This window comes from Callospermophilus lateralis, chromosome 4 (assembly GCF_048772815.1).
Source record: "Callospermophilus lateralis isolate mCalLat2 chromosome 4, mCalLat2.hap1, whole genome shotgun sequence".
NCBI lineage: Eukaryota > Metazoa > Chordata > Mammalia > Rodentia > Sciuridae > Callospermophilus > Callospermophilus lateralis.
This window is the reverse complement of record NC_135308.1, coordinates 96,852,590-96,924,678: the sequence shown is the minus strand read 5'-3', so window position 1 is coordinate 96,924,678 and position 72,089 is coordinate 96,852,590. Positions and strand designations below refer to the sequence as shown.

The 72,089-nt window shown below is 37.7% G+C and overlaps 1 protein-coding gene and 1 pseudogene across 14 annotated transcripts; one reads left to right on the top strand and one right to left on the bottom strand.

Annotated features, from left to right (window-relative positions):
* Positions 1–13,226: 13,226 nt before the first annotated feature.
* On the bottom strand, positions 13,227–15,094 carry LOC143396785 (transmembrane protein 184B pseudogene; annotated as a pseudogene).
* Positions 15,095–25,420: 10,326 nt separating this feature from the next.
* Positions 25,421–71,211, top strand: Caprin2 (caprin family member 2). Of its 14 annotated transcripts, none has more exons than XM_076854255.1 (19): positions 25,421–25,509; positions 26,574–26,839; positions 30,986–31,048; positions 36,669–36,755; positions 38,650–38,888; positions 40,036–40,118; positions 42,486–42,653; positions 43,994–44,037; positions 45,255–45,932; positions 49,107–49,229; positions 50,399–50,480; positions 51,866–51,921; positions 55,272–55,376; positions 58,330–58,476; positions 61,084–61,252; positions 65,084–65,206; positions 65,986–66,086; positions 69,215–69,281; positions 70,290–71,211. In XM_076854255.1, exons 2-19 carry the CDS (start codon positions 26,588–26,590, stop codon positions 70,856–70,858), a joined length of 3,156 nt encoding a protein of 1,051 aa, XP_076710370.1. In that variant the 5' UTR covers positions 25,421–25,509; positions 26,574–26,587; the 3' UTR covers positions 70,859–71,211. The 14 variants fall into 14 exon arrangements, with proteins under 14 accessions (XP_076710370.1, XP_076710367.1, XP_076710369.1 ...); XM_076854252.1 differs by having other exon boundaries at positions 65,021–65,206; XM_076854254.1 differs by having other exon boundaries at positions 25,421–25,553; positions 26,624–26,839; positions 65,021–65,206.
* Positions 71,212–72,089: the final 878 nt, after the last annotated feature.

Here is a 72,089-nt window from a genome sequence, read left to right as displayed (position 1 = left end):
GTTATTAAAGATATTCATACAACTATATCTTTATACATAAAAATTGTTTTGACATAAGTCCTTTGAGATGCTTTTGCTGGGTCAATGCCATATAAAATTTTTCTAAATAATTTGTTAAATCACTGTCCTAAGCAATACTACTGATACACTTTTACTCATCAATATTTAAAGTACTGATTCCCCATACTTAGATCAACATTAGATTTAATGATAATAAAAATTATTTTTTCCTAAGTTGGTAAGTAAAAGGTTATTCATTCTCCTATTTCATTTCTCATTATTTTTGTATTAAAGAAAAAATTTTTTCCCTATACTCACTAAACACAAATATAATTTTTATTCTAAAAATATTCTATTTATGTCTTCTATATCTTTATAGAGGTTAATCATACATTAGATAAAAATTAAACTTTCATTTACTATAATTCCTTTCTAACTCAATAATACTAACCTTAACATGCCTAATACATAACTCTTGCCAATTTTCCTGGCCAACTAAAGATAGTAAATCTTTTCTTCTTATTAAAATACTTGTACTATAGTAGGTCATTGTATACAGTTTAAGGCTAATAATATTCTGACTTATATCAACTTTTTCTTCAATTTTAAAAAATAAAAAAGGGGGAAAAAGAACCCTACATGTTTCCGCTAAATCTCACAAAAATATTTTAAAATTATTTAAATCATGACACTCAAAGTCTTACTGCTACTGAGCAACACATGGAACAAAAGGATAAATCAGATTTCAAAGAAAGATTCTAAATCTGTCATCATGGAAAATGGCTGAAAAACCTGACACAGGAAGGTGCCGCAGTCTCTCGGCTGGGCACAAATCACGAGTCTCCACACAGCTTGTAGATTCAAACAGCAATTCTTTATTCCCGAACTCACACCGGCCGTCTACAAACACGTTCTGGGGGAATCCACGTTCTCTGCCCAAATCCACTCCGTTCTCTGCCCAAATCCTCTCCTGCCTAAATCCACACCGCATGGGCTTCTGTCTCTCAAAAAATACTGTCTGACCCTAAGCACTCAAGAGGAACTCAGCAGCAGGATACGCCCTATTCCAAAAGAGGAACACCCTAATCTCCTATTACTAAACCACCCTATTCTAAAGGGGAAACACCCTACTCTCCTATTATGCTAAACTGCCCTATTCTAAAGGGGGAACACCCTAAACACGGATCCTGCCCTGGTCCTTGAGCAAGGTCACCTTTCAGAAGTCCTTCCACTAGACAGCATGGGAGTAAGCTGGCAAGGAATTTGTCATACCTACTTGGCTGATGGCTCCCAGCATCTCCCCCCTTCTGATTAATTAAACAACAAGTAATGTGGCTTAAGGACCGTGCCTGGTAGGTTGTCCAGTTCAACATATGGCTCTTACCCGTCATTGGAAAACTGACCTTTAGGCGTCAGCCTCCTGTCTTAGGTTGATACCAATGCAACTGGATCATACCCGTCACTGACTACCGGTCCAGCATACAGCCATACTTGTGGATAGGTCTATGCACCAGTGGGGGGGTGAGGTTCTTTGCCTCACCTCTGTTGGCCCCCAAATTTGGCCTTGGTGCCAGTGGGGGAGTGAGGTTAATGTGGCTTAAGGACCGCGCCTGGTAGGTTGTCCAATTCAACATATGGTTCTTACCCGTCATGGGAAAACTGACCTTTAGGCAACTGACCTTTAGGCGTCAGCCTCCTGTCTTAGGTTGATACCATTGCAATTGGATCATACCCGTCACTGACTGCCGGTCCAGCATATAGCCATTGGCCCCCAAATTTAGACCATCACTAGCAGAAGGGAGGAGGATACAGAAATGCCACGACACCAAGCCAATTGACAGTTCCTTTGGAAAAATTGCATCATTGGTGACACCATCAGCAAAGATCACTGGTGACACCATCAGCAAAGATATGCCAGCATTACCACAATTTGCTGCACTAAACGTAGTTACATAGTCCAGGCAAGTTCTGTAAGCAGTTCAAAGGGGAGGAATCTATCAATCTGTCCGTCTCCTCCCAAAGTCCGTTTCCTCCCAAAGTAAGTTGACTCCTTGATTGAGCATACTTGTTGAGTTATATTCATTGGGATGAAGATAGGAATTCTGGCAATGATGCTAAAAAGACATTAACCTGAAAAGAATTATTAAATATAATGAAAAGGAAAGGTGAAAGTAAACAAACAGATCTGTTAACCTCCTTAAAAAACAATCCTTAACAGCTGTTTACCTGATTTAAATTAGTAAACAAGCAGATATGTTAAGCACCTTTAAAAACAATCTTTAACAGCTGTTTACCTAATTTAAATTAAGCCATTTAAATCACGTGAATAAAAAAAAAATAATAATAATTTGGATCCATTTTTCATGAGCGCTCCTCATATATGAAATATGGACATACGCACACACAGACATATAACACAAAACACAAATGTGCAAACAAACGTACAACACATAACATAATAATAAAGGCCTTGTAGCTTTACCTAGGTGAAATTTCCATTGCAATGTTTAAAAACTCCACAGTCAAAAAATAAAACTGATCAGAAAAACATTAACCTAGGTTTGTATGAGCTCAAAAAATAAAAATAGAACCTTATGATGTGGAAAAATGCAATAATAAAATAGATATTGAAAAAAACATCCTTGTTAATCACTGTTGCAGATGTAAGAATGGCCAAGCTGGAGTTCTGGATATCAGCTGTTATGGATTTGAGTCAAATCATCTTCTTTTCGATTCGTAGAAATTGCTTTAGTTAGTCTTTCTGGAATCCAAATCGGCTGCTGTTCTCCCTGTGGAAACACACAAACAGAGCCCCGACTCCAGACAATCACTGGGTCTGGACCTTTCCATTGTCCTGTTAGAATATCTTTCCAAAGAACTTTAGGCTTATGCACATTTTTTGGATACATATGCCTTTCTGCAGCACTAAGTCCTGATGAATCCAAATTTAAAAAGTTTAGAGTAAAAAGTGTTATTTTAAGTTTATCTTTGGGGGATATATACCCCTTTCCAATTCCCTCTTTTTGCTTTAATAAGTACGTTTTAATAGTTTGATGAGCTCTTTCAACTATGCCTTGTCCCTGTGGATTGTATGGAATTCCTGTTATATGAGTAATACCAAATGATGAGCAAAATTGTTTAAAAGAGGTAGAGGTATAGCCAGGACCGTTATCAGTTTTTAACTGTTTAGGAACGCCCACAGTGGCAAAATTTTGTAAGCAATGAGCTATAACATCTTTAGTTTTTTCTCCGGCATGAAGGGAGCCCATCAAAAATCCGGAAGAAGTATCAACTGTAACATGTAAATATTTTAATTTTCCAAATTCTGGCAAGTGTGTGACGTCCATCTGCCAAATATGGTTAGGTATCAGTCCTCTAGGATTGACTCCAAGATTAACTTGTGGTAAAAAGGTCACACAATTTTGACATTGTTTTATTATATGTCTGGCTTGTTCCTTAGTTATTTTAAAACGCTTTTGTAAAGTATTAGCATTAACATGGAATTTTTTATGAAAATTCATAGCTTCTTCTAGTGTAGAGAAAATATGTATGTCATGTGTAGTTTTATCTGCTAAATCGTTGCCCAAACTAAGGGCTCCAGGCAATCCTGTATGTGCTCTAATATGTCCTATAAAGAATGGATCTTTTCTGTCCCAGATTAGACTTTGTATAGTGGAAAACAAAGAGAAAACAGTAGAAGAAGGGGAAATCCTACCAGCATCTTCAAGAGATACTATAGCATTAACTACATACTGACTATCAGAAAATAAATTAAATACAGAATCTTTAAACATTAAAAAAGCTTGTAATACTGCATTAAGCTCTACCTTTTGAGCTGATTGTTTGGGTACTAAAAATGTAAAAGTTTGATCAGGGGTAACTACTGCTGCTGTACCATTATTTGACCCATCAGTGAATATATTTGGAGCATTCATGATAGGGGTTTTTCTTGTCATTTTTGGAAAAACTACAGGATGCTTAGACCAAAAAGACAACAAAGGATTAGATGGTAAGTGATTATCAAATGAAACATTAGATTTACACATGATTATTGCCCAAGTATTTAACTCATTAGCTAACTCATCAATTTGATCCATAGTATATGGAGTAATAATTTTATTGGGAGAAATTCCAAACACTCCCTTCGCTGCTTTTATTCCTTTGAGTATTAATTGTCCTACAGCCTCAGGATACCTAGTAAGAATAGTGTTAGGAGAATAAGATAAATGTATCCACAATAATGGACCTTCTTGCCAAAATACTCCTGTAGGAATATTTTTTGTTGGTAGTACAATAAATAATAAAGGCAAACTTATATCAATTCTATCCAAATGTATATTTTCCATATATGTTTCAATAATTTTCAATGCCTTTCTTGCTTCAGGAGTTAACATGCGAGGTGAGTTTGGATCTGATGGACCTTTTAGAATATCAAATAAAGGTCCCAACTCTCCTGTTGGTATGCCTAGATAAGGCCTTATCCAATTTATGTCTCCCAATAACTTTTGAAAGTCGTTAAGTGACTTGAGTTGATCTACTCGTATTTGAATTTTTGGTGGACGGACCATGGTTGAGGATAATAGAACTCCTAAATAATTAATTGGAAAATTTAATTGTACTTTATCTATTGCTATCTCTAGATTATAATTTTTTAATAAGTTTGTAAGTGTGGCATAACATTCCAGCAATATGTTTTTATCTTTATGTGCCAATAATACATCATCCATATAGTGAAATATTTGTAGTTCAGGATTTTGATTTCTAAGTGGCTGGATTGCTTTATTAACATATATTTGACACATAGTTGGACTGTTAGCCATCCCTTGAGGGAGTACTTTCCATTCATATCTCTGATCAGGACCTTCATGATTTAATGCAGGGATAGTAAATGCAAAACGTGGACTATCCTCGGGATGAATTGGAATTGAAAAAAAACAATCTTTAATATCTATGGCTAAAACATGCCAGGTTTTTGGCAAAGCAGACAATTGAGGAATCCCTGATTGAGCAGGTCCCATAATAACCATTTCATTATTAATGGCTCTTAAATCTTGCAATAATCTCCATTTACCAGATTTCTTTTTAATGACAAAAATGGGAGTATTATGGGGAGATATGGAAGGTTGTATATGTCCTTCCGCTAATTGTTGTTTGACCAGATCATGGGCTACTTGTATCTTTTCTTTAGTCAGGGGCCACTGAGGAACCCACACTGGTCTTTCTGATTTCCAAGTAATTTTGATTGTCTCAGTGGCCCTTTCTGAAAATCCAACCCATGTCTGTCTGTTCCTTGATCTATTTGAATTGGTGCTGCTATACCTTGTCCTTGTTTTCCTAATCTTTTTTCTTTCCTAAAACCTTGTCTAGCCCTAGTAGTGGGCGCATTAGGATTGATGTTATTTGTTAATGTCAAACCTAATTGATCTAGGACATCTCGTCCCCATAAATTTATAGGAAGATGATCCAATACATAGGGCTGTATAGTTCCCTCACAACCTTCAGGATCCTTCCAATCTAATATCATTGCACTTCTATGGGGATTAGTAGCCACTCCTAGGCCTCGAAGCGTTTGAGTGGCTTGTTGTAATGGCCAATGTTTTGGCCATTCCTTACTAGATATGATGCTAAGGTCTGCACCTGTGTCCAGTAGCCCATTAAAGTCGTGTCCTTGAATATTTAGTTTTAACATTGGGCGAGAATCTAAATTTAAAGACAACATAGCCCAATCTACACCTGTGGAGCCTAATCCCCTGGAACCTCTTTCTACACTATGACTAGGAAATTTATTATGTAGGCTGGGTATTATTAACAACTGTGCTATTCTGTCTCCAGGTGAAATTACTGATATACCTCTTGGAGAACTAGCTATAATTTTTATTTCACCTACATAATCGGGATCAATTACCCCGGGACTTATCATAAGTCCTTTTAATGTAGATGAACTACGTCCCAATAATAAGCCTACTGTCCCTTGGGGAAGAGGTCCTTTTATTCCTGTGGGAATGATTTGAATTCCCATCTCTGGAGTTAGTACTGCTCTGGCAGAGGCGCAGATGTCCAACCCTGCGCTCCCTCGGGTTTGTCTGATGAGGGATTTAATGGACAATGTGTCCTGGGCACTACTCTGATGGTGTTGCTGGGTTCCTCCACTGCCCCGTATATTTGTGGTTGTGGGCCCCGGAGCATTGGGCCCGGCTGTCCGTTTTTTGGCAACGGAGCCTGATGCCTTTCTCCACGGTATCGTGGGTAAATACCTGGTCCTTTTCCGTTTTTTGGTAAGGGAGTACCCTCTATGGTAGTTTGAGAACGGCATTCATTAGCCCAATGTCTCCCTCTACGGCATCGTGGGCAAATACCCGGTATTCTATTTCTTTGATACCTAGTTTTGTTAAATCCTCCTCCTATGGGGCAACTCCTTTTAAAATGTCCTGTTTGTTCACAATCATAGCATGTTTTTGGCCTGGTATCTAAAGCCTGTTGTACTGCAGCTGCCAAGACTTGCCCTTGTTCATTAATATCTCTACATAATTTAATATATGTGTTTAAATCTTCATGTCTCCATGGTCTAATAACCTCTCTGCAGCAACGATTTGCTTGGTCATAAGCCAGTTGTTTTATTAATGGCATTGCTTGTTCCGTATCCCCAAAAATTTTGGCAGCCGTTTGAATTAGCCTATCTACAAAGTCAGCGTAAGGTTCATTAGCTCTCTGTATTACCTTAGATAGCTGACCTTGTAAATCTCCATGTCCTTGTAAAGTCTTCCATGCCCTAACTGCGTCTGCAGCAATTTGTGCATATATAGCAGGATCATATTCAATTTGTTGCCGCTGACCCTCATAAGGTCCTTTTCCTAGCAACATTTCTAAATTTCTTTGAGGGTAACCGGCTGCTGCATTTCTCCTAGCTGTCTCTGCACAAAATTCCTCATTGGCAACCTTCCATAACAAATATTGTCCTCCATTTAGCACAGATTTACACATGTTAGCCCAATCTGCTGGCGTCATGTCCAAGTTAGTAATGGACTCGACCATGCTCACCGTGAAGGGAGCTTGGGGACCATAGGTTGTTACAGCCTCCTTTAACTGCTTCACTGTTTTAAAATCTAAAGCACGGTGAATTCGCTGCCCTCCTGCCTGCTCAAGTACAGGGCATGCTAATCTTCGAGGTCCTGTCTCAGGATCCCAATTATCAACTACGGGGTTTGAGGGCCACTCAGCTGTCTCTATCGGTGGGGCTGTTGGTTGAATTAAAGCCTCTTGTGATAAAACGGAGTTAGTAACAGCCTCCTGTTGTGGCCTTTTTTCTAACAACCCCTTTTCCTTTAAATTTTCTTCCTCTGTCTGACTAGCTGGAGAGACCTTCTCTTTTGCTTGATCTAAAATGTCTTTCACCATATTCTGAACCTCTAACAATTTACTTAACATCTTTTCAGTTTGTTTTAATCTACTATAAAGATAACGCAACCCAATAAGATAACACAAAACAAAACCGAAACTGAATGAAGCAAAAACAGAATAAAAAATCGTTGTATCAATTTTCTCTTCCTCAGGGCCGACAAACTTCAAACCTTTAGTCAACCATTTTTTCCAGTTTGCCTGAGAAATTTCTAGGGATAGGCAGCTTGAGAGAAAAACAAAATAAATCAAAAGAAGAACACATTGTTTTCTGAAATGGTCACCCATTCTCTCGCCTTCCCTCAGGGGCGAGCAATTTCACTTACCTCCAAGTTTCAGACGTTCCGCGTACGGGCCACCAGATGCCGCAGTCTCTCGGCTGGGCACAAATCACGAGTCTCCACACAGCTTGTAGATTCAAACAGCAATTCTTTATTCCCGAACTCACACCGGCCGTCTACAAACACGTTCTGGGGGAATCCACGTTCTCTGCCCAAATCCACTCCGTTCTCTGCCCAAATCCTCTCCTGCCTAAATCCACACCGCATGGGCTTCTGTCTCTCAAAAAATACTGTCTGACCCTAAGCACTCAAGAGGAACTCAGCAGCAGGATACGCCCTATTCCAAAAGAGGAACACCCTAATCTCCTATTACTAAACCACCCTATTCTAAAGGGGAAACACCCTACTCTCCTATTATGCTAAACTGCCCTATTCTAAAGGGGGAACACCCTAAACACGGATCCTGCCCTGGTCCTTGAGCAAGGTCACCTTTCAGAAGTCCTTCCACTAGACAGCATGGGAGTAAGCTGGCAAGGAATTTGTCATACCTACTTGGCTGATGGCTCCCAGCAGGAAGGTAAATCTCCAACCACAATATTTACAGCCATACAGGCTTTGGGAGCTGTCAGGTAAGTAAAATCAATGGAAGGACTTCTGTGGACCCATTCCACAAGTCCATCTTGAATGTGCGTAGCAATGTGGACTAAAGAACACATCCTGGGGCTGAGATTGTGGCTCAGTAGTAGAGCGCTCCTCTAGCACGAGAGAGGCCCTGGGTTTGATCCTCAGCACCACATAAAAATAAATAAATAAAATAAAGGTATTGTGTCCAACTACTTTAAAAAAATAAATGTTTAAAAAAACCTATACACATCCCAGTATTTATTAATGATACTCATATGATGGATGGTCTTACCGATACTCATGTTACACCCATCCATGGGTTTAAGCATACAGACTTCAGTAGGAACCTAACTATATGTTGGTCCCATAATGAACATACTGGCTATTTAAAGGTAACTCTTGAGGAAAGGACAACATAGGAAGACAGCCAATCATAATGGTACTTAGGACTTAAGATTATATCTGGACAGTTGTTAAAATAGAATGATTATTGAAATAGAATTTTCTCATAACAAGCCACTTATTTCTACAGAATATCCACCAACATGTTATTGCCCCAATACAATTAAATACAATAAAAATTGGAATCTTTCCTGAACGATAATGATGTACAAATGCTTTGCCAGTGCGACATAAAATTTCTAATAATGATAAATAAGTTTTGGGGTTAACCTTCAAAAGTTGATAAAAGGCAGTCATCAAGATGCCACTTCCTATACAAAGTCTAAAGCCAAGTATGCTTAACATGGAAGCACTGTCACAAAATGTGTTTTACTTCTAATTCTTCTAATTCAAAGAAATTTGCAAATAATTTGGATTCTTAATTTAGTAAAAGATCTAAGAAGCTAAAAATATAATTGAGTTATCTAAAACTATTTTCAGAATACAAAAACAAGAATAGATATACTATCGTTTTGACTCTTTAAAAATTCATATGATTTAAATTACTCCCTATTATTTGGGTATTGTTTTCAGAAAAAAAAAAAAAAGAAAGAAAGAGAGAGAGAGAGAGAGATGGGAAATTCATGGAACCTATTGTTAGCTCTTTTGGTCTCTATACTCACTTAGAGTGGCAGTTTAGGGGTTGGACTCCATTTTATTTTTTCAAAAATTATGTACTCAGCACCTATTCCCACATGTCAGGTAACTATACTAGATGCTAGTATTTTGATATTTCATAATTGCCTTTAAGAAATATAAAAATGCCTGTCTAAAAAACTTTTTTTTTAAATGTGGGACTCTAAATTATAGGTGAGGGAATCTGTCTCAGGCAGACAAAAAGACAAAGAGATGGGAAATAGGAAAGCAAAGATAAGAAATCTAGAAAATGAACCCAGGAGATGAAACATGTGCAAAACAAGCGTTTGGGGAGTGGGGAAGAAATTATCAGATAAGTGATTTTTAATTTGAAAAACCCTCTCAGAATTAAATTTCTGGTTAAAGAGGCCCAGTGAGTTTACCAAGTACCTCTCTTGAAATTTTAGAACCCATCAGATAAACAAAAGGATTATAAAAGTTTCCAGGTTGAAAAAAGGGTCACATGTGAAAGATTCAGAATCATAACGGCATTGGGTACTCAGCAGTGACACTGTAAGCTATAAAGGCAACAGAACAATGTCTTCAAAATTCTGAGAGAAAAAACTATGTCTAATCTGGAATTATAAACTACTCCATAAATGCCATGTAAGGATGGAGAACAGGTTTTTTTGTTTTGTTTTGTTTTTTTTTTTTTTTTTTGGTGGTACTGGTGATTGAACCCAGTGGTACTCTACCACTGAACTATAATCCCCAGAACATTTTATTTTGAGACAGCATCTTGCTAAACTGCTGATGCTGGCCTGGAACTTGTGATCCTTCTGCCTCAGTCTCCCAAATAGCTGGGATTACAGGCATGTGCCACTACACTTAAGTGAGAATGGAGAAAGTTTTAAAATCTAATATTTTACCCCTAATATTCTTTTCTCAGCAAACTATAGGAAATTAAAGAAAAGAGGTTAGGGCTGGGGGTGTGGCTCAGTGGTAGAGTGCTTACTTTATATGCATGAAGCTCTGGGTTTAATCCCCAGCATCATGCAGTGCCCCTTACCACCCCAAAATCGTGTGTGCACAAATGTCTGATTGCAGTTGAGCAGCTACACTAGACCCAGCAGTACAGACGGAGCAGGTCAGAGAGCTTTGGGAGAGAATTTCCAGGAAAATGAAGTTCTTATAGTACTTAAAGGACTTATGTGTATTAAGATGTAGACAAGAATTTGGGGATGATAGGGTGATTGACAAGCGATATTTCTAAAGAGAAAATGAAGCACACAAATTTCTTTTGTTTGCCTAGACAACTAAGCAATTAGGCCTTAGGCAAGTTTTTTTACCCCCACATTAAAAAAATTTTTTTAAAGATGTTGATAGACCTTTATTTTATTCATTCATTTATATGCAGTAATGAGAATCATAGCCAGTACCTCTCACATGCTAGGTAAGTGCTCTACCACTAAGTCATAACCCCAGCCCCTTTCCCCCATATTTTTTATTGGTGTATTATAGTGGTGCATAATGGTGGGATCTGTTGTTAATGTATTAGTTCATGCACACAATGTAACAATATAATTTGGCCAATTGGCTCCCCAGGACCCTCCGCCTCCTTCCCCTCCTTTCACCTACTGGTCCCTTTCCTCTATTCTATTGATCTCCCTTTGATTTTCACAAGATGCCCACCTCCACCCCAACACACACACCTTTCTTTTCATTTTTCCTCTCTAGCTACCACATATGAGAGAAAACATAGAACCCTTCATTTTCTGAATTTGGCTTATTTTGCTTGACATATTGTTCTCAAGTTCCATCCATTTTCTTGCAAATGACACAATTTAATTTTTCTTTATGGCTGAAAAAAACTTCATTGTATATATACACCACATTTTCTCCATCCATTCACCTGTTGATGGACTCCTAGGCTGGTTCCATGGTTTAGCTATTGTAAATTGTGCTGCTATAAACATAGGTATGCATATTATCACTGTAATATGATGACTTTAATTCTTCAGAATAAATACCAAGGAGTGGTACAGCTGGGTCATATGGTGATTCTATGCTTAGTGTTTTGAGGAACCACCGTACTGACTTCTATTGTAGTTGTTCCAATTCACAACCCACCAATAATGTGAAAGTGCTCCTTTTTCTCCACATCCTCTTCAGCCTTTATTATTGTTTGTATTTTTTTTAAAGAGAGAGAGAGAGAGAGAGAGAATTTTAATATTTATTTTTTTTTTTAGTTTTCAGCGGACACAATATCTTTGTTTGTATGTGGTACTGAGGATTGAACCCGGGCCACACGCATGCCAGGTGAGCATGCTACCACTTGAGCCACATCCCCAGCCTCATTTGTTTGTATTTTTTTTTTTTTATCTCATATATATATTTTTTCCTCACTTTATTTGCTCACTTCTGTCACGCATTTAAAATGTCACAGAGACCAAAATAGAGCGGCTTTTGGTGGAACTCATGGCAGTCATACGACGATACAAAACTAGGGACTCTGTCTTCTCATACATCATACAATTAATTTTCAAGTATTTTTATATACAAAGGGCTACTCTATCTGGAAAATAATAATAAAAAAAGACAAGGTAGGTTATGCATCCTAGGAAGGAGGAGGGGATGCAGCAGTTGGGAACACTTTCCCCATCCCTGTGTCCCCAGGGACTGCTAGTTCCTGCCACTTGGCTCCCAGCTCTACCCACCACGCTAGAGGACAAGCGTGCCAGAGCAGCCGAGGACAGAGGAGGCAGGAATCAGCAACACGCTTTGGCCTGGAAGGAGGGGCAATGTGTCAGGGAGGCAGACTCGACTCTGGAGGCAGACACGGGAGGGAGCCAGCGCCGCTCCTGGGACAGCCTGTGCCTGCCAGCTGCCGCCCACCCAGATGGGAGCCCAGGGCAGGCCTCTGGGCTGCACGGGAAGGAAGGAGGTCAGGAAGGTTGCTGGGATCAGCTATCCTACCTGGACCCTGCCCTAGATCCAGGGGCAGGAGCCTGTTCATTCCAGGAGTGACCAAAAGAGCTTCTGGCAAGTGCCACCAGACAGGGGACCCTTCTCCTTCACTGGATCGAGGCTACTCCACTCCAGACCCAGTATTGCCTGGGTTTCAAGCAATAGAACGCCCTGCTACAAGAATGTGCACCACGCCACGAGGCTCTTCCTAAGACTGGCTGGCAAAAGCCCAGCCTGCCTGGGGACTTCAGCCCTGGATACACGGGTGTGGAGGGCAAGGACAGGAACTGGTGGTCCCTGGTCACTCCTAAGGCCTGTTAAGGGCACATGGCCCAGCACTGCAGGATCCTGAGTGCCAGCAGCTTAGTAAGGAGTCCCCAGGGGGTGTCTGGGGCAGATGCAGGCTGAGGAGGGGGCTTTTATATGTGACTAAGGCACAGAAGAGATGGGCTGGGGGCCAGATGAGGCAGAACACCAGGCCCTGTGTGGACAGAGGGCCCTGGAGAGGAGTTTGGGACACCCTCCACTTCCTGGCTCTCTGCTGCATGGCCATCCCCACTGTCCTCCCCCAGGAGCTGGTCCGAAATGTGGGACACAGACCTTTCTCCTGAATGGGAGGGAGAAGCCCTGGGGAGAGGCTCAGCAAAGTCTGACTGCTCTGGGGGGAGGACTGGAAGCCCGACTTGTGAACAGCCAGGCAGCTGGCTCTGCCCCAATGCCTTCAAGAGAAGGACCAAGTGAGAGGGCAGTGCAGGCTGCTGGCTGCCCTCAGAGGGCCAGGAGGAAGTGGGCAGAAGGCGGCCTTGGCGAGGACACCTGGGGCCCACAGGCCCCCTGCTTCACCAGAAGGCCTCCGAGGCACCAGAGCACCCTTCCTAGAGGTCCCCTGGTGTCTGGCTCTGATCCTTGCAGCACGCCAGGCAGGCCTGGTCAGGAGGGACAGCCACAGAATGTCCACGTTCCCTCCTCCTGCCCAGGTTGAGGCAATCTAGCATTGGACAGGGTGGACACAGGGGGAAGCAGGCGGGAGGAGCCTGGGAAGAGCCTTCCCTAGGCAGGGAGGAGCAGGCAGGCAGGGAAGAGCATGGCGTGGGGCAGGGGGCACGACCTCAGCATGAGCTCCTCCTGCAGGAAGGCCCGGGAGGCTGCAGCCATGGCCCACACACAAGCACTTAGGCCTGGGCAAGGCTGGTCCGAGGTGCCTCCGCCACAGGAGAGGCAGCAGGGGTATGGGAGCTCTCCCAGTGTCCTCTGCCCTGGCCCGGGCAGGCAGGATTAACCATGTATAAATATTCCTAAAGGCTCACGGGAGAGCCTGGGATGTCCCCAGACAGAGGGTGTCTGGCTGTTCCTCTGAAAGCGATATGTGTTTCTGGTCCAATAAATAAGGGCAACACCGAAGCTGTGTGGCCTCCTGGCCCCGCGGTGAGGCTGGAGGAGGACATGGCCCGCCCTTGGCCAGGTGCGGGATCCTCCCCGCAGCGCCACACCTAGAACTCGTCGTCAGAGCTGAGCAGGAGAGTCTTCTCGTTGTCGCGGGCTCCACTGAGGCTATGGGAGCGCGAGAGGCTGTGGGCACCGCTGCGCCAGGTGGGCCCGGGCTCCAAAGTGGACTGCTGTGTGTACTGCTGGTAGGCGGGAGAGAAGTTGTGGATGGCGTCCTGCACGATGTCGTGTGGGTTCATGGTCTCCTTGAGGCTGCTGGAGATGCTCTTCATGGGGGCGCAGCGGCCTTGAGGGTCCAGCCTCTTGTCAGCATAGGCCTTGTAGGTGAAGGCGTGTCGCAATGCCAGGGCCGCCAAGAACATCTCCACGCAGATGATGAAGTCCTGGTAGCCAGCGGCCACGGTGCCCTCGCCCACCGACACGCGGGCCGAGTGGATCTTGGGGATGGCGCCACACTTTTCCAGGATGGCCAGCAGCATGCCTTGCCAGAAGGAGAGGAAGATGACGGACTTGACCATGAAGAACTTGAGCACAGGGCTGTAGGGGCTGAGCAGCTCCCGGGTGGCGAAGTAGAAGAGGAAGAGGGCGTAGAGGGCCAGGCTGACTGAGATGTTGTAGATGATGGTCACATAAAGGTAGCCGCTGGTGACGTCGAAGTCCCCGTCCCGGTACTTGCCAAAGGCCTGGAGGATGACGGTGCTGACGGCCATCAGCGGCTTCACCACGCAGAACTGCAGCGTGGCCTGTTTGCAGAACCGCAGGAATCCAATGGAGTAGGTCTTTCCCCAGAGGCAGCAAGTGCCGTACATACAGCTGGACTCAATGGGCTTCCCTCGGATCTCCGCCATGATGGAGCTCTCTCCCCCGAGGTATTCATAGCACAGGCTCAGGAAGTTATAGATGACCAAGGCCTCGTAGCAGTCACGAATGGTGCCGAGTACACGTAGTACTGGTCGTTGGTGAAGAACAGGAGGCTGAGCCAGGAGTCGAAGGCGTAGATGGGGACGATGAAGAGGATGCGCACAATGTAGCGCTGCTCGTTGGGGCGGCTGTAGCAGCGCAGGTGCATGTAGATCTGGTGGCAGGTGATGAGCAGGGCCGTCCACACGAAGAAGCCAGAGATGGCCTGAGCAGCGGTGGTCAGGAACACAGGCTGTTCCATGGCTGTGGGGCTCCCCTCGAGGGTCACAGAGACGCTGGGTGAAGCTGCTGCAGTTGTAGGCAACGCTGGACCTGGGGCCAGCACAGCCCCCCTTACTGTCATGGTGCCCACCAGCAGGAGGCTCTCTAAGAGAAATCCTGGGAGTGGGGACAGCTAGCCTCAGGATCCCATGGCGAGGGCGTGTGCGGGCGACGCGCGGCGGTCGGGCTCTGCGCACGGGGCGGGCGGGCGGCGCCGCAGCCCAGAGTGTTGGCCGCCGCCGGCGCATCCGGAGCCCAGCCTGTTTGTATTTTTTAACATTTATTTTTTAGTTATAGTTGGACACAATACCTTTATTTTGTTTATTTATTTTTATGTGGTGCTGAAGATCAAACCGAGGGCCTTGCACATGCTAGGCAAGTGCTCTACCACTGAGCCACAACCCCAGCCCTTTTGTTTATATTCTTGATGACTGCCTACACAATTTTTAAAATAAGGCAGACACGTCTTTTATATTTTATTTAAAAGTTATGCATACTATAAGGTTTGGCAGAAAATTTCTGAGGAGAAGAAATGAAATTAATTTTCTTTTTTTAAATATTTATTTTTTAGTTTTAGGTGGACACAATATCTTTATTTTATATTTATGTGGTACTGAGGATTGAACCCAGTGCCTCATGCATGCTTGGCAAGCATTCTACCATTGAGCCACAAACCCCAACCCCAGAAATTAATTTTCTTAATGAAACTCTGTTTAAACAAAATAATTTCAATAGCTCTTCTACTCAAAGAAGCATATTTAGTTTAAAGAATGATAGGGCATGATAACATTATTTTGAATGAAAAACAAACCTAGTCCTGTTAAAGATGTTACCTTAAGAACAACATGTAATCTTTATACTTTGCTCTTCTATAGTTATGACAATATATAAGCATTCTTTGGAGTAGAAATGGCATTCTACCAGTTCCAGAATACATAAATTGTATCGTGTAGTTTTTTTTTTTTTTTTTTTTTTTAAAGCAGGAAGCAGGGCTGGGGATGTGGCTCAAGCAGTAGTGTGCTTGCCTGGCATGTGTGCGGCCAGGGTTCGATCCTCAGCACCACATACAAAAAAAGATGTTGTGTCTGCCGAAAACTAAGAAAAATAAATAAATGAATATTAAATTTAAAAAAAGCAGGAAGCACTGTTGTATATCTTTATTTACTTATTTATGGTGCTAGGATTTAAACCTAGGGCTTCATACATGCCAGGCAGACACTCTACCACTGAGCCACATCCTTAGCCCTCATAGTTTTTTTTTTGGAGTTGTAGATGGACAGCATGCCTTTATTTTATTTATTTATTTTTAACATGGTATTAAGGATCGAATCCAGTGTTACCCAAGCACTCTGCCACTGAGCTACAGCTACAGCCCCCTTCGAGTGTTTTTTTATTTAATACACACATAAATAAAAATTTGATCAAATAAAAACTCATTTTTTTCATATGGAAATGGAAAGGAATGAAGGAATAGAGGTGAAATTACATTACTTGGAAACATTTTTATTATATGTGAAGCCTGTTGATTAAAAGACTATTTTTACTATTATTTCCCTTAGATGCTTAGGCAAGTTTTATTCTAGAGCAAACATAAATGTGTAGAAGCAGTATCATTTTACTGAGGTACACTACATGTAATTAGTCTACTGTATGGCTCAGCTGAACCTGGCACATAGGAAAAGCTTAACAAATTTAGCCATGCATGAAGTATAAGTGATGTAATGTATAAAGTTTTATAAGAAGACTTTTGAAAATAGAACTTAATTCTATAAAGAGCAGACAGGAAAGACTCTGTAGTGATAGGAAGTCATCATTGGGCGGAAATGGATGAATAGAGTTTGACAGATGTTAAGTTGGAAGGACATTTCAGTGGACAAAGGTATAAGGTGCAACACAGAGATCTGACAGTCCATTATGTGTTAGCAAGCAAACATGAGCCAAGGATTTATAACTGTTAAATTGGCTTTTGAGAATGAAGGCCATAGACAAATTGTTATGAGATTTGAAAACCCAAACAATATTTCTCCCACGAATTCTTCCTTTGGAATAAACATTAGTTTCATATAATCAAAGTGACTACATAGACTAAGATATAAAGACATGTGGCTTTGATCATTAAGAGCTCTAATGTCACAAAAAGAGAGATAGTTATACATTATATACTTTCTAATGCAAGAAAGGCTAAGTCTAATCATGACAGAAACCTATGATAGGTGGAGACTGATTTTGTGGGAAGTCACTCCTGAGCTATTTAGAATCTTCTTCACTTGGCCTTGAGCCAAGGAGATTTTGGTTTGGGTTGCAAGTCATATTGTGCCTCCTCCCACTTAGTGGATTACACAATGGGATATTCCTCTGTAGCTCTGGAATTGGGCATTACCCTTTGGGCCTTGACAGCCCACCTCCTACCTTATTTGGCAAAAGAACATTCTGTAGAAAAACTTTGATGGTTCCCCCACATAAATAAACCAAACAAGGGCTCTCTCTCTTCCCAGTGTTGAAGCTTGAACCCTAAGGTCAAAGAGCTGTCCCACCCCCGCTTTCTTTCTTTCTCTCTCATTTATTTATTTATTTATTTATTTTTGGTTATAGGTGGACACAATACTTTTATTGTATTTATTTATTTTTATGTGGTGCTGAGGATCGAACCCAGTGCCTCACACATGCCAAGTCAGCATTCTACCACTGAGCCACAACCCCAGCCCTCTTTTTTTTTTTTTTAATATTTATTTTTTAGTTGTAGTTGGACACAATACCTTTATTTTACTTATTTATTTTTATGTGGTGCTGAGGATGGAACCCACGTGCTAGGTGGGTGCTCTGCCGCTGAGCCAAACCCCAGCCCCCCACCCCCGCTTTCTAAAATTACTTTCTGTGTAGTGTTTTTTTCACCACCTTCATAGCTTTATTTTGCAGCCAGCTCACTCCACGCAGAGGAAACCCAGATTCCACCACCCGCACGGGATGTGGGTGGGATAATTTGAGATAAAATTTGGAAGAACCTAGATGCCTAGTATTACGAGGGGGAAGAAAAGGTGGGGGTCAAGGATGACACTGAGACTTCTAGTGTAGGTCACCTTCCAGTATGCAATCCAATATTTCTTAGCTTTAGGCTAGTGATACAATCTTCTGGATCTTTGAATCACACAATTTTGTTTTGTTTAATTCTGCTCTCAGATGCAGAAGATAGAATTAATCATACAGCTCAATTCCTAGAACAGTATCATTATTAGTCTGTACAAGGTTCCTCTCTTGTTTTATTGACTCCTTATTAACCCCATTTCCCACTTGTATCTCCTCCCCCCTGCTTTTCTTTCTTTCTTCTTCTTCTTCTTTTTTCTTTTTTTTTTTTTGGTACTTGGGATTGAACTCAGGGGCACCCAACCACTGAGCCACATCCCCAGTCCTATTTTGTGTTTTATTTAGAGGCAGGGTCTCACTGAGTTGCTTAGCATCTTGCTTTTGCTGAGGCTGGTTTTGAACTTGGGACCCTTCTGCCTCAGCCTCCTGAGCCACTGGGATTACAGGTGTGCACCACCGCACCCAGCTCCTTCTCTCTTAAAGACATGTATTCTAATCTATCTAATGTAGTTTTGTTTGCCTGGTTCTTACAAAAATAGGCTTCTTTGTCTGCATATGTATTTTTTTTTTTGCAAAATATGTGCATCATATCCATCTTAATCTTGGGCATTATGCTCTAAATCAAGCCATGGAGAAGATGCCCACATGCACATATGATCTGTTGCTTCCAATTGCTGCACAGTACTCCATGTGTGCATCCACCAATTTCATTGATCTACTCTCTCAGTGATGAACACCCACGCTATCTTCCACTCATGACATCATAAATATTATTACCATGAACATTATGCATATGTCCCTTATAAATCTGAGACTATTTTAATATTGGCAAGAGCTTAAATATCTCCCAATGCTTATTCAGTGATAACAAAGTATTTAATGAATGTTACTTATAGCACGGTTTGAGGTTCTAGGTATATAATGGGAAACAAGATAGACAAGTCCTTCCTCTCAAATAACTCACATTATAGAGTAGGGAAACAGAATAAAGAAAACTTTGCATGTAGTAAAAAAAATCATATGAAGAGAACTAAAACATAATATGCTACTGTCATAATGACTACTTTAGGTAGATAAGAAAAATATTAGAGCTAAAACTTGAATGACAAGAAAAAGTCAGTTGAAGTGGAGATGTAGGTTAAGAACCTCCTAGGGTGTGGGATGATGGTTAGAAAGGAGTGACCTTAACATATGTGAAGAGCAGTATGAAAGCCAGGGTAGGCAGGCTGTAGGTGAGGAGTGTGGCTTAAGACAACAGTATTAGTTATATATGGCTAGGTAACAATATTACCACAAATATAGCATCTTAAAACAACTTATTATCTCATTCTGTGGATCAGGAATTCAGGCACAGCTTAACTGGGTTCTCTGTAAAGCTGTAATTGAGGTGTTGGCCAGGGTAGGGGTCTCATCTGAAGCTTATTAAGGATCTGTTTCTGAGCTTGAGTAGTTGTAGGAGAACTCAATCCCTTGTGGCTGTTGGATTGAGGGGCTCAATCTCTTGCTGGCTGTCAGCTGGAGGGTGCTTTCAGCTCTGTGTGTGTGGTTATTCCCAACTTAGTTGCTTGCTTCCTCAAAGACAGCAAAGGAAAGAGAGTCTCCCAGCAAGATGGACTATCATCTTATGTAATGTTTTCATGGAAGTGACATCTCATCACCTTTGCTGTATTCTATGTTTAAATACATTCAGATCCCACTTGCTGGGCAAGGAACACACAAGGAATGAATATCTAGAGGGGGGATCATGGGGGTCCACCTTAGAGTCTGTCAGCTACAATAATGTCAGGGAGGTTGCAGGTGGGAGGCTGGCAGAAAGATTATATCATGAACATCATATTTTTTGGAGGGGAGGTACTGGAGATTTAATCGAGGGCTTCCTTCATGCTACGCATGTGTTCGACCATTGAGCTATATACTTAGCTCCCACCATCTTAGATATATGGATTTTCTTTCTAAGTAGTTTAGAAAACAATTATGACTCTTAAACAGGGAATTCTATATGATTTACACTTCTTAAATATCTCTCTGCTTCAGTGTCTAGGAGAAATTTATAGTGGTACCAAGAAGGAAGCAAGAAATCCAGAGAAGTCTGTTGCTATATCCGCATAGAATATGAAGCCTGGCTTTGGTGATAGAGTATATAGAGAAAAGTGGATAGAACCGCTATCAACTTGATTTATCATGGGACTCTTCACAGACAAATTAAGTAATTTGCCCAAGTTCACAAACTATCATGGGAAGAGCCAGAAGTAGAACTCTCCCTGAGTCAGTCCAGTTCTTTCTATATATGATAAAAGATGCCATGTTTCAGTTTCTGCCTCTACCTCTCACCTCCAAATTTTGCTTCACACAAACAAGGCACAGGTTGCTTTGAAGGAGAATCAGTTGCTTTTGTTAATTATTTTATTAATGTTACCAATTCCAAAAGCATCTTTTAGAGTTGAACTCTAAAAGACGCTTTTGGAATTGGTAACATTAATAGTGGTAGTGGTAGGTAGAGCTAGCAAAGGCAATTTGTCTTAGAGAGAAGATGCCCACTGCAGCATGAGCAAGAAGCCCTAGAATTTATTCTCATGTGTAGTAAGTTCTGTGATGTCCCCGGGCACACATTTATAGAAGTCTGGGTGGCCCCCAAAATGCAACGCATGTGAAAGGAGACTGTGCTATCTTCTCAATTTGCACTCCTCTGAGATGTGTGGGGTGCCAGTTTTAGGAGTTCTTTATGCAGTGTCCTATTTCCTTTCCTTAGGCTGTCTAAATGGTCAAGAAGTTTCCATGGGATGCATTCCTCCTGGGTCCTAACTAGTCTTCCAGTGTAGACAATAGCATGAGTTGGAAACTGCTTTTATAAGAATAACTACCAGCCAGGTATGTGATGGCACAGACCTATAATCCTAGTGACTTAGTAGGCTGAGGCAGAAGGATCACCAAGTTTGAGGTCAGCCTGAGCAGTATAGTGACTCCATCTCAAAACAAAATAAAAAGGGCTGGGGATATAGCTCAGGGGTAAAACACCCCTGGGTTCAATCCCCAGTACTGCTGGGAAAAAAAATTAAAAAAGAAAGAAAAAAAAAGTTAGTATTACATGCTAGGCAATGTGCTAAGTACTTTTACATTTAGTCAACAAAACATCCCTGTGAATTATTATCTTATTTTAGAGGTCATAAAATTAAAGTTCTAAGAAATCCAACTTACACTTTGTGTGTGTGTGTGTGTGTGTGTGTGTGTGTGTGTTTTGTGTGTGTGCTTTTATCTACTTGTGTCTGAAGGGGAATCTCTTTCCTAGAAAAACAGTTTGCATCAATAAAAACATTTAAGTGAATTTTATTTAAGTGCAGTTCCATTTTGTCTTGTTCCTCACTATGTTGTACTTATTAATTGTTAGGCATTTTGAAAAAAAAAAGTGAAGGTTTCTAAAGTCTACATAGTTTAAAAAATATAAAATGAAAATCAACATACTGTTTATTTTCCTTTCTTTTTCATGACCCCCAAATCATTTCACTGTCAACCTACAGGAACAATATGCATTCGCTCAGGCTTCTGCTGAGCTTTAATTATGCTGTAAAGTGTTTCTTTTTTTGTTTGCTTTGGTACTGGGGAATGAACTTAGTCACTGAGCCACATCCTCAGCCCTATTTTGTATTTTATTTAGAGACAGGGTCTCATTGAGTTGCTTAATGCCTCGCTGTTGCTGAGGCTGGCTTTGAACTTGCAGTCCTCCTGCCTCAGCCTCCTGAGCTACTGGGATTACAGGCAAGCGCCACCACAGCCGACTTGCTATATAGTTTTAAAGAGGCTATTTCCAATAGTCTAAAGAATATCAACATTATGATCAGTATAAAACAGATGAAGGGACATTTAGATCAAATAACAAGTAGCTCAACTGCTGATGGAAAGGTAGAGCTTGCTGTCTGAATTTTTACTTGATATTAATTACAAACAAAAAAGAATCCAAGGTAGGCACTTCAAATTGGGCAGTAGGGAGAGGATACTGGAAAGGGAAGTAGGAAAGCATCACAGAAAATGTAAGGTAGGGGCTGGGGATATGGCTCAAGTAGTGGTGTGCTTGCCTGGCATGCATGAGGCGCTGGGTTCAATCCTCAGCACCACATAAGAATAAAATAAAGATATTGTGTCTACCTAAAGCTAAAAAATAAATATTAAAAAAAAAAGAAAATGTAAGGTAGCCCATGACAGGTTCATTATGGAAGCAGCTGCATGAGTCATTCTTCCGCCAAAGGATTTTTATTTCAAAGGGACTTAATGGTAAAGCACTATTAATGCATTAATTCCAGTAATTAAAAAAAATAGTATAAACCAAACTACTAGGAATGTGTAATTATAATTTTATGAAAAAAGCCCATAAAATATTAATCTTAAAAACTAGGAATTCTCTTTAAAAATTGCCCTAAATGACTGTGGAAACTTTTTTTTTTTTTTTTCTATTTGAGGTCTGCATTACTTGAGTCTTTACTTAAATGAAAAAAATTTTCCTCAAATATTGAAGAGATACCTTGTCAATTTGAAAATATGTGAAAGTACCATATTTTAAATAAACTTGTGATAATTGTTCCCCAAGAATCTTTATCTTCCTTTGCCTTCTTATTTTTCTTGGTTGCTTCCCTCTCTGTCTCCTTTTCCTTTTCTCCCTCCCTTCCTCCTTCCCCAAAATCTTACAGAACCACTGAGAAGCTGACTTCTATCACCCATAACAAAATGTCCAAGATAATTTCTCATATCTCCACTTGTAGGCTACCAACTTTCACATCCTCTGGTGAATTAGTCTTTTCAGTTTCAACAACATGAAGCCAAGTTAATTATAAGTGACTGCAACATACCCTGCAGAGATGGTACCTTGCCAGACAATGCATATTTAACATTTCATATTTTCAAGAGATGTAAAGTCTGATTGTTTTTGTCAGAATGAAACCATCCATGATGACTCTTTAGTGTTTTTGCCTATTTTATTGATTTGGTTGTTTTGCCATTTATAGCTGTAGCTTGAATTCCCACCCAGTTCCAGGAGGACAAGGGGCCATATTGTCCCTGAGGGTGGCTTCGTGGTCCTCCTGCCTCAGCCTCCTGAGCTACTGGGATTACAAGCATGTGCTTGTCCCTTCAGGGCGCTTGTGACCACTGGGTCTAGGTGTCCCTAGCACAGGCCCATGTGGGGACTTGGGAATAGTGCTGGCGTGAGAGGGGCCTGTTTTCCTTTTGCCCTTGCTTTGGGAATGCTCCTAATGGGAATGGGATGGCAGTGCCCAAGGGTCACTGCTGAGGGAAGTTGAAGGCTTGTTAGAGTGAACTCTTAAACTGGCTGAGTGTGAGTGATTTTTGGGTACGCCTTAAACAACCGAAAATCAACTAGGGTGCTAGGAGCTTGAGAGGGTACTTGGCTAAAAATGTCCAGAAGTGATGGACTTAACCTCTAGGTTCTAGAGCAGTCAAAGGGAACTTAATTAAGTTCATAGAAAATAGGGAATAGGGGAAGAGGAAACAAATCAAATCACTGACACATGAAAGTTTGGGGGCAGTTCTTTTCAAAACAAGCCAGATTTGCTGGCTTTAAAGATCTCCTCTGGCAGGAAATTGTTTTACTTTTTATTTTTTGGTGGTGAGAGGGATTGAACACAGGACCTTACATATATAAGGCAGGCCATTCCACCACTGAGCTACATTCCCAGGCCCTGGAAAGCTTTTTTTTCTAAATCATCTTTTTCATTTTTCAGAAGACATGGTTATAGTATTATTGTGTATTCTCCTATAAATGTTATGCTATGCTTACATAGACTGTATTGTACTGGACTTGATTAGTTATTTTTATTTTTGCATTCTTTCTTGATTCATTTGTGCAATATATGTTTGGAAGTAAATGATTTATTTCATTTAATGGATTATTTGGGATCTATGGTGAGATCTATATGACCCAAGGGATAGTTTTGCCTGGTCTGGAAATAACCATTTTTAGGTTTTATTATTAGCTCAAGCTACATACAATCTGTATAAGGCATGTTGTAACTGTGCCAACTCCTTGATTCAAACATGTGCCCTCTGCTTGTTTTTCAGTACAGGGAGGAACTCAGGGCCTTAAGTGAGCTAGGCAAAAACTCTACCACTGAGCTATCTCCTCAGTCCTCACAGTTTTTCTAATCATGTCCACTCTTTTAGTGTGTGGTCAAGAGAGGCATAGCCTTTCTCCTCTCCTCAGCAGCTTGTTCATTCTCTGGTTATAAACAAAGAGTCAAATGAATGCTCTCCTATTTGTCTGACCTTCAATGTTGCCACATGAAATTCAGAGATTCAAAATTAAAATGTAACATTAGGGTACATAATGTCACCAGGAACTGAAAAGAACACAGATAATAAATGGCAAAATACTGTATCAAAAAATGCTAACACAGAAAATTTTTGTGTGGAATCTACCAGACTGTTAAAACTGGAAAACCGGAGCCTTGTTTTCTTGATTAATCTCCTGATTTTTCTGTTTTCTAGCTAGGCTAAATTTTTTTTTTTTTAATTTTTTTTAATTTTTTTATCAGAGCCTTAGATACAAGACCTAAAACAATTCCATTTGATGAAAACAATTGGACACGTGTTTGAGCCAAGTTATTTATTTTTAAAAACGTGTTTAGTTGGTCAGAAACACTTGTCCTTTCCTTCAGAAACTCTGATGTATTTTCAACCTTTCCTCCTAATTTTATGCATCCTTACCAAAAATAATTTTTTTTTAACCAGCTTTTGAGTGTCAGTGAATTAATTCGTTCCACACAACAAATAACAGCCCAAATAAACACAATCTTATTATTGAAGGATACAGAGTTGCCTTACTACAGTTTTGTGGCAATGCTGATGTGGAGCATTCTGCTCTTACAGGCCAAGTTCCTGCTTTGGAAATAGTGATTTTCCCCATCCTACTATGAAGGGTGTTACCCAAGTGGCAAAAATGCCTCTGCCATTTCACAACTGCCCACCTGGGCGTTTTGCCCTTTTCGAGGCATTGAAATCACCTGCTCAAGGTCGCGCTGCCAATCAGTACTGAATGCAATCAGCAACGCACGGCAGGGCTGCGCGGTTTACAGCCTGCCGGCGCTCGTCCTGATCCCGGTCACCTGGTGCCCAGCAATTTGCAACCGCTGGAGAAAGCGCCCTCTTCCGACCGACCGCCAGCCGCAGCTGGGCTGGGAACTGACGCCCAGCTCCCCCGGCCGGCACCGTAGATACCGGAAGGAGGCGGGGCAGCTCACGGGCGCGCGCGCGGGCGGGGGACGGAGCGGGGCGCGGCTTATAAAAGCTGCGCGCGGCGGAAAGGGCGGGCCTGGGCACGAGCGGCTGAGTCGGCGGAGAGCCCAGCGCCGCAGACGCCGCGGGCCAGGACTGGGAGGGGAGAGGGAGGAGACAGGAGGAGGAGACGCGAGTGCGGGGTGGCGCCGGTCCACCTCCGCAGCTCGCCTGGCTCCCGTGGGCTTTCGAAGGCGGGCCCGGGCTGCGGCAGCGGCGGCCTTGGTGGCCTGGGGAGGTGAAGCCGGGCTGCGGCGGCCTCGGTCGGCGCGGCGTGGGGAGGTGACCCTCCTGGCGAGGGTGGGCAGGTCCGGGTGGCAGCGACAAGGTGGAGGGGGGCTCGGCATCGCTGGGCGGGGTCCTCGAGGGCAGCGGCTCGTGCCTTTCTTCCCAGGTCGGCCTCCCCAGCGACCTTGCAGAAGTGGCCCCCAAGGGCTGTGGGCAGGGGGAGGGGTCAGTCCCTTCAGGGTGCTTGTGACCACTAGGTCTAGGTGCCCCTAGCGCGGGCCCATGTGGGGACTCGGGAATAGCGCTGGCGTGCCAGGGGCCTGTTTTGCCCTTGCTTTGGAGATGCTCCTAATGGGAATGGGATGGCAGTGCCCAAGGGCCACTGCTGAGGGAAGTTGAAGGCTTGTTAGAATGAACTCTTAAACCCGCTGAGTGTGAGTGATTTTTGGGTTCGCCTAAAACAACCGAAAATCAACTAGGGTGCTAGCAGCTTGAGAGGGTACCTGGCTAACAATGTCCAGAAGTGATGGACTTAACCTCTAGGTTCTAGAGCAGTCAAAGGGAACTTAGTTAACATTCTTGTTCAAGAAACTGCTGGTTCACTTGGCGAGTGAGTTTTAAGATTTAAATGTCATTCATATAATTGAGATTGGGGGCTGGGAATGAGAGATCAGATAAAGAGGTTCGAGTGGTTGCTTTAGATAAAGGTCCCAACGTGGAAAGCTTATTTGTGTGTGAATGTGAGAAATCATTTGATCACAGAATTATTCAGAATGTGATATGCCCTTAGTGGAGAGAGGAGCTTGGAAGCCATTGCTTATGGGTTCTTCTTCTGACCATGTGGAAAATCAAAATTTCTGGAAATATCCCCTATATTGTAGATTTTGCCTAGGCCAGTGGTTGTCACTAATTACTTTAATGGGATGGACGTCCAGTATCTGAAGCACCATTAGGTTCTGAATTCACTTTCGTGGAAGAGAATTTTAAGAAAGTGGGTCTAGACTTGGAAGTTAAAGCCTGGTTTATCCCTCTAGTTTACTTTTATTCTTAACTTCCCCCTCCCCCCTCCTTCAGCTTCATCTGTTTCAATGGTGCAACTCTCTCCATCCCCTTTTGGTTACCAGTCACCTTCAGGCCATTCAAAGGAGGGAAGAGAGGGGAATATGAAGTCAGCCAAGCCCCAAGTGAACCACAATCAGCACGGGGAAAGCCAGCGGGCCCTCAGCCCCCTGCAGTCTACTCTCAGTTCTGCTGCATCTCCTTCCCAGGCGTATGAGACCTATATTGATAATGGACTCATATGCCTTAAACACAAAATTAGAAACATCGAGAAAAAGAAGGTAACTTTTTTTCCCCTCCCAGCCCTCTGTATGCATGATCTTAAACAAGGGTTAAAGAATTGACATTTTCTTTATGTCAAGAATCACAGATCTTCCTTCCTGAAGATTTAACTAACCTTGGGATTTAGTCTGAGAACAATTTAAATAAGCAGGCTAAATATTGGATGTATTAAACCTTCTGTTTCTTTTTTCAACACAGCTGAATGACGGTATTCTTCATAGTAAAACTATTATGCATACTGCTCTTGAAATTCTTGAAGAGCTAGTTATTTTGGGGCAGATAAATTTTTTGAGTTACAGAATTAATGTTTCTTTTCAAGGATGAGTAAAAGCCTGCTTTTTTAGCTTGTTTTCCTTGTGACTTTCTGCAGCAGTTGATATTGCAGTATTGCTGCTGCAGTCATTGGAAGCTTTAACCATGGTAGAGCCAAAAAATATTTCAGCACTAATTTTTGTGTTTGCTTGATGTTGGTTTAAGATTGGTAGGGGAAAGTATTGTGGACAGCCTTGTAAAAAGGCCCAGGGGTTATTATCAGCTTAAAGTTATAGTAAATGCTGATGTATCCAAATCATTTTCCATTTCCTGAGTCATGTAGCCTATGAAACAGTACTGAACGTTTCTTTGTTGTGTCATGATTCTCTTCTGATTTAGATGGTAAGGCTGAGTGGGTAACTATCTGTACCTACGTGTTTGTACATACTTTTATGTCAAGATCTAGTTAAACCTTAGGAAGCCTGCTTTGCTTTTTTTTTTTTTTTTTTTAGTTCGTTTTGTGGTACTGGGGATTGAACCCAGGGCCTCAGACATGCTAGGCAAGTGCTCTATCACTGAGCCATACCCCTAATCCTGGGAAGTTTCTTTCAATGCCCAGTTTTAACCAGATTTTAAAAATGTGGTTGACTTTATCTCCCCTCACCCTGTCTTTTCTTTTCACTCTTTCTTTCTTTCAGCTAGGAAGGTAGTAAAGACAGGCCAGTTGCTAGTATCTTCACCATTTTTCTTTTGAATGTATGCATTTGATCACAAGTGTCATAAGGTGAATTTGCCTGGGTCAGCACAAATTCCCTACCACTATGAAAACTAGTCAAAGTGGGACTATTAATGGAGATTCATTAATGGCTTTCCTCAGATAGAGAAACTACATATATGTAAACCTATATTCTCTAGCTTAACTACTATTCCTCTTTAATTTTGAATACCTGGCAGTACCCGTGCTTTCATTTCAAGCTTCTGGGAAAGCATTTTTAGACTCTAAAGTCAATATTGGAGGAACCTGAGAAATGCTTGACAAATATACTGGTTTATGTTATCATTATGGCACTGAAAATGCAATTTATTTTTCATGTATTTCCTTAAATAAAATAAATAAATAAATAAATAAAATAAATAAAATATCAAGTTTAATGTGAAAAATAATAAGTTGTGGCTACTATAACATTAGAAAGAAATTCTTTTACATTTGTGCTTCCTTTAGGAAACTGTCATATAATTCAGCAGGTAATTGAACTAATAAGTTTAAGTATGAGGTTAGAGCAGAACTTGAAACCTTGACACCATTGATATTGATTTGTGCCAGATAATTTTTTTGTTGTGAGGGCTATCCTGAGCATTATGGGTTGTTTAGTGACATTATTGGCCTCTACCAAAAGATGCTGGTCTACCTCACTCTTAACTCCCCAAGATGTGATAACCCAAACTATCTCCAGACATTGCCAGATGTCTCTGGAGGACAAAATTGCCCAAATGAACACCACATATGATTGACTAAGGTAAGTCTCTGTGCATTAAGTAGTCTAATTATAAATAGAAGTTTTAAGAGGAAAATGCTTTGAGTTGGTGCAGTGGCATGTGCCCTTAGTCCCAACTACTTGGGAAGCTGAAGCAGGAGAATTGTTTGAGGCCCTCCTGGGCAATATAGCAAGACCCCTGTCTTAAAAAGCTAGAGAGAAAGGGCTGGAGTTGTGGCTCAGTGCCTAGCATGTGTCAGGCCTAAGTAGGTTCGGTTCTCAGCACTGCATGTAAATAAATAAAATAAAGATCCATTGATAATTAAAAAAATTTAAAAAAAGCAAGAGAAAAGTATTGTACCTTTTTATTATAATTTTAGAATAATGTTATTCTTTTTGAAAATATTAAATTCCTTCATTTAAAGGTCCTGGAAAATGAATTATTTATAATTAGCATACAGGCTCTAATAATAAATCTCAATTGCTAGACATGTAGACTGGTTAATAGGAGTGAACTTGGGCTAGCATGGAGTGGGCTACATGTGTTTTGCTAATCTGTCACATTTCTTTTCATATGAAAGCTTTGCCCATTACCTCCAATACTTTCATATGCTAATAATCTAGCACTGTAGCATCCTTTTAAATCCCCTTTTTTCAGCCTGGTGTGGTGGGTAATCCCAGTGGCTCAGGAGATTGAGGCACAAAGATTGCAAGTTCAAGGTCAGTCTTAGGAATGGCAAGGCCCTAAGCAACTCAGTGAGACCTTGTCTTCTCTAAATAAAATACAAAATAGGGCTGGGGTTGTGGCTCTTGGTTAAGTGCCCCTGGAAGTACTGGAAAAAAAAAATTACCCTCCCCTTTTTTTTTTGCAATTCATTATGCTTCATACATCAAAAACATCTGACGTGTTTATAGATGCTCCCTTTGTGCCCAGTTTTGGGAAACTTCTGTAGGTTCAGAGCAATTAAGTACTATGAAGACCTTACATTCTTTTATTTCTCTACATTTTGTATTGGTGTATATAGTTGTACATGAAATAGGATTCGTTGTTACATGTTCATATAGGCACACAGTGTAACAATATAATTTGGCCAATATCATTCCTCAGTATTTCCCCTTTCTTTTCTAAGACCTTTCATTCTTTTTTTATTTTCTTGTACTGCAGATTGAATCCAGGGGTGCTTAACCACTAAGCTACATCCCCAGCCTGTTTTATTACTTTTTTAAAATTTGAGATAGGGTCTCACTAAATTGCTTAGGGCCTTACTAAGTTGCTGAGCATGGCTTTGAACTTGTGATACTCCTACTCAGACTCTAAAGTTGTTAAGATTACAGGCATGTGCCATCGTGCCCGGCAGACTTTATATTCTTTTTTTTTTTTTTTTTAATGTTCAAAACATTACAGAGCTCATGATATATCATCTTTCATACATTTGACTCGATTGGGTTATGAATGTTATGAATTCCCATTTTTTCCCCCAAATACAAATTGCAGAATCACATCGGTTATACACTCACATTTTTGCATAATGGCATATTAGTGACTGTTGTGTTCTGCTACCATTCCTATCCCCTACAGACTTTATATTTTTAATGGATCAACTGTGGTCCTTCCCCCAAACTGGCCTTATCTGTTTGAAATTTTGTTACTCTTTCACTGGGGCACTAAATCACCACAGATTCCATCAGTCACATAGCCCAAAATTTACTTTTGTGGAGCTCCTTCTTCAGAGGTATTCATACATGTAGGGAACTCAACCACCTAACCCACTTCTTCCATTTGTAAAATTGTAAAATGAGAGACCTAACTCAGAGTTGTGAGAACTAAATGAACTTGAAGCAGCTGTCACACTGTCCTGTCACCACTCAGCACTGTTCTACTGCTCTAACTCCTGGGGTGCATAGTTATTACATGTAAGAATGTTTCACCTCAAGAGAGGCACTTTTCTATTGCAACCGTAGAAATAATTAAAATACCAGCATCAGAATATCCCATTTTCAGTGGCTTATACCTGTGGTATTCAAGTTGTACTTGGAGCTGAGGCTGTTCCATCTATGAGATATTGTTCTAAAGTCAGCCAACACCAGGGTTTTGTTGCAGCAGTTGGACACAACAACACAAAAAAGTAGTGGGAAATCTCTGGGCTCAACTGTATGGAACAAAGAGTCTGGCTACACTGAAGCAGTGCAGAGACTAGAGTAATATTATTCTATGTCCCCCCTCCCCGCCCCCCCCTGCGGGACCCCCATGACTGGAACTCATTTAATTGCTCTCTGCCTATGGTAAAATGGTATTCTTGAGTATTGATGGCTTACTTCAAGAAACTTTGTTTTCAAAGGGAACAAAGTCTGATATTTATTTGCTTCAGATTTTTAAAAAAAATCATATTATAGTAGATACAAATTTCTCTTTTGCAGCTCAAACTGGAAGATTATAAAGATCGTCTGAAAAATGGAGAGCAACTTAATCCAGACCAGTTGGTAAGTGACTTATGATTCTTTGTCAAACATACTGGTTTCTTAATAAAATTCTAGGTGGATTTAGTGGGACCAGAGGCTTAATGGATCAAAAGGAATTAGTATCTGATGCATATTAGGTTAACAACAAATAATTGTGTATTTCAAAATAGCTAGTAGAGAGGATTTTGAATGTTCTCATCATAAGGAAATGATAAATATTCAAGGTGAAGGACATGCCAGTTACCCTGATATGATCATTACACATTGTATATATGTATTGAAATATCATACTCTATCCCACAAACATGTACAGTTACTATGTCAATTAAAGATAAAAAACAAGCCCTGAGTTTAGTTTTTAAAATTTGTAATATTTCATACAGTTCAGAAACTAGGAAATATTTAAAAAGTTGTAGTTTTTCTTTCACCTCATCTTTTCACTGTTCAGTTCTCATGTTACGGAATACTCATTGTTAATAGATCGTTTTGTTCTTTCAGAATTTCTTTAAATTTATATAAATTTATAAAAAAGATTTATTTTTGCCTCCTATTTTTTAATAGACTTTAGTTTTGAACAATTTTAGGTTTATAGGGAAATTGAGCAGAAAATACAAGTTTCCATGTACCCCCTTGCCTACCCCAGCCTCTCATCAGAGAGATGCATTTGTTACATTTGATAAACCTACATTGTCACATTATCATCAGAGTTCATTAGGGTTAATTTTTAGTGTTGCATATTCTTTTTCTTTGTTTGTTTCATTCTTTTTTCTTTCTTTCCTTTTTTGATTGGTGCTGGGGATGGAACCCAGTTTGCATGATAGGCCAGTGCTCTATCATTGAGGCATACTCCCAACCCCTTTGGTGTATTCTATGTATTTTGATAAATGCATCTACCGTTAGTGTCATTTAGAATAGTTTCACCGTCCTAAATCGTCTCTGTACTACACTTATTCATTCACTTAATTTTTTTTTTCATTGATTTTATGTGGCAGTAGTGTCTCCATAATACACAGTCTTTAAAGTTTGGTTGAGCTCCTCTGTGAAACTATTTGAACTTTTTTTTTGAGGTGGGAATGGGAGCTCTTTGAAAATACTCTCCATTTTTTTCCCTTTGAAAATTGATTTTGTTTAGATTTTTTCTTTTGGAAGCAACTTTCAAAACCTTTTTCTTGAAAATCACTTATTTACTTTTTAAAATTTATTTGCATAGATTGGAATGAAGTTGTCCCTTTAATAAAATTTCACTTCCTGCTTCTTTGGTTACTTTCTATTTATTTTTAATTTTTTGTGTTTCTATTTCCTCAGTTTCTTCTTCTTTTTCTTTCTTTTTTTAATCTTGAAATTATTTATCTTAACCTTTAAATATTTCTGCCAAGTAGGGCTTTCTTTCTTTTTTTCCCACTGTGCAATCCACTTCAGTGCTAGCAGCCTACACAGGCAGACCTCAGTTTATTCTTAATGAAGCTAGCTAGTGATAGGTGTGTGTTTGTGTGTATGTACACATATATGTCTGCAGAAAAAGTGTGTATATATACATACCACACACACACACACACACACACACACACACTCTACTTTTTTTTTTTTTCCTTAAGAATTAGTTTTTGGATTTTTGTTTTAAATTTCACTTTTTGCCTTTTTCTTTTCCCTTTTGATTTGTTTGCTACTTTTCCTAACATAAAAATTTTATTTGTAAAAATTCCTCGAGTGTGATTTTTCCGTCAAGCACTGCTTTAGTGGTGTTAGGTATTGATATTGTATTTTTAATTGTGAGAAATTTGATAATTTTAGTTTGATTTTCTTCTTTAACCCAACAGACATTGGTAATATTGTAAATAAAGCTTTGTTTTGTCTGTATGGCTCTTTTTTCCACTTTGAAGTGGCAACTTTTCTTTTTTTTTTGTCTGTATTGGGCACTCTACCACTGACCTACATCGTCATCACCCCACACAACCACCAACAGCCCTATTTTATTTTGAGATAGGGTATTTAAGTTACTGAGGCTGGCCTGAACTTGTGATGCTCCTTGCCTCAGCTATGCAAATCACTGGGATTGCAGGTATGTGCCACGATGCCTGGCAAAGATAATATCTTAATTGAGTTGATTTTAGAGTTCCATTTAAAACTATATGTTTTAGTTCAGATATAGATTTGAAATGGAGAACCAAGTTACAAGTGAGTTCTTGAGTGATACCTTTGGTTCTACAGAAGTTTTTGCCATTGAAGAATTAGGATTTGGTTTCTCTTACCGCTAAACTCTGATCCTGTGTTGTAATTAATGCACCTACTGATAAACACATTAAATAATGTGCAGTCTTCTGGACACAGTGGTCCATGCCTGTAGTCCCAGTGATTTGGGAGGCGGAGGTGGGAGGATTGCAAGTTTGAATTCAGCTTGCCTAACTTAGTGAGACTGTCTCAAAATAAGGGGAAAAAAAGGGCTAAGGGTATATCTCAGTGGTTAAGTACCCCTGCATTCAATTCCTAGTACCACACAAAAAGGAAAAAAAATAATATAGAATCTTCTTTTCTTCATCATTCCTCTTCTATTGGCCTAATCAAGGTAGGCCACCTGAACTGTCCATTATTTTTCTAACTATTAGCCTTTTCTTGGGACTTTAGTCCTTTTGTCTCTTGTGTCCTTGTTGTGAAACAGAAATCTCAGTACAAAATTGATCTCTTTTTTTATACCTCATCCTCGCAAAACAAAAACCTTCCCCTGGTATTTCCAAGCTCATTAAATGGTTTTGCCAGCTATCCAACTGTGAAAGCCTGAAACCAATTTTGGCTCTAACCTCTGATTTTAATGTGCTTATGAGATATCATGGGGTATGTGTATATTTAAAAGTATACGACCTGGAGCATAAAGTTTAGTCTAGAGATTTATCACCTATATGGCTGCTAATAGAACCATAAGAGAAGATGAGACTATCTTGGAAAGGATTATAGAAAGCAGAATAGATACTGAGGACAGAGTCCTGAGGATCTGACATTTCATGTTTGGATAATAGCTTAAGATACAGTGAACTTATTAGGGCTCATGCATCATTTTGTGTGTTTTATAAGTACTAAGTCATTTAAATTCTACAGCATCTATGTGCAGTAGGTTTTATGCCTATCTTACAGGTACTTGAAACTGAAGTAAGAGAAGTTAATGGAAATATTGTTGGCAAATAAGCAGCTGGTAAATGGGAAAAAATAGAAGTTTATTATATGAGAAGCAAGGTGTTTATGAAGCAGGAGAGTGCCTTTTTGTTGAAGGCTGCTGAGAAATCAATCAAATGAGAATTATAAAAGACCCATACCAGAGCTTTAAAGAATGGGATTGACATCACTGACTTCAATTAGAACTGGTCTAGTGGAATGGTAGAAGCAGAATCCAGGCTGATGAGGTCTGAAAAGGAAATAGAGACCATCAGTTTGGAAATTTGTCTGAGACTGGAAAGAAGTGGTTGTCAGAGAGGAACTTTAAATTTTTCTTATTTGGGGATGACTTGAACTTTTTTTTTTTTTTTTTTTTTTTTTGTGCTGAGGATTGAACTCACAGACTTGTGCATGTGAGGCAAGCATTCTACCAACTGAGCTATATTCCCAGCCCATGACTTGGACTTTTTAAATGCTGATTTAAAGCATCAACAGAGAGGGAGAAGCTCTGTTAGAAAACTCTAAAGAGAGAATCACAATATGGATTTCTTTGAAAGTATAATTAAATATGATCCAAGGCACAGGTGGAGAGAATCTCTTCTACTCTATAAGGAAAGGACTGGTGTACATTGGGTGATGGGAAGTCAGGTAGCTCAAAGCTAATACCATTTGGGAATGGATTTGAAGTATTCCTTTCTAGATTTATGTCCCTCTGAGGATTATATGCTATGGTTTTATTATCTGCCCATTCATGTTTCTATAGATGGAAGGCCACATTATCTTTTCTATTATGAAACATGGTCCAAACAAAGTGTTGCATCAGAGTTATAATGCATAGTAAAGCAAGCAGCAGAACCACCTCTCAACTGGAATAGTACATTGTCAGTACTAGTTCTTACCAGTATTTTTTCCTTCCCCTAACTGTGATCTTGAAACTCTCTCCCCACTTTTAATTTAATTTTTGTTTATTGCCCCTTAAATCTGTGAGACCTACTTTTTGCACCTTATAATCAGTGGTATCACACTATATATTCTGTAGTTTTCCTTTTTCACTCACTATATTTAGTATTTTTCTATCGATGCAAGTAACTGTATTTTATATTTTTCTCTTCTTAATAGTAATCTGTAAATAGATGTATTTTGAACAATTCTTTCATCAATCTTATGTATATATGTTATTGAGACATGGGAGAAAGATTTTTTCTAGGGTATATACATATCATTGGGCTGTAAGGTTTGCCCATAGTTAACTTTATGGGTAAAAATGTTAAACTGTCTCCCAAAATTATTGTGCCAATTTTTACTAATATTGATGGTACAAGGAGTTATTAATTTTTTGTAACTTCATAGGAACTTAGTATTATCAGACTTTTCCCAACAGATTATTGAGGCATAAGATAAGTGTCACAAAATAAACTTATTATAATTGCACAATTCAGTGATTTATACTAAATTTGTGGAGTTACGCAATTATCACTACAGTCCAGTTTTAGAATATTTTACCCCTGAAGTCCCCTTTTGTGTCCTGATTTGTTTCTGTTTCTATAAGCTTGTCTTTTGTGGACATTTCATATAAAATCAAGTCTTTTGCATTTGGCGTCTTTTACTTAGCCTAATGTTTTTCATGTTTTTCCATGTAATAGTATATATAGTATAGTATTCCACTATAAGGCTACACACATTTTGTTTATCTGTTTATCAGTTGCTGGATATTTAGATTGTTTTTATTTTGGGCTATTAAGAGTAATTCTGTTATAGATTCATACATCTTTTTGTGGACATGTTTTCATTTCTTTTGGGCAATATCTAGGGGTTCAATGCTATACTATTTTAATTACTGATAATTTATTTGTCTTTATCTGGTTTGGCAAGTTCTCTAATTTTTTTTTTGTGTTTCAATTGGCCCTTCTTTCATATAGATTCAAGTTAAATTATCATGAATAAAGTCATTCTTTAAAATAAACTGTGTTCATTTGAGAAATCTTAAACTTGCTCCTTTAATTTCCTGTAGGATATTGTTTGTCTATTAATAAATAATTATTTATATGTATTTTCCACAATATCATAAATGTCTTGAGGTCGCTCATTGATTTCTGTGATGCTTTACTGTGCTACTGTACATTTGATTGATGAATGAATATTTATAGGGTAATCCTATAGGCTCAGTGCTCTTAAAACCTGCAGACCTCTCTAACCTTAAACTTCATAGATAGGGTAGAATTAGGGAGTCTGATTTCTAGTATAAAACTTGAATTTCTATCAATAAAGTGGAATTTTTACATTTAACTTTATATAACTTTATTTAACTTTATAATTTTTACATTTAACTTTATATTGCTTGTTATTTTTCCTTAGGTAAGTATTTTTCAATATGTATATAGTAAATGGCTAGTTCATGAAATCTTAAATCTCCTCTGCTGTATTTAAGGAACATTTATTTTTACATATTTGTATTTATATGGTCACAAAATTGATGTTTTCTTATCCTGTGTGGTAGGAAGCAGTAGAGAAATATGAAGAAGTGCTACATAATTTGGAATTTGCCAAGGAGCTTCAGAAAACCTTTTCTGGACTAAGTCAAGATGTGAGCATGTTTTTTTTTTTTTGCTTTTCCTGAAACCAGTTAAACCACCTTGAAGAAATGTCAGTATCTAATAACAATGTTTGTTTATCATCCTTCTAATTTCTGCTGATATTATATTGGTGTTAAAGATTGAGGATAGTTAATACTTTTTTAGATTTCTGGAGTCTCAAGGAAACACAAATAGCACCTGAAATATGGGACACCGTAAATAAAGTATTGGTTATTTAATGTTTTATTTCATCGTGGAATCACAGAAATCATTGAGAATAATTTTGACAAGTATATTGAAGGTAATTTTTGAACATATGCCTATAAATTTACACAATATAGGCTTGTTAGTTGAACATTATTTAATAAAGGAGGAAATACAGAGTTGGTACTCTTATTGAGAGCATGAAAATTATTATGGAAAATTTGTGATTCGTATTAAATTAAGTCTGGCTTTGTAATAGTTAAGTTCTCTATGTTGATAATACAAACTTTTATTTTTATTATTATTTTTTGTGGTGCTGGGAATTGAACTCAGGGCCTTGTGTGTGTGAGGTAAGCACTCTACCAACTGAGCTATATCCCCACCCCTCAAACTTTTATTTCTGACGTATTTACTAGTTAATATAAAGTTTTAAGCATTCCTTAATGAAATACTCTTCACTATTTCAGGATTTTAGCATTAGAAGTTCCTTTAAAGGTCATGTTTCAACAATTGAGGAAATTTAAAAAAAAATTGATTCCATGGGGAGCATGTCTTATAAATAGTCTCTATGATTTTGATATTTTTCCTTTTTAAAAATTTCTTTACTGTTCCTTTGGCATCGGGGAGGGGGCGGGGAAGAAAGAAAAAGAAAAAGTCTTTGTCATTGTGAGATGAGCTCTGTCCCTGTCAGAATTCATCATTCTAAGTTATGGTTCAGAAAATAAGTTGTCATTCACTACTATTGATTTGGAGTGGTTTATTTCGTATAAATTCTTCCTTTCCAAATTGGTCTTCAATTGGAAGATAAGAAAAATGTAACCTGACTTTTGAGTTTCCAATAAGAAGAAATATGCTGTCATTGGTTTTTCATATGACTACACACTGTCACATGAAGTCAGGTGTGAAATTTTCTGTTTATGGTGTCATGTTGCTGCTCAATAAATTTCAGATTTGGAGCTTTCAGATTTTGGATTTTTGAAAACCCCAAATTAAAGTATTTTTCTTAAAATATTTGGCCTTAAAAGGCTTGATATATATAATAAGAAAAGGTAAAATCTAGGGGTGGGGTTGTGGCTCAGGGGTAGAGTGCTTGCCTAGTATGTGTGAGGCACTGGGTTCTTAGCACTGAATATAAATAAATGAATAAAATAAAGGTACACTAACATCTAAAAAAATTATTTATTTATATAAATAAATAAATAAATATATATATATATAAATAAAAGTGAAATCTTGAAATAAGTATGGCTATCAGTGATTAGTATTTTAGTTTGTATCATGGTATTTTTAAAGACACCAGGTATATCCTGGAGTTGGGAGTCAGATATTTGGACTCCCTTGTCTCTGGTTATCTGAGACAAACCAGTGAGTTCTTTTTGGTATGGGGATTGAACCCAGGGGTCTTAATCACTAAGCCACAGCCACATCCTCAGCAATTCTTATTTGTTTTGAGATAAGGTCTTACTAAGTTGCTTAGGGCCTTACTGAGGCTAGCCTTGAACCTCCTGCCTCAGTATCCCGAGTTGCTGGGTTTATAGGTGTGGGCCAGCACACCTAGCAGTGAGTTCTTTAACTGGAAAAGGAGATGGCTTAAGCAATAAGATTTATTATCTAATCTCAGCTATTTGGAATTTTATCTTGTAATCTATGAATAGCTAATGTGGGTGGTGGAGAGTTGTCATTCAGCATTTGTTTTAACAGCTACTGAAAGCTCAGAAAAAGGCCCAAAGAAGAGAGCACATGCTAAAACTTGAGGCTGAGAAGAAAAAGCTTCGAACTATACTTCAAGTTCAGTATGTATTGCAGAATCTGACACAGGATCATGTACAAAAAGACTTCATAGGGGGCTTGAATGGTGCAGTGTATTTGCCTTCAAAAGAACTTGACTACCTCATTAAATTTTCAAAACTGACCTGCCCTGAAAGAAACGAAAGTCTGAGGTAAGCTAATGAAAAATTTTCCAGAAATAAGAGCTCCATAGCACTTTAGTATACATCAACGAAGAAAACATTAATTTGATCAAACATGGAAAACTTTGGCGTTTGATAGATTTTCCAGAAAAAAAGTTAGTTTGAATGTGTTAATGTGCTTTTTCATTGTAACAATGTTTAAAAAATGTCTGATCAAGTTTTAACCCCATACAATTATTAACCATGATACTAATTATAGACAGTTGAAAACTTTTTCTTTATCTTCTTATTCCTGCTGTACTTAATTAGTTTAACTTTGTCAGTATCATTAAACTTTAAAAATGAGACTTATTTGGCATGTTTTATCCTGTGAGCAAACACATAAATCTGATAATGTAAGTTTTACAATTAACAAATTTGGGCTAATTTTTTCCTTATAGTTAGCCACTTACTATTTTTGTTTAAATTAGAGTAAATCAGTTAATAAATATATCTCTATGCTTTTGCTTTGTTAAATACACATTGTCCCAACTTTGTGTTAGTTAGTCATATTAAAGGAGAGTCAGATTTCATCTGTTACTAGAAATCAGCCTTATATCATGAAGGTACCCCCATAAAACTCTTAATTACCTATAGATAGCTATTTATCTGTTTATTCATACGTTGATAATTTACCTCATCACTACTGTAAGATTGCTTATTGCTACCTTCTCACTTTGGTGGGTCCAGGGAATGTAACATACTTAAGTATGTGAAATGTCAGCAAAATGTAATTTGAAAAATCAGCTGCTGTCTTTAAAGTTAAATGCAGCTTTTATTGACTCCAATCCATTTTTCTTTGATCTATGAAAAACTTGCTTTATAACTAATGATACCTCGTTGGCAGTCTTAAATTCTTTTAGTCTATTCCTTGATAGTCATATTTGGTAAAATCTTTATTTTTAGTTGATTTAAGAAAAATTTCTTTTTTTTGAAATCTGTAAATGGGAATTTTACCCTTTTAAAATTTCACCCTTTATAAAAATTTCACTTTTCATTTCCAATGAGTAAAATGGACAATATTAACATTTGACTGTCTTGACTGTTAATGGATTATACTGCATGAATTGTACTGCTCCACATATATACATATGTGCTTCTAAAGCCACTTTGTTCTGCTGCTGCTTTTCCTTGTCAGTGTTGAAGACCAGATGGAACAGTCATCCTTGTACTTTTGGGACCTTTTGGAAGGTAGTGAGAAAGCAGTGGTAGGAACGACATGTGAGTTTTCTCTACTCTGGACTTATGCAGTAAATACTAAACTTTATGTCTAGAAGTTTAGTATGATATTGAGGGTCTAAGCTGTGTCAGTCCATCAGAACTTACATGTCTGACAATATTATATTCAGTGAGAAAATAATCCCTTTGTTCAATTCTGTTTAAAGTAGCTATTATGTAGTCTTACTAAAGTGGAACTAAGGGAAAAGTTTGAAGTGGCAAAGCAATGTGATTTGAGAATAAAAGTTAAGTAATAGTGGTTGCTTCAATACTAGCTTGATTATTTTGGGGTTCAGTTCTCTATTCTGAGTGGAAGTACCTGTTCTATTTAAAAATCTTAAAACCTTGACATTAGTAATGCATGGATTTATCTACCAGATTGGCATAAGAAAATATGAACGGTTTGGTTAGTCTGTTGAAGCACTGTTTTTTATTGATTTGAAAATTATCTGGAGAGGGAGTGATTCCTTTTGGCTTCCTAAATATCTATTGGTCAAATGAACAAGCACAAATGGATACATGTGATGTACATATGTATGTAGTTTCCCCCCCCCCCAATCAAGGATACTTAACCACTGAGCTACATCCTCAACCCTTTGTATTTTTTATTTTGAGAAATGAAACAACTCACTAAGTTGCTTAGGGCCTCACTAAGTTGCTAAAGCTGGCTTTGAACTTGCAGTTCTCCTTGAACTTGCCTCTGCTTTCCAAGTTGCTGTGGCCACTATACCTGGCAGGACATAGCTTTTTATACTGGCTCAGAATAATGAAAACTTACTGGAAGCTAATAGACATTTTTGTTAATTGCTTAACATTTAAGTTAATTGCTTCCTTTTCTAAAAAAAAAAAAAAAAATCCAAGTACGTATAATTATTAAGATTTCTAACTCAAAGTTTAAGTCACAATTAAAAATTTATTTCTTGAGTGGGGTGTGGTGTCATGCACATGTATTCCTGGCTACTCATGAGGCTGAGGTAGGAGGAATGCTTCAGCATGGGAGTTCAAGGTCAACCTGGGCAAAAGTGGGTAGCACTTACTGTATGACCAAACATTGATACTTCTAATACCCAAGATGAATGAAAACCTTATGTTCATATGAGTACTTGTAAACAAATGCTTATGCTAGCTTGCTTTATTCATAATAATCCCACAGCCTAGATGTTCATCAGCTGATAAATCAATAAACAAAATATCTAGGGGCTGGGAATGTGGCCCAAGTGGTAGCGCACTCGCCTGGCATATGTGCAGCCTGGGTTCGATCCTCAGCACCATATACAAATAAAGATGTTGTGTCTGCCGAAAACTAAAAAATAAATATTAGAAAAAAATAAAGTATCTATACAGTGGAATCCACTCAGCAATTAAAGGGAATGAACTATTCATATGTGAAATATAGATGAATCTCAAAATAATTATGCTTAGTGAATGAAGCCAGACAATAAAGGGTACATATTATATGATTTCATTTTTATGAAATTCTAGGAAAGACATAATTAGATAGGCTGTTGGTTGCTGGAGGTTGGGGAAGGGGAGTAATTGCAAAAGGGGCATAAGGAATTTTTTGGGTTTATGAAAATGCTTTATATCATGGTTCTATTGGGTGGTAACATGACTATATGTTTGGTAAAACTGTACTTAAGATAGGTGAATTTTGTTGTTTGTAAGCTATATCTCAAAGCTGATGAAAAAAGAAAAAGACAAAATCTATGTCATAGTTCTTCTGTGAAAGAAATAATAGACCCAGATCAAGCATGGGAACTCTGCTTAGTTTGGGAATTATTTTTTTATTGGATATTTAAAATGAAATAGTCTTTAGACCTATTTGTAGTGGGCAACTTTATCATATGATTAATGTGATCTGCTACAACATAACAGTAAAATCTTAATTATGGAATTTTATATTTTCATTAAGAGATCATCCAATTATGGTTTTACATTGGTTATTTTTGAGGAACCGTCTTTTACTTCTCCAAAGCCTTAATGGGGAACACAAAGCAGTTGCTGGTTGTGATATCTTGGTAGGCAAATGGACTTGTCTCTCAGTTCAGGGAATGTGTGCATTTGTGACAGTAGAGTCTGATTAGGATCTCTAATTTTAAGTCAGTTTTCATATGGTGGAAATGGAGGCCCAGAGAAACTTTAGTAATTTGCTGAACTTTGAGATTCTAATCTTTAACAATTATATTGATTCAGCATAAAATAGAGATGGGCTGCTTATTACTTTTTATGGGACTCATTCTTTGAGTATCTCTATGTTAACTTTTGTAATGATGTACTGTAACTAGGGTAAAATTAGGATTCCTATTCCTCATAATTTTCAATGAACTATTAGGTTATGTGATAACTAAGTCCTAATTAACTCTTTCTTAGACAAACACATGAAAGATCTACTGTCTAAATTGCTGAACTCAGGTTATTTTGAAAGCATCCCTGTTCCCAAAAATGCTAAGGAAAAAGAAGTATCCTTGGAGGAAGAAATCCTAATACAATCAGAAAAGAAAAATCAATTATTGAAGACTGAATCTATCAGAGAGTCAGGTTTGTTAAAAATCTCTGAAATTGTTTATTGGTGTGTGTGTGTGTGTGTGTGTGTGTGTATATATATATATATATATATATATATTTTTGTGTGTGTGTGTGTGTGTGTGTGTGTGTGTAGTTGGACATAATATCTTTATTTATTTATTTATTTTTATGTGGTACTGAGGATCCAACCCAGTGCCTCGAATGTGCTAGGTGAGCACTCAACCGCTGAGCCCCAGCCCCAGCCCCTCTTTATTGGTTTCTTAACCCTGCATTTAAAAAAAATTTTTTTTTTTGGAAATGATTTGTCTTATTTTAATTCATTTGATTCTTTATGTATAGAATTCTTTTTTCCAGGTAAGCCCGAGTTTAGAAAACATCTCCAGCCTTTGTTGCCATGATTTATAGAGCAAACCTTAAGAGAAACATTAGGTTATATTTTGTTCCAAGAGAATATATTGGTTTAACCTCTCAGTTAAATTACTAGTAGGATAATTCTGCTTAAAATTGTGCCATAAATATAAGTTATAGTAGAATCCAATACTGAGGTAGAATGAAAATTGAAATAATCTAAAATCAAAATACTGATTTAGGAACAAAATTGCCAAAATTAAGAAAGACAATATACTTCTCAAATTATTTTCCTGAGAAAGAAAGATTTTCAAGAAGAAATTTGCTTTTGTTTGTTGAGGTTGAATTTGTTAAAGTCTCTTTCAAGGAGGTAGTCCAGGTAGGGTTCTGATGCCTACCAGTAAGAGTAAAGTTATTTTCAAAGTTTACTTCTCCTTACTTCTAAGACCAGTGCTTCAGTATCTCTCTTTTTTCACTTCCTTCCTGACCTTAAACTGACTTGGAAGAGCTCTTTAAGGGCTCTTTTTCAAAGTTGAGATGACTAATTTTTATCACATAAGACCTGAACTATAATTCCAATTTTAATAAAGCTGTATTTTGGGTAGGAGGAGATAGTATTATTTTCAATCAGAAATAAATTTTTAGCTGAAACTTGACTTTAACAGAATGCTTTATATAGGAGAGCCACTAGCTTTAGTTAGAGACCACCCGCTGGTGTGTGTGTGTGGTTCAACCCAGGCATTACACATACTAGGCAAGCATTCTACCACTGAGCTACATTCCCAGCTCCTCCACATGCTTTTGACCAATAAAGCAATAGTTAGAATCATTCGTACAATGAATGTACTTAATTGTACTATTCTTTTTCTATTGTTCTTCTGAAGTCCTCTGAAATATGTTGCTGGAATGAATTACAGTTGTAATAAGTTTAAAAACTTAGAATTACTTAGTATTTATTTAATATTCTTATTTAGTATTTATTTAACATTCTTTTATCTTCCCAGAGTCTCTTATGGAACTTGCACAGCCAGAGATACAACCACAGGAGGTAAGAGACTGAAAGATCATTTGCTGATGCTGTTTTTTCAGACTTTTGTATAGTGTTGTGGTTGTGAGCTGAGGCTCTGGAGCCAGACAGCCTGAGCTTGAATCCTGGCTCTGCAGCTTATTAGCTTAGTGACTTGGGCAAGATTGTTGGCCCAGCTGTGTCCGTTATCCTCATATGTAAAATAAGGATAATAATAATGTTTGCCTCATGGGGTTATTGTGAGGATCAAAGGAGTTAAATTACTTAGAATTTGGGCTGACACACAATTAGTGCTGTTAACTGTTATTGATGTTTTTATTCTTGTGTTAGAATTTAAAGATGTATGGTATTATGTTCTCTCCAGAATTTACTCACATTGTTAGCAGAAAAGGGTATATTTTTTTCCCTCTTTTAGATGTGACATTGAAATTTGTGGGCCAAAAAGAGTGAGAGAAGGAAACATAGTATAATTGATATATGAAGGAAATAAAAGAAAAGGCTGGTAATACAGGAAATAGAGCTAAGCAGGTTTTCTTATATGAACTATTTAAATTAAGGGAGTCAAGTAGGTAGAAGGGTCCTAAGGCTGGCAGAGGTGAAATAGCTTTGGTTAAAGGGCCTGAATCAAACAATTGTGGCACCACAATGGGTAGTTCTTACCAATCTTTTTTTATTTTATTTTTTATTTTTGGTTGTGGATGGACACAGTACCCTCATTTTATTTTATTTTTTTAAATTTTTATTTTTTTTAAAGAGAGAGAATTTTTTCATATTTATTTCTTAGTTTTCGGCAGACACAACATCCTTGTTTGTGGTGCTGAGGATTGAACTTGGGCCGCACGCATGCCAGGCAAGCGTGCTACCGCTTGAGCCACATCCCCAGCCCCCTCATTTTATTTGTTTATTTTTATGTGGTGTTGGGGATTGAACCCAGTGCCTCATGCATGCTAGGCAAGCGCTCTACCATCAAACCACAACCCTGGCCCTGTTCTTGCCAATCATAAGTGAGTCAAACATAAATAGCTGCTTTTGGAATATCAAAGTTTATATTTCTGTTAATTGAGGAAAAAGAAATGAACAAAGAAGTAGGCCAGTCTTTTTAAGTAAGATAAGGACAGAAATTTCATATCAGCATGATGGTTCAGACCAGTGAATATGGGAATACTAGTAGAGTTGAACATTACTTTCAAGGTCTTGTATAAATTTATGACTCAAAGCACATTATTTCTCTGGTTCAGTTTCTTAACAGACGCTATATGACTGAAGTGGATTATTCAGGCAAACAAGATGAAGAGCAATCTTGGGAAGCAGATTATGCTAGGAAACCAAATCTCCCCAAATGTTGGGATATGCTTACTGAACCAGATGGTCAAGAGAAGAAACAGAAATCCTTCAAGTCCTGGGAGTCTCCTGTTAAGTCACAGGAGACACCAAAGCCTGCAGTTTCCTTAGATCAGAGGAAACAAGAGATTCCAAAACTCAGGTCAACTTTGCAGGAAGAGCAGAAGCAGCTGGAGATCTCTAAATCCAAACCACCTCCCAACCAGTGGAAGCAAGAAACTCCTAAGTCTAAAGCAGGATATATTCAAGAGGAGCAGAAGAAGCAGGAGACACCAAAGCCTTGGCCAGTTCAGCTGCATAAAGAACAGGATCCAAAGAAGCAAACTCCAAAGTCCTGGACACCTTCTGTGCAGAGTGACCAGAATGTCAGCAAGTCATGGTCCACTCCCATGTGTGAAGAGCAGGATGCAAAACAGCCAGGGACTCCAAAGTCTTGGGAAAGCAATGTTGAGAGTCAAAAACACTCTTTGACACCACAATCACAGATTTCTCCAAAGTCCTGGGGAGTAGCCACAGCAGGCCTCATACCAAATGACCAGCTCCTGCCCAGGAAGTTTAATACAGAATCCAAAGATGTGAGTAGATCTGCATATTGGCTCTGTCAGTGGAGGCATAAGGAATTGTAGTAATGATAATTTCTTTTAAAAACAAGCCCCTTGTGAAATTAATTGAATACCCTTAACTCTTTAATGAGTTGATCTGTTATTTTTCCTAGGAGTCTAACTGAAGATGAAATTTCTACAATTATAAAATGTTAAGATTTAATGCCAATTTTTGACCAGGTACAACACATATTTAATGAAAAGATATGAAGTACCTATATTAACATATTATCAAATATATTTCATAGAACCTTAATGAATTAAGGAAGTTGTTATTTTTAATTCAAATGTGAGGAAAATAAAATAAAATTAATTGGATTGTATGAGTCAAAAAATAAGTTACATAATTCAGATTTGAACCTCATTTACAGTGGATTTATAGTATTTCAATGCGACTGAGCTATCAACACCTCTCCTAGATGAAATTGAGGAATATATTTATTTTAATCCTGAACAATGATTTACTTAGGACAGTTTTATGTAAGTGATACATAGTTTGTGACTGAATGTTTAAACTTAATTATGTACTCTAAGGCTCCAGTAGCATCTAACTTCATGTGATATCTGAACAACTTCACATATGTCTACTATACTTATAGTAAATCTTGTCTTATTTATTTACTAATACAGGTTGATTGCTTTTTATTTGGTCTTTTTTTGTGTGTAGGGGGTACCAGGTATTTAACCCAGGGGAACTTAACCACCAAGCCATATCCCCAACTCTTTTTTTATGTTTTATTAAAGATGGTCTTGCTGAGTTTCTTAGGGCCTCGATAAATTGCTAAGGCTGGGTTTGAACTCTTGATCCTCTTGCTTCAGCCTACTGTGTCACTGGGATTATAGGTGTAGGCCACTGCATCCGGCTACTCTTATTTTTTGATACATATTAATGTTGACTTTTTAATGGTACAGTATGACATCAGATAGTGGCTATTTCAGACAAGACCTTAATGTGAATAAGTACTCAATATAAATACTTGTCACAGAATGGGAGACTTGTTACACTGTGTTTTATTTGTGGAGTTTTCCACTGGGCACATGGATGATCTTTTCTGACAGAAGTTACATTTTTCTATATTTTTTCATTTGTAGCACTCAGACTAGCCTGAATTTTTATGAAGAAGAAGTGTGAGATACATGATTGTTACAGATATCCTAGTATTTGGGGAACTATTTGAGTTAGGTCTATTTATTTATTTATTTATTTTTATGTGGTGCTGAGGATCGAACCCAGTACCTCACATGTGTGAAGCAAGTGCTCTGCCACTGAGCCACAATCCCAGCCCCTATTTGAGTTAGTTTTGTATTTCTGTTTCAAAATAATTTCCAGAGATAAGAAAATATAGGCATTAAATATTTTGTAGTTAAGTTTTGAAAAAAGAAGGCCTCATTCTGTTAATGATAAATAACCTATTTCAGGAAGATGAGGCTAATAATGAATGATCCTTGGATACAGTCCCATGCTAGTGTTGCCTGTTACTAAATTGCTCACTACTGTGGTGAACACAAACTTGTTACCACCTTGCTTTATAAGAAGTGTGAACTTGGGGCTGGGGATGTGGCTCAAGTAGTAGCGTGCTTGCCTGGCATGTGTGTGGCCCAGGTTCGATCCTCAGCACCACATACAAACAAAGATGTTGTGTTCGCTGAAAACTAAAAAAATAAATATAAAAAAAAATTCTCTCTCTCTCTCTCTCTCTCTCTAAAAAAAAAGAAGTGTGAAGTTATCCTCCCAGTGTTCTCTGCCTCCGTGTAGTGGTCTTTCTTGTACTTCTGTGCCATTTTAGTCAAGGCTTTCCAATTAGTCTTTAGCTTTATACCTTAAAACATTTAGCTTGAAAAAAGCCAAGCATTACATTTTATAAACAGTGAACTACCTCTGCTACCTCTAGCTCGATTCTCTTATGGAAAGAGTTGGGTTACTTATCTTTTGCTCTTCTTTCCCTCTCTTTTCTAGGAGTATTAATATTGACTTTATCTTCTCTATAGAAAATTGGTAGCTGTATTTCATTAACCTGATATTATACAACAGTAACTGTAGTGTCATAACTATTTTGAGAAACATTTAAAAACCTAATTTAATACCTCCAGACAAAATCTAATGGGAAATTGGACTAGGAATAGCAATGCTGAATCTTTTCCATGACAGAATAGTGATAATGCGTTGTTTGTTACATGCTTAGTTGGAAAGGTCAGAACTCACATGTGATTTGCTTTAATAGCATAGACAGCATTCTAGTGTAGTTTTAGTGTTTTTTTGTTTGTTTGTTTGTTTGTTTTTAAGTAACTGAGAGGATACTACTCTGTGTAGTGCAGATTTTGTCTGTCTTGTGATTTCAGCTGTCTAGAACATGACTAGGTATAGGCAAGGGCAAAATGAATTCAAAGCCAAAAGACTAGGTAACATGAAATTAATCACTAAAGCTCATATTTTTCTCCTGAAAGAGTTCTTCATTTATTTACTTATAGTCTTTTAGCTTCTCTGGTACCTTTGTCAAGCACTCAGGTGACTTACAAGTTGGGGAAGAGATGCGGATGGAGCCTGTTATCATAACATCTGTAAGGAGTAATTATAAATTGTAAATTAGGTCTAATTCAAAATGTACAGCCATTTTAGCTAATCACCTTTTAAACATCAGTAGCCCCAAAGTAACAAAATGTAATAATGTATTTCCTCAGTTCTAGGGTGCCTGTGTTTGTGTATATGTATTTGTATCTTACTGTTTCTGAAATCAGATACATCTTAAAAATATTTAATGTAACAGTAGTAATTTTTGCCTGGGAGAAAAAAATCGTTGGTATTTGTCAGTGGTATCCTTATTAAGAGTATGTTCAATGCAGAGAACATACTGATAACTATCGTCAGTAGTGAACATCTCTTAACAAGGAAGTTCTGTTATTTTAGGTCTTCCCTTTAGAAATAGGTTTTTAAAGAAAGATCTCCATTAAAGTTGTCATGAATGAGGGAAAATCATTTAAAGTTTGCTTACATTATTTAGAAAATGCATTTATGTAGAAATTCTTTACTTGTAATAAATATGATAAATGAACATTGCTGTTTGTTTTAATTTTATTAAGATATAGTGAGATCCTGAATAAGGCTGTTGACTTTGAATTTCTCTTATACATAGTGGGTTTGTCTTATAGGTGCCTAAGCCCATGCCTCAGCCTGTAGGTTCTTCCTCTGCTCTTCCAAAGGATCCAGTATTGAGGAAAGAAAAACTGCAGGATCTGATGACCCAGATTCAAGGAACTTGTAACTTTATGCAAGTATGAGCCATTTTAAAAAAGAATCTTTGGTGGTATTCATGGGGCAGTTAACTTCTGATCTGAAGAATTACAGGGAAATTGTGGATTCTGCAGTCCAGAATGAGTGAGACTCCTGGCTCTGCTGTCCCTTAGTTCTGAGGGCAAATTACTTGATTCTCTGCTTTGGTTTCTTTATTTGAAAAATGAAGATAATATTCCCTACTTCCTAAGTTTGTTCTGAGTAAAGAAATGAATTAGACATATTAAAAAACTTCAAGTACTTATTACCGCTGCAGGTCACCAGTAGTTCCACTCAGGCTGTGAGAACCTGCTCCATGCTTGGTCTTCTGTTGGGTATTGCTGTATAAGAAAATGATAGGACATTTTTTGCCTTTGAGGAGTTTATATTTCCAGCTGTATAAGATTATAAACTTTGCTATATCAATAGTTGAATGCTAAATTATGAGATACAGACTCTTACAGAATTTCATAATAGCATGATATTACTGAGGACTGAAGTAGTCAAATAAGATATTTTTGTTTAGCAAAAAGATCTTGAGGTTTGCATTTAGACCTGGGTTTAAATCTCAATTCTACCACTTAAGACTTATATAATCCACGCAGGTTATTTAACTTCCAAACCTCTACTTATTTACAAAATTAAGGAATGGATTACCTCTGTGGATTATTTGAAAATAAAAGAACTAAAATGCTTACTACAAGTATGTAGTTTAAGTATGCAAAATGTGGAGAAATTTCTCTGAGATAACCAAGATATGTAGTGTAGGTAGGAAATGAGAATGGTTCTCAGCACTAAAGTGTTTAACAACATGAGCTAGTAGGAGGTTGCGGTAAAATAATTAGACCCTCTCTAATTTGGGAATAATAAAAATGGAGGTACAGACTAGATTAGGATTGATGCTTATGCTTAAAAAAAGCAGTGTCTTTCCCAAGTTAGGCCTTGTAATTGCTATCATAGTTTTTAACATTTGGCAGTTACATTAGAGTTGATTTTTGACTCTTAATTTCTTTTATATGCTGAATTTTGAACATCTTGAGATGTTAATTAGCTAGATACCTATAGCTTTAGCTAATAAGCTATGGGAAATACCATGAATAATTTAATGGTAATATCTTTTAAATTAATGATCTTTGTTCCCTATGCATTATTTAAAATCCCTTATCTTCAGGAGTCTGTTCTGGATTTTGACAAACCTTCAAGTGCAATTCCATCATCACAGCCGCCTTCAGCTTCTCCAGGTAGCCCAGTAGGTATGTAATCATTCTAAAGACTCAGAACAAGGGCTTGGGTTGTGGCTCAGCGGTAGAGTGCTTGCCTTGCACATGTAAGACTCAGGGTTCGATCCTCAGCACCACATAAAAATAAATAAACAAAAAAAAGATATTGTGTCTGTGTATAACTAAAAAAACACCACCACCAACAACAACAAAAAACTCAGAACAAACAGCTTTAGAGCTCACAGTTATATCTCTTTACAAATCATTTGCTTTAGATAGCATAAGGGTTAAACTGAAATATGTCTCTGTAATAATTTATTCTAATTGTATCCTCTGCCATCAGAATTATATAAGGATAAATTACCATTAGGACATTACTATGCTTACCTGACCTGTTTGCATTTTGGGAGAAAGTTTTCAGATGGGTGAATGGAAACGCCCAATAGCTGGATTTTTTGGCGATATCTTATGTTCTTCTTGGAGTGATTTCTGACTAGAAACTGCTTGACTCTTTTGGACTCCAAATCTGGAGTTGGTGCTTTTGGATCCTAACTATGAGATCACCTGAGAGATGTTTAGAACAGTGACTAACACAGTAACTAGTGATAGACCCCAAATGTAAATCTGGTCTTCTGCTTTAACAGGTAGCCTTTTTGGTTCATACTAGGTTCTGTCAGGTGAGGGGAGAATATAATCAAAGCCATATTCCAGCCAGACACCAGCGCAAGACAGGGGCAGCAATTCCAGGGTGAAGTAAGGAGAATCAGTAGAAAGTAATAAACAATTGTGATAGACATTAACAAGAAACCAAAATGAAAACTACATGTTTGAAAAGCATAATATTATAACCAGCCAGAAAAATACCTAAACAGACGATCAAGCTAAGACTTATTTTGAAACCTGTGAAACTTGTGTTTTATTGGTTGTTTTTTTAAGTCTTAGTTCTTTTCTTTAGAAGCCTTGAAATGCTTATAACCCTTTAACCTTAAAATATCACCATGAAAAGGTATCACAGATGAAATTAGTATTTTCAGCTCTTCCCCACCTTCTCTGATTTTTTTTTTTTTTTTTTGCAAGTGGGGATGGAACCCAGGAGTTCTCGCCACTGATACACAACACACACTCCCAGCCCCTTTTATTTTTATTTTTGGGCAGGGTCTTGATAATTCATTCAGACTGGTCTTGAACTTGTGATGCTCTTGTTTTAGCCTTCTGAGTAGCTGGAATACCAAGCATGTGTCACTGTGCCCAGTTTCTCTGGCTCTTTTTAAAGTACTAATGAAGAGTGCGTGATGGACTTAATACCTAGTTCTTCCAGCTAACGATTTTGCTGTAAAGTGTAAACTTTAGTTTCTTTCCAATTGCTATGTAGTAACTTTTCTCTCCTCCTTAATAATGGTTTATTTTACTCTCTGCAGTATCTACAGAACAAACTCTTTCCAGTCAAAGTGATTTTCTTCAAGAGCCATTACAGGTAATATCCTCAGATTACTCTTTTTTTATTATTCAGGGAAGGACCTCTTGCTTTGGCAAGAAAGACCAGACTTATTAAGATACCTAACTAAATTGTTTAAAGTAGGGCTGGGGTTGTAGCTCAGTGGTAGAGCACTTGCCTAAATTGTTAAAAGTGTTTTAAGACTATCTAGTTTTTTTAGATTAAGCATACTGGTTCTAAAAAGATTCTCTGACTATGCTGAAAACATCTATTACAGTAGAGACAGTTGACTGATTTTGGTGAGTAAAGAACAACACTGAAGAATTCAGGGGTACCTTGTCTAAGAATATTGCTTTTCTATTGAGCTATGCAAGTTACATTCATTAGCATAGTAAAGGGTCTAAAGAAAGAAACTAATTTTGTTTAGTCCATGGTTAACCAGTCCCTCCCCCACAGCCCACAATAGTTCATTCTTCTCATTTTCACTGAGTACACTTAGAAGCACAAAGGAATTAGATTTTGTGATCCCTAATGTCAAGTTGCATTTCCATCAAAGGTAAGCCCAAACTTCACTGGCCATTATTTTTGAAAACGTGTTTTCTGACTGTTTCTGTGAAAGCCTTATGGCAATTTTATTGACAGTAGCTCTTTGGACAGTAAGTTAAATGTTTTGACTGGTTGGTTCAGCTGTTGTGATCTTCCCTTCTGAAACCCTCTGAGTAAATACCATTTGTTTATGGTGGTTTATATATAATTTGAAAAGGTGTGGCTTAGTTTTTGGGGTTGAGGTACGGGGGACTTGACCCATTGCCTTGTGCATGCTAGGCAAGCACTCTGCCACTGGACTACATCTTGAGTCCTCAGTTTTTAAATTGTATTTGTTAAACAAGGTATATCGGGGGGTTTTGCCCTAACTTTTCCACTTACGCTTTTACTAAAGTGGTTTTGTTTATCTTATCTAGCTGTTAGAATTCTACAAAAGGCCTTCATTTGTCAAGTTAAATTCTTTTTGAATAACTACTGGTCTGTGTAGAAGTTCTCAGGTATAGGCCGACAGGATGGCTACATCAGAATTTCTGGTCACTCTAATAAAAATATGTATTTCTAGGTATAACTTTAAACCTGCTGGAGCATAATTTCCAGGGTTACTATCTAAGCATTTATTTATTTATTTTTTAATTAAAGAAATTTTTTTTATTGTACTGGGAATTGAACCCAGGGGTGCTTTACCACTGATCCATACCCTCCCCCCAATTCTTTTTTTTTTTTTTTTTTTTTTTTAATTTTGAGTTAGTTTCTTGCTGAGTTGCCAAGGCTGGCCTTGAACTTGGAATACTCCTGTCTCAGCCTCCCAAGTAGTTGGGATTACAGGCACATGTAAATACTGGCTAAGTATTTATCTTTTGAATATAACTCCCTGGTGAATCTGCATATCTGTATTTGGAACCACTCATCTCAAACATCAGGTTTACTCACCAATATGTAATCTTCTTCCAGCTGGTTCACTTTTTAAAGAGTGGTAATTTGGAACAAGAGCTGCTATAACATGAATACAAGTGTAAAGAATATGTCTTTGCTGGGCTTGGTGGTGCACACCTATAATCCCAGCTACTTGGGAGGCTGAGGCAAGAGGGTCACAAGTCTGAGGCCAGCCTCAGCAATCTAACAAGACCCTGTCTGAAATTTTAAAGAATTAAAGGAAAGGGCTAGGATGTAGTTCAGTGCTAAGCACTGCTGGGTTCAATTCATAGTACTAGGGGAAAAAACATGTGTCTGTCTTTTTTGTTGTTAAGTAAACTTTTTTCTCCCCTTAAATCTCTTATGGTGCTAGGATTTGAACCCATTGACACCCCACAATGGAGCTGTATCTCCATGTCTTGCTAAGTTTAATTTGCCAAGGCTGGCCTTAAGTTTTTGATCCTTCTGCCTTAGCTTCCCTAGTCACTAGGTTTATAAATATGTGCCATCATGCCTGGCTTCAAGTCTTTTGAAGTTTAACTATCAGGTGGTCCAAGAAGCTTTAATACTTAGGATCTGTGAAACCCTTTTGTTGAGAGACTTATGTCCTCACAACAGCCAGTTCTATTTATTTTTTTGCAGTTGTCTCATTATTTTAATAAGAAGCACAGAAAAAAAGTCAGTTTTTAAAAAATATCTATAAAGTGTTTTATTTAGTATCTCTGTTAACATACTTTGTGCACTTCTAAACATCTAAAATGATCAGATGTTTCAAATAAGGACTTAACGTTTGTAGATTTTATGCACAGTAGTGCTGAATAAACTACACACATCCAGCAATGGTTGTATCTAAATGTGTCTTCTAAATAGGAAATTCTGGCCTAGAATACTTCATTTCTTCCAGTTTCTTCTCTGCTATGGGTAACATAGATATGATGTCCTTTCAGAAGTCCTTTCAGAAGACAGAAGAAAGGCATAGTTTTAAAAGTGTTCAGTTTCATATTCTAATATTTTAGTTGGATATAAATTATGCCTGTTTAAGTTTATAAAATGTTGTACACGATTAAAAAATTATTTCCATGTGATCTTTTTTAAAATTTGGTCCCACACTCCTAAAGGAGCAGCATATCATGAAGGCCCCTTTGGAAGGTTGCAGCAGCATAACTTCTAATGTTTGGTTACCCCTCATTAGTTTCCATTCATGTTTTATTACTTGAGCTTCTGAGAACCACATAGAAGCATTTAGATAAAATTATTGAATTTGTGGATGCTTTAGATCTTGCTTGCTAGATTTTGGGAAGTATCTCTGATATATTCTAATAATTGCTGTGCCATAGATTTCCTTCCTAGCTACTCTCATAGTATTTTATTGGTTACAGTTGGTGCAGCTTTAGTTCCTGCTGTGCTGTCTCACAATTTTTCTTTTATTCATACTTTTAATTTAGTTTTGCACTAGAATTTTAGTGTCATTTTGATTTATGTGGAGCTTATCTCATTTATACTTCCAACTTCCTCTTTAATACAGAAAGTACTTATAGAATAAAAGCCTAGTTTCCATGATCCCTGACAGTGCTGTGGCTGAAGAGTTCATGTGCCCGAGCTTACCCTCAGTGAGCTGCTTCTTGAGACACTCAGTCTAGCCCTAGGCCTGGAGTTTGAATCTCAACCCCGCCACATAATTTTTGTGTTATTTGGGAAAATCACTTCACTTTTCTTTGTCTCTGCCTGAGTATCAATAGAATGGGGATAGTTGTACGTATTTTACAGGGTTATTATTAATATTAAATACTAATATGTGTGATGGGCTTAACATAATGCTTAAAACTAGTGAGGGCTAGTAAGAGGAACATATTAGGAGACCTAGGGCCCAGGAAACAGAAAGTGAGCAAAATATGACTTTTTTACAGTATTTTATGTCTTCTTGTGTCTAGGCTACTGCTTCTCCAGTTACTTGTAGCTCAAATGCTTGCTTGGTTACTGCTGATCAGGCTTCAATGGGATCTGAAACAGAATTTGTGACTTCAGAGACTCCTGAGGTAATAAAAGGCTAATGGTCTTAATTTCTTTTCTTCCTAAAAGAATAGCAGAACTAGTTTGTTTTATGAATTACAGGAATGATTAGTTGAATGATGTAATGTTTAATTTATTAAGGTATGACTTTATAGATGTTGTGGTCCTAGAACTTTTCTAGATAACTTTACAGTGGCTTTGCCGTATAGGTAAATTTAATAGTATATTGCCTTATCTTTTGCAATAAATATTTAATTTTTCATATAGAAAAGTAAAAAATTTTAGGTAAGAGTAGGCCAGATTTCCCTAAGGAAAACCTGAACAAGTTTTTATTTTTTCATGACTGAAGACAATAATTTTTAGGATTAAGATTAATGCTAGCCCAGTGTGGCAGTTCTCACCTGTAATCCCAGTGGCTCAGGAGGCTGAGTCAGGAGAATCGAGAGTTCAGAGCCAGCCTCAGCAATGGCTAGGCACTTTGCAACTCGGCGAGACCCTGTTTCTAAATAAAATACAAAAGTAGGATGCGGATGTGGCTCAGTGGTTGAGTGTTCCTGAGTTCAATCCCTAGTACCAAAAAAAAAAAAAAAAAAAATTAATGCTAATTCAAAAGTTGGGTATGGTAGTTCATGACCGTAATCTCTGTGGCTCAGAAGGCTGAGGCAGGAGGTTTACAAGTTTAAAGCTAGCCTTAGTAGCTTATTGAGGTCCTAAGCAACTTCATAAGATCCTGTCCAAAATAAAAAAGTTAAAAGGGGCTGGGGATGTGGCTCAGTGGTTAAATGCCCCTGCGTTTAATCTCTGGAACAAAACCAAACAAAACTGATTAATGTTAGTTCAGTTGTGAGTTACTCTTTTGGCTTATTTGACAATATTAGGTTTTTTTGTGCTTTCAGTTTTTTTTTTTTTTTTTTTTTGTGTGTGTGTGTGTGTGCACGCGCGCGCCAGGAATTGAACCCAGAGGTGCTTAACCACTGAGCAACATTTCTAGTATTTTTTTTTTTTTCCTGGTACAGGGATTGAACTCGGGGTTGAACTCAGGAGCACTTGACCACTGAGCCACATCCCCAGCCTTGTTTTGTGATTTATTTAGAAATAGGGTCTCACTGAGTTGCTTAGTGCCTCACTTTCACTGAGGCTGGCCTTGAACTTGCAATCCTCCTGTCTCAGCCTCCCCAGCTGCTAGGATTACAGATGTGCACCAATAGCTACCACACCCTGCACCAGCACTTTTTTATATTTGATTTAGAGACAGGGTCCTGCAGAGTTGCTTAGGGCCTCGCTAAGTTGTGGAGTCTGGCTTTGAACTCATGAACCTCCTGCTCAGCCTCTCGAGCTGCTGGGATTACAAACTGTTCTGAGTTATAGATTTTGATGTTTGAGCAAATCTTTGAGACAGACATAGCAGGATAACATGAATTTTGAAGGACAATTTAACATATATTAGTTTTATTTTGGGTGTGCTATTATATAGAAATATTCATTATACAATACAAGAAAACATAGAGGGGCTGAGGTTGTGGATCAGTGGTAGAGCTCTTGCCTGGCATGTGTGAAGCACTGGGTTTGATTCTGAGCACCACATACAAATAAAAAAAATAAAGGTCCATTGACAACTTTAAAAAAAACTAAAAAAACCCCACAAACAATCATTAGTTTTTAGTTTTTTCAAAATATTTATTTTTTTAGTTGTAGTTGAAAAAAAAAACCTGAGGTGGTGCTGAGGATTGAACCCAGGGCCTTGCACGTGCTAGGTGAACACTCTACCACTGAGCCACAATCCTGGCCCCACAATCATTAGTTTTTATGGCACTACCTTGGTCTAAATTGAGATTTGGTTCTTCATTTAAAAAAGATGGGGGAAGAAGCTGGGTGTGGTGGCAGATGCTCAGGAGGCTGAGGCAGGAGGATCACAAGTTTCAGGCCAGCCTTAGCAATTTAGTGAGGTCTTGTCTCAAAATAAAAAAATAAAAACGGCTGGGGGTGTGGCTCAATGGTTAAGAACCTCTTGCTTCGATTTCCAGTACTCAAAAAAAAAAAAATAGTGGCAAATCAGTTGGATGTGGTGGTAGTGCACACCTGTAATCTTAACTGCTTGGGAACTTGAGGCAGGAAGACTTCAAATTCAAGACCAGCCTTGGCAACTTAGCGAAACCCTACCTTAAAATAAAATACTAAAAGGACTGGGGATGTAGCTAAGTAGTAAAGAATCCCTGGGTTCAATCTCCAGTATTGAAAAAAAAGTAGATAGTGATTTTTACCAAGTGACCACAGGTATCTGCTTCATAACTAATTGGAATTGGGTTTTACTATCTATTTTTTAAAATATATTTTTAAGTTGTTGATAGACCTTTATTTATTTATATGTGGTGCTGAAAATTGAACCTAGTGCTTCACACATGCCAGGCAAGTGTGCTACTGCTGAGCCCCAGCCTCAGCCTGGTTTTACTATCTTTTTAGAAGTCTTTGTCTTCATAGTCTGTTATGTCAAGAACTAATTGTTTCCTTAAAAATTAATTAAAATAGGTCAGGATTGGTTTTCTTTTTTTAGTTAACTGATTCAGAAATCCACCAATAAGTCTTTAAAACAGAGAAAAATTAACACTAAAGAAGTAACCAAGATTTTTCTTAAGCTCAATTCCACTGTATAAATTTGGAATAACATTAGATTCTTAACTGGAAAATGGTATTTCAGGGTTCAGAAATGATCAGATGCTTGTAAAAAGGTCAGCCCCTCTTTTGTTAGACTGATTATCAGTAAGACTCTTTGACTTAGTCAGCAGGCTGTGCAAAGCAAATACTAGTGTGCATCCTCAGCAATTGAGATTTGAAATTGTAAGCAAAAGCTATTCTTTTGCATTCCTGTGTCCAAATGTCATCCTAAAGAACATGCTGACTTGCGCCAGTTTGGGGTTTAGTGTAAGTGAACTGCTTGTTATATGGCAGGTGATTGGCTGATGCTGCATTTCTTCCCTCCAGGCAGCAGTTCCCCCAAGCAAGCCACCGTCTTCACTAGCTGCTCCAAATCCTTCCATGGCAAAGGGTTCTGAACAGGGCTTCCAGTCACCTCCAGCAAGTACTAGTTCAATAACCATTAACACAGCACCCTTTCAAGCCATGCAGACAGTGAGTATGAACCGGGAATGATGATCACAGTTCAATATTCATTATTCTGCCTAAGAGTCTTTGTTTCCCTTACATCTATTATTAGTGCTATGTGAAAAATTTGCCTTTTGTATTCTTATTTGGGGGGTTGGAATTTACATTTGTCTAGTTGACATACTGTTTTGACAGAGGAGTATTAAATCCCCAGTCCCTAGAATTTTGAATGGTTCTTTTATCAGAGCATTGTTCCCACTCTGAAAACTAGCAGGCAAAGCTGAAGGCCTATATCAGACAAATAAAATATGTGATTGATTCAGTACCCTGCACAGCAAAAAAAGGAAGAAAATGTGTAGGTGAAAAACATCTGTTTCTAGGAACAGCTTAATAATACTAATCATTACTGAAAGGGTACTAGCGATGTTCCTAGCATTAGTAACACAAAATTCAGGGCACAGACTTGCTTAGCACCTCACTTCATTATTGAAGATTTCATTTGGTTTCATCCTGGTCTCATGCTTGTTCATAGAGATTTATTCAGATTTGTTTGATGTTCTGAATTATGTATTTCTTTACAAATTATAGTTTTAAACTCTATTTATTTATCATGCTGGGGATTGAACCCAGGGGCACTCTACAACTGAGCTACATCCCCAACCCTTTCTTATTTTTTTGAGACAGGTTCTTGCTAAGTTGTCGAGGCTGACCTCAAACTTGTGATACTCCTTCCTTAACCTCCTGATTTGTTGGGATTATGAGTGTGTGCTACCATGCCTGGCTTAAAACTTTTTTTCTCTTTTTTTAATGATAATATTGCAGCTAGATTTCTACATTTATTCTCTAAACACAGTAGCATGAAACAGTCTGTAGGGCTGTTAGTGAGCCTAATTGGCTCAATGTCCCACTCCAGCTCCTTTGGAGTGATGATGGTGTGTGTGGGGGCGGGCCCTTGGAGTGGCAATGGGAAGCAGGCACAATGTAGGAATAGGCTGGTGAAGTTCGACACCGGAATTCACCAATCTTATCACTCTGTGCTTAATCAATTAGAATATCTTAGTTTCCTTGCTTTTTCTCTTTCCCTGTCAGTCCATCCTATACAGTTTTACCACATTGGGTTTACTTTTTCTTTTGCCTAATTGAAAGCAAGCAGTGGTCCATTACAGAATGAAATTGAGTCCTTTGCCTGACACTCAATACCTTTGTAGTCTTGTATAACTTGTCAAACCAGTCCCCTAATGGGCTTGGCTTGCTCATTGTTGGCACAGTACCTATTTGCTCATGCCTCTGTCTGTGTTCTGCCTGTTTTGAAGCCTTTCAAGTTCAGATCAGTTCTCATTTATTCATTCATTAGACATGTAGTTATGAAGCCAGATCAAAATCATTGGGATTATACCAATTAAAAATAGGTCTTTGCTCAAGAAGTTTGCATTTTTATTATTGCAAATTAAATAATAATTTATAATATTATTATTATTACTAGAAGTGGGAGGTTTAGAAAGACAAATATATATATTATCAGATGCCATGTAATGTAAGGAAAAATGGAGCAAGGTAAGAAAGCCAAGGTAATAGAAATGTTCTTTTGTAAATTATGACCAGGTTCTAGAAGGTTATTGCCTGCCACATAGTAAAAATTCAGGAAGTGATAAATTATTTTAGTTTTTTAAAAAGGATCCTTTTCTTCTATATAACTTTTATTCTCAGTAAGCCTTATTATGATAGCTTAATAGAGGTTTAACATTTACTCTTTGGTGTCAGTTCTGTCTGGAATCAAATGGAATTTAATTTACCATTATAATAATTTTAAAGTGTATAATTTAGTGCATTAAATACATTCATATTGTGTGTAACCCTCACTACTATTTTCAAAACTTTTTTCATGATCCCAAACAGAAACATTGTACTCATTAAGTAGTAAGTTGTTATTCCTCCTCCTCCCCAGCCTGTGGTAACCTCTATTCCATGTTCTATATCAATAAATTTACCTATTCTAGGTACCTCACATAAGTGAAATCATGCAATACTTGTTCTTTTGTATCTGGCTTCTTTCACTTTGCATAATGCTTCAAGGTTCATGCATCAGATTTTCATTCCTTCCTCTGGCTAAAGAACATTTCATTTTATGTATATATCTTGTTTATTCATTCATCTTGGGTTGTTTCTACCTTTTGTCAGTTATGAATAATGTTGCTAAATACACAGGTCTACAAATATCTATTCCAGTCCATGCTTTAGTTATTTTGGGTGCATACCTAGAAGTGAAGTTGGTGGATCATATGGTAGTTTATGTTTCACTTTTTGAGGAACCATTGTAATGTTTTTCATGACTGCATCATTTTACATTCCCACAAGCAATGTATCTTCTCCACATCCTTGATACCACTTGTTTTCTGTCTTTTGATAATAGCTGTCCTAATGGGTATGAAGTGGCATCTTATTATGGTTTACGTTTTCCTCATGACTAAGTGTGTTGATTATGCTTTCATGTGCTTATTTGTCTTCTTTGGAGAAATGTCTATTCAAGTCCTTTATACAAATAGAAATATCAAAATATTGTAGTTTGATGAATGCTATCCTTCGGCATTTCCTGTAAACATTCACAAATGGCCTTATTTACCCTTATCTTTTAAGGTATTTAATGTTAATGCACCTCTGCCTCCACGGAAAGAACAGGAAATTAAAGAATCCCCTTATACACCTGGCTACAATCAAAGTTTTACTACAGCAAGTACACAAACGCCACCCCAGTGCCAACTGCCAGCTATACATGTAGAACCAACTGGCATGTCTCAAGAAACTGGTAAGATCTTTGCATATATTTTGAAGATTTTGGTAACAGGTAATCAAATGGAAAGGAAGTCTGTAGTGACACTCAAGACGTTCTTTCTTGTCCAATAAACCTTTCTAAAGTGTTGAGAAGCACTGAGTGTCTTTGTTTCTGTTTAGTTAAGTTCACCTGTTAATTTGAACTTTTATAGAGAGGCAGAACTTTGATGGCTGATTTAACCTTGTAGGGTTGTGTTTTTTAAAATCTAATTGCTTTGAGCACTCCACTGAGGTAGATAGGGTACTATCTGACTGTGTGAAGATTCCCCGCCCCCTCCTTGGTACCAGGGATAGCCACTGAACCATATCCCCAGCTTTTTTTTTTTTTTCATATTTTATTTTGAGAAAGGGCCTTGTTAAATTGTTGAGACTGGCCTTGAACTTGCAATCCTCCTGCCTCAGCCTCCCAAGCAGCTGGGATTATAGGTGTGTGCCACCATACCCAGTTCATGAAGATTTTGAAACTGTGTCAATTTTTTCACCACAGGTTATCTGGCCTTTCCCTCTCTTACATACAACATTGATTAATGTGAAGATATAACTTAGTATGCTTATTATACTGTTAACAGAGAAAGGAGAATATTTTGATCTTTTATGCTACTTTAAATTATGAAATAGGAAACTTTGTACTTATTTCTTAAAGGAGCTCTTGTAGATTTTCAGTGTTGGTATTTCAACTCCTTGTTCACTTTTCTGAAACTTAATGTCTGAGCAAGTGAACTGAGCATTTTTTTTCTTCCATATTGGGGATTAAACCATGGCCTCACTCATGCTAGGCAAGTGCTCTACTGCTGAGTTACATCCCCAGCTGTTTTTATTTTATATTTTGAGACAGGGGCTCACTAAAACTAAGTTGCCCAGACTGGCCTTGAATTTGTGATTCTCCTGCTTCAACCTCCTGTTTATCTGGGATTACAGGTGTGTGCCAACATGCCCAGCTTGTTGGTACTTTTCAATAAAATGGTGAAGAGATAATAATTATAAATCTCTAACCACAGGGACCTCATTCTGTTCTCACCTATTTTGTTGAAATACAGGGCAGGTGATCTACATAAATAATATTTTGTCATATGCTTTTTCAATTATGAATTCTATGATTTAGGACTAATTTTCTTCTACTCCCTGGCCTGAAATGGTTAGCTTATTATTTTTAAAATCATGGTAAAATATACATAACATGAACCTGACTATTCTAACCATTTTAAAAGTGTACAGCTAAGTGACATTAACTGCATTTGTGTTGTGCAGCCATCACCATAATCCATCTCCAAAACTTTGTCTTTCCCAACTGAAACTAGAACCATTTAACACGAACTCCCTCTTCTCCTCCCTCTCCAGCTCATGACAACCACTATTTTACTTTTGTGTCTTTATGAATTTAACTACTTTAGCTTCCTGTTATATCATTCAATATTTGTCCTTTGGAAGTGGCTTTTTTCACTTAGTATAATTTTTTCATAGTTCATTAATGTTGTAGCATGTGTCAAATTTCTTTCATTTATAAGAAATAATAAATCATACTCATTTCTCTCATATACACACACAAAAATCACTTTTTTTGCAATTTATTTATTTTTAAAATTTATTTATTCATTCACTTATTTATTTTTTTAATGTGCTGAGGATAGAATCCAGTGCCTCACATGTTAGGCAAGCACTCTACCACTGAGCCACACCTCAGCCCCTGCAATTTATTTTTATTTGTTCTAATTAGTTATACATGACAGCAGAATACATTTTAACCCATTATACACAAATGGAACATAACTTCTCATTCCTCTTGCTGTAGATGGTGCTGAGTCACAGAAGTAGTGTAATCATACATGTATATCGGGTAATTATGTTTGTCTCGTTCTGCTGTCCTTCCCATCCCCAATGCCCCATCCCTCTTCTCACTCCCTTCTGCACAATCTAAAGTTCCTTCATTCTTCCCTACACTCACCCACACCCACTATGGATCAGCATCTGCTTATCAGAAAATATTTAGGCTTTGTTTTTTGCAATTGGCTCAATTCACTTAGTGTTCTATTCCCACTTCCATCCATTTACCTGCAAATGCCATAATTTCATTCTTCTTTAAGGCTGAGTAAATTTCATTGTGTATAAATGCCACATTTTCTTTATTCATCTGTTGAAGGGCATCTAGGTTGATTCCACAGTTTAGCTATTGTGAATTGAGCTGCTATAAACATTGATGTGGCTATGTCCCTGTAGTATGCTGATTTTTAAGTCCTTTTGGTATAAACCAAGGAATGGGATAGCTGGGTCAAATGGTGGTTACATTCCCAGTTTTCTGAGGAATCTCTATAACACTTTCCAGAGTGGTTGCACCAATTTGCAGTCCCACCAGCAATGTATGAGTGTTCCTTTTCCCCGACATCCTCACCAACACTTATTATTGCTTATATTCTTGATAATTGCCATTCTGACTGGAGTGAGATGAAATTTAGAGTAGTTTTGACTTGTATTTCTCTAATTGCTAGAGATGATGAACATTTTTTCATATTTGTTGATTGATTTTGTTTCTTCTTCTCTGAGGTGTCTGTTCAGCTCCTTAGCCCATTTGGATTATTTGTTGTTTGGGAATTAAGTTTTTTGAGTTCTTTATATATCCTGGAGATTAGTGCTCTATCTGAGGTACATGTGGTAAAGATTTTCTCCCATTTTGTAGGCTCTCTCTTCACTTTATTGATTGAATCCATCCCATTTATTGATTTTTTTTAATTTTACTTTTTGTGCTTCAAGAGTCTTGTTAAGGAAGTCAGATCCTAAGCTGACATGATGAAGATTTGGGCCTACTCTTTTTTCTATTAGGTGCAGGATTTCTGTTGTAGTGTCTTTCTTTGATCCACTTTGAGTTGGTTTTTGTGCAGGGTGAGATAGAGTTTTAATTTAATTTTGCTACATAGGGATTTCTAGTTTTCCCAATACCATTTGTTGAATAGACTGTCTTTTCTCCAATGTATGTTTTTTGGCACCTTTGTATAAGATAACTGGATTTATGGGAGATTGTCTCTGTGTGTTCTGTTTTGTACTATTGGTCTACATTTCTACTTTGGTGCCAATATCATGCCGTTTTTGTTACTGTTCCTCTATAGTATAGTTTAAGCTCTGGTATTGTGATGCCTCCTGATTCACTCTTCCTGCTAAGATGCTTTGGCTATTCTGGGTTTTTTTTTTTTTTTTCTTTCCCCCAAATGAATTTCAATTGTTCTGTGAAGAATGTCATTGGGATTTTAATAGGAATTGCATTAAATGTGTATAATGCTTTTGGTAGTATGGCCATTTTTAAAACATTTTTTTGTAGTTGTGTATGGACAGCATACTTTTATTTGTTTATTTTTATTGAAACCAGTGCCTCACACATGCTAGGCAAGCGCTCTGCCACTAAGCTACAGCCCCAACCCATGGCCATTTTGAAAATATTAATTCTGCCTATCCAAGAACATGGGAGATCTTTCCATCTTCTAAGGTCTTCTTCAATTTCTTTCTTTAGTGTTCTGTAGTTTTCATTGTAGAGGTCTTTTACCTCTTTTGTTAGATTGATTCCCAAGTATTTTTTTTTTTTTGAGGCTATTATGAATGGGTAGTTTTCCTAGTTTCTCTTGTAGTGGCTTCATCTCTTAAATCATTTTCTTTTTAAAGGGAGAAAATATATTAAAGGTTTTGATTATTGATTTTTTTTACATATAAAGAGTATCAGACCTTTATTACCATTTAACTTTTTAACTGTTTCCTTAAGCTTCAAATTATCATCCTGATGGAACTGTTCAAGTAAGCAATGGTAGCCTTGCCTTTTACCCAGCACAGACGAATGTATTTCCCAGACCTGCTCAGCCATTTGTCAACAGCCGGGGATCTGTGAGAGGATGTACTCGTGGTGGGAGATTACTGACCAATTCATATAGGTCCCCTGGTAGTTATAAAGGTATGCTGTGAATCAACTTTAATTGTACTGAATTATTTTGTCTGTATATTTACCTGGCTCAATCTGTTTTTACCTTTTTTGTTTTGTCATTGCCATTTGTAATGTAATGGGGGTCTTCTACCTAGTATGCCTGTTCTCTATAACAGAACTACCTTTTTGAAGAACAGATTAATCCTGCTGCTTACTAAATAGAACGGTCAATCTTCTTGTTTTTCTAGGGATAAGTTTGGCTTTTGTATTTGAATAGTTTCTTTTTCTGTTAGTTAACTTTGTCAAAAAATATGTCACAATTAGATAATATCTATTTTCTAATTATTTGTCTAATTCTACTACACACAGGAACACAGAATTTGAAGCTATGATAGTGATATTAAGTTTTAGTTATGATCCCAAGTATTTTAATTACTGCTTAGTATTAGCAAAATATTCAAGACAGAAGCCTCAAGTACCCCTAATTGCTCTACCACCATTTTTTCCTATCCCCACCTGTATTCCAGTGGCAGCAAATTTCTAAACTGGGCTTGTTTAAAGTCAGTGATATTTTATAAATGTATTTTTACTGTGGGAGCAATTTTAATATGTCTTTGCTTAAAGAGGTAATGATGTAATGATGGCTTTACAGGGTCAGTTTATCTTTTGCAGTGGTATAGTTTAATATGCTTTTTTCCCCTCATTTTTTTATTGATGCATTATAATAGTAACAGATTTGTTACATATTTGTATGTGCACATTAATTTAGTATGCTTTATTAATTGGTTTATTGTTTGTTTATTTGTTAGGTTTTGATACTTACAGAGGACCACCTTCAATTTCCAATGGAAATTATAGCCAGCTGCAGTTCCAAGCTAGAGAATATCCTGGAACACCTTATTCCCAAAGGGTAAGTAAGACTAGTTGTTACAGTTGAATAGTATTACAGTTGTTGGTGTTAAGCTGGTGATTAAACTATAACAGTAATAATCTGTTTTGTACAAGTGTGTTCTTAGTTCTAGACTATTTTAAGTCCTATGGAGAGTTGATTTGGAAGCTTTCCCAGTCACCCAAGGAAAATAAATGTCAGCTACTGGATATTTGGAATTTAAAGATGTTAAGGACTTTAGTAATCATGTTCACATTAGCCCATTTAATCCTTCACCTTGAAAAAGGAGCTGGGGGTTCAGAGGTTAAGTAACTTCTCTACTTATCTAAGGTCATTCAGCAAGTATATTGTAGAACTTAGATTGGAATGTGAGTTTCTTAACTCCAAACCTCATGATCTCAACTTTACCATATTGCCTTTAACTTAGCTTGCTTAATTAACAGAGCTCTTTTTTTGTTGTTGTTGTTGTTGTCTTTTATTCTGATTGCAATAAATCAAAACATCTTCCATCACTACATCTTATGGAAGACTGGATAGGATGTTAGACATTTTGCTTTAACAAACCTTGGAACTTCCTGTTATTGGTCATATATGGATATAAATTTATTTATGTTTGTAAAAGGGTGTGGCTGTGTTGGGTGTAGCTTAGTGGTAGATTGCTTGCTTAGTATGCATGAGGCCCTGAGTTCAATTACCCAGCGCACACACGCACACAGCCCCCCCGCCCCCCCACTGGCTGCCCCAAAAAAGTTTACAAACCAAGAAGAGGCAGTCATTGGTATCCTAGATATAAATTTATACCATATCAGTATTTTCCATTTTGGACTTTTATAAGATTTTGAATATGTACTGATGGTCCCCAAATTAAGGTGGTTTAACTTAATGATTTTTTTGACTTTATGATGACTGAAAGTGATATACATTTAGTAAAAAGTCTATTTCAGATTTTGAATTTTGATACTCTCTCATGATCATGAGCAGTGGCCAGAGTTCTAGTCATTTGTGCAGTCATGAGGGTAAACAACCAATTATACTGTGTAGTATATTGTGCTACTTACCAGTGATGTTCATAGGTTAGGCATATTAAATGCCTTTTAACTTACAATATTTTTTTGCGGGGGGTGGGGGGGACATGTGTCTTTATTGTGATTATTTAGTTTCTTTTTTTACAAATTGCATATTCTTAAACATTTTTAAGAATGGTCAGTTTTGGGCTGGGGTTGTAGCTCAGGAGATCATTTGCCTTGCTTGTGCGGGGCACTGGGTTCAATCCTCAGCACCACATAAAAACAAATAAAGGTATTGTGTCTGTCTACAACTAAATATATATTTAAATATATATATTTAAAGGAATATATATATATTTAAGTATATATTTAAATATATGTATATTTAAAGGAATGGTTAGTTTTTTAAAAAGTGTTCGATTTTCTCTTGTATAATTACATGGCTTACAATATTTTCAATGTATGATGTGTTTTTCAAGACATAACCCCATTAAAGAAGAGGTGCATGTGTATGTATACTACACTGAGCTTTGTTGCTAATATACCTATTCTTTTGGAGCTTTCAGTTACATGAGGTAGGGTAGATGTCTGTATAGAGGCAGGATTGAAAAGGAGTGAAGGACACACCTTGGAATCTAAATGATGTGTATTTACTTTCTTACTTTATCAGTTCTCTTGCCTTGTGACCTTAGATATGTTCCTTTAGCCTTCTGAGCTCTAGTTCCTTATCTGTTAGATGTGGACTCATTTCTTAGTTATTCATCTAACTCTGAGGGGTTTTGAGGATTTCTCCATGAGATATTTTGAGGATCAGATGAACTAACAATACATATGAGTGCTTAACATCACAGTGCTGAGTGTATATCAAGCATGCAAATATTAGCTGTTATTATATGATCCTCAGTGACTATATTTGGGGAGGGTGTTGATGAATGTAGACATCATTAATAGAACTACTTGTTCTTAATATCAGTGTTCCAGTGTTTTTGTGTGTTGCTCTAAGTTTCTTTGAGAAAACATAAGAAATTGATATTGGTGCTATTAGAAAGGAGATTCTGGACTTCTGGAGTAGGAGACTTAATTATTCTTATTGAATGTCTTCTGGCCTGTTTTTTCCCCCAAAATTGTACATATTAATTTAGTTAAAAAACTAATTATTGGGCTGGGGATGTGGCTCAAGCGGTAATGCGCTCACGTGGCATGCGCGGGGCGCTGGGTTCGATCCTCAGCACCACATAGAAATAAAAAAAAAGATGTTGTGTCCACAGAAAACTAAAAAATAAATACTAAAAAACTCTCTCTCTCTCAAAAAAACAAAACCAAAAAAAACTAATTATTATTTTCATGGGTTATGCGGAGATGCTTTTTCCATACTTGAGAATCAGTTGGAAGCATTGCACCTTGAATATATTTTTTTTCTATTTTGGATCATATTTCCAGGCAATAAATACACTTACATGATGTAATTATTTTTAATTTTATCTATCAAAAAACAAACAAACTTAGTCTTCTCAGTTTGATTTATAAATTAAATAAGATTGAAAAAATTTGTTCTTTTTTTTTTTTTTTTTTTTTTTGGTATGTGGGATTGAACCCAGGGGTGCTTAACCACTGAGCTACATCCTCTGGCTTTTTATTTTTTGAGACTGGATTTGGTTAAGTTGCTTAGGGCCTTGCTAGGTTGATGAGGTTGGCTTTGAATTTGCAATACTCCTGCCTCAGCCTCCCAAGCCACTGGAATTAAGGAATGCGCCACCTCACCTGGCTTTATGTTCTTGTTCTTGCTTTATGTCTTATATTGAGATGAAGGACAAAGGACCATGCTGTATTTCTGAATTGCCATCATTACCTAGTATTGTACCTTCTACGTAGTGTTTTCTAAGTGACTTACTGGTTTTGCATATACATAGCTAATTGGTCAGGTTAATTAACAGATGAAGCAAGTATTGCCACTGTTGCCTTTGCTTTGTTTTTTCTGGTGTTTGGGAACATCTTGAGCCTCTTGATGGTTGCTAGGGAAGGTCAGATAAAGAATTAGGAGGACTTTAATCTTACAGACTTAGCAGCCAATAATCCTGTGTAATAACTAATTTTTGTCCTGCATTTTTGGTGCCAAGGTGAATATTCATGTATTCGTTTTAGGATAATTTCCAACAGTGTTATAAGCGAGGAGGGACAACATCTGGTGGTCCTCGGGCAAATTCAAGAGGTAAGGGTCATTAAGTGAGTAGTTTATTTACCAAAAGCATAATTTTAGTTCATTCTGCACCCTCTTCCAACTTCTCCCCAAAATGTATTGCTTCCAGCATTGATCTTGTTAAAGTTTTAGTTTTCTTAAGAGTAATACTGAACTAAATCCCAGCCTAAAAACAATCTTTTCTTTTTGAAAAAGTAACCAATATTTACAACATCTTTGCCTTATATCTAAGCTTTTTTTTTTTTTTTTTTTTTTTAATGGTACTGGGAATTGAACCCAGAGGCACTTTATCACTGAGCTACATCTCCAGCCCTTTTTTATTTTTTGAGGCAGAGATTTGCTAAATTGCATAGAGCCTTGCTAAGTTGCTGAGGCTGACCTCAAACTCGCTATCCTTCTGCCTCAGCTTCCCAAGTTGCTGGGATTATGGGTGTGTGCCACTGCACCTGACCTAAGCATTGTTTTTGTATGGCCCCTATCACATTAAAATTATTTGATGTCACATTAACTTGGAAATAAAAAATAAGCATTCATCATGTGGTTTAGTACCAAATCAAAATATCTCTGAAGAGCTATTAGCCAGTAGTTCTAAAAGTTGGTTTCTTAATCTAGGTTTTATTTTATTTCTATATTATCTACTTTGAGTAGAAGATGGATCATGAGAAATTAACTGAGTTAGAATTATGGGAAAAAGATACAGAAGTAAAAAATGTTTAAACCTGGGGTTAAGTTTTTGCTAACCTTTTTATCTAACCTTTTTGGGGACCACATTTTCTTAAGAAAAATTTTAAAAAGACAATTAGACAAGATTAGTTAGGTCCCTTTTGGCTTCAGAATAGTATTATAAAGTCTATTCCAGAAAATCTAAGAAATTATAAGCTATTTACATTTTATTGCTTTTGTTTTGGAATTTACTATAAAATGTATCTTTATCTGTGTTTCAGTAGCCGACTAATGTTAAATATTGTGTTCAAAGCTAACTGCTTCATTATGAGAAACTCACTGTTGCTAATAAAACAGCAGGGTGGAGTGATTCTTCTCAGGTGAGCAGCCCAGAAAGAGACAACGAAACCTTTAACAGTGGTGACTCTGGACAAGGAGACTCCCGTAGCATGACCCCTGTGGATGTGCCAGTGACAAACCCAGCAGCCACCATACTGCCAGTACACGTCTATCCCCTGCCTCAGCAGATGAGAGTTGCCTTCTCAGCAGCCAGAACCTCTAACCTGGCCCCTGGAACTTTAGACCAACCTATTGTGTTTGATCTTCTTCTGAATAACTTGGGGGAGACTTTTGATCTTCAGCTTGGTAGATTCAATTGCCCAGTGAATGGCACTTATGTTTTCATTTTCCATATGCTAAAGCTGGCAGTGAATGTGCCACTGTATGTCAACCTCATGAAGAATGAAGAGGTGTTGGTATCAGCCTATGCCAACGATGGTGCTCCAGACCATGAAACTGCTAGCAATCATGCAATTCTTCAGCTCTTCCAGGGAGACCAGATATGGTTACGTTTGCACAGGGGAGCAATTTATGGAAGTAGTTGGAAATATTCTACATTTTCAGGCTATCTTCTTTATCAAGATTGAAAGTCAGTTCAGAATTGACAATAAAAGGATGGTGTTCGAATTAGTGGGGTTGGAGAAAATGTAGTCCTTGCCCTGGTGACTGATTGGTTTAAGAAAATGTTTTCATTCCTAGAGGAAGGTGGAGGTCCTTACTTTTTTGTTTTCCTCTCTAGGTGAAAAATTTCAAGCTGAATGACAATTAGCACTAATCTGGCACTTTATAAATTGTGATGTAGCCTCGCTAGTCAAGCTGTGAATGTATATTGTTTGCACTTAATCCTTAACTGTATTAACGTTGAGCTTACTAAACTGACTGCCTCAAGTTCAGGCAAGTTACAATGCCTTGTTGTGCCTCAATAAAAAAGTTACTTGCACCTTCAGTTGTTCCTATTTGATTGAACATTTAGATGAGAGCTAAGATACCTAAGTTTTTAGAATTCATCACTGATAATTCTTGAATGGTTATTTATTCATGGGTTCATGCTGTTATTTTAAAATAAGACTTTTATATATAACAGTTCCTTTCATCTCTTTAATTAAAAGATTTAATATGTTTTCAATGGACCAAATCACACATTCTTCTTGAAACTTTTTTTCTTTTCTTTCTTTCTTTCTTTTCTTTTTTTTGCAGTAGGGCATGTACTTCCTTTAATTAGGTATTTTTTTGGAACCTCCTACATGTATAATATTACAAGATACAATAGAAATACATAGGTAATATCCTGGTCCACCATCAGTAAGGCTTTTACTTTCTCCTGGGTTCTTGATTTAATTTGAATTAGGTAAAATGCTAAATCATCAAAAAGCATAGTCTTTGGTCAGGCAATACTGTGTTTGAGCCACTTCATAACTGATCTGGATTGAATAAGCTATCCAATTGAGTAAGCTATTTTACCTCTAAGATATCTCTTTCTCTCTCTCTCTCTCTCTCTCTCTCTCTCTCTCTCTCTCGTTTATTTTTAAAGACTCTCTTTGCACATGTAAAATGGGAATGATGATGATGATTGGTCAGTCTCATGGGGCAGTTGTGAAACTTAGCTAAGAGTATGTCTAAAAGACTTAGTGCCTGGCTCTTGGCATTAAATGAATATGAGGTGCCGTGGGTTTTTTTGTTTTTGTTTTTTGTTTTTTCTTTATTATGAAGACTATACAGGGTTCTGTGTATGTGTGTATATGTTGTCTTATGCAGTATAGTAGGTACTACCAGAGTTTACTGTTCATTTGAGGCATGTTATATCTCAAACTTCACCCT

What these genes read in the sequence shown, in the direction of transcription:
- Caprin2 (XM_076854252.1), top strand. Translation starts at nt 26,588, where the DNA reads ATGGTGCAACTCTCTCCATCCCCTTTTGGTTACCAGTCACCTTCAGGC. An exon ending in GAAAGAAACGAAAGTCTGAG is followed by an intron (nt 38,889 to 40,035) that starts GTAAGCTAATGA and finishes TTTCCTTGTCAG; the next exon opens with TGTTGAAGACCAGATGGAAC. An exon ending in CCTTTCAAGCCATGCAGACA is followed by an intron (nt 58,477 to 61,083) that starts GTGAGTATGAAC and finishes TTATCTTTTAAG; the next exon opens with GTATTTAATGTTAATGCACC.